This window comes from Neoarius graeffei, chromosome 2 (genome assembly GCF_027579695.1).
Source record: "Neoarius graeffei isolate fNeoGra1 chromosome 2, fNeoGra1.pri, whole genome shotgun sequence".
Taxonomy (NCBI): Eukaryota; Metazoa; Chordata; class Actinopteri; order Siluriformes; family Ariidae; genus Neoarius; species Neoarius graeffei.
In genome coordinates this window covers 55,068,039-55,140,127 of record NC_083570.1, presented here as the reverse complement: position 1 = coordinate 55,140,127, position 72,089 = coordinate 55,068,039, and the positions used below count along the sequence as shown (strand labels likewise).

General features: G+C 42.1%; 2 protein-coding genes across 13 annotated transcripts in view; both read right to left on the bottom strand.

Moving 5' to 3' along the window:
- Window positions 1-2,903, bottom strand: part of LOC132881691 (von Willebrand factor A domain-containing protein 5A-like) — an 80,733-nt gene extending 77,830 nt beyond the window's left edge. Inside the window, exons 1-2 of one of the 2 annotated variants that reach the window (XM_060914453.1) lie at window positions 2,801-2,903; window positions 2,533-2,616 (exon numbers count right to left, since the gene is read on the bottom strand). In XM_060914453.1, the coding sequence (XP_060770436.1) occupies window positions 2,533-2,569 (37 nt within the window). In that variant the 5' untranslated portion in view covers window positions 2,570-2,616; window positions 2,801-2,903. Of the gene's footprint in view, window positions 1-2,532; window positions 2,617-2,700 lie in introns of both variants that reach the window. The other variant, XM_060914452.1, reaches the window with a different exon arrangement.
- Window positions 2,904-15,345: 12,442 nt separating this feature from the next.
- Window positions 15,346-65,572, bottom strand: LOC132881689 (von Willebrand factor A domain-containing protein 5A-like). Of its 11 annotated transcripts, none has more exons than XM_060914442.1 (22): window positions 65,504-65,572; window positions 65,236-65,319; window positions 44,960-45,162; window positions 44,562-44,784; window positions 42,586-42,752; window positions 35,803-35,917; window positions 34,930-35,105; window positions 34,699-34,787; window positions 33,448-33,592; window positions 30,918-30,997; window positions 30,069-30,183; window positions 29,602-29,751; window positions 29,223-29,332; window positions 28,704-28,921; window positions 28,525-28,548; window positions 27,722-27,754; window positions 26,465-26,497; window positions 25,777-25,869; window positions 21,588-21,659; window positions 21,357-21,496; window positions 17,616-17,739; window positions 15,346-17,382 (listed from the first exon to the last, which is right to left on the bottom strand). In XM_060914442.1, the coding sequence occupies exons 2-22, from the start codon at window positions 65,270-65,272 to the stop codon at window positions 17,297-17,299; spliced, it is 2,433 nt and encodes an 810-aa protein (XP_060770425.1). In that variant the 5' UTR covers window positions 65,273-65,319; window positions 65,504-65,572; the 3' UTR covers window positions 15,346-17,296. The 11 variants fall into 11 exon arrangements, with proteins under 11 accessions (XP_060770425.1, XP_060770424.1, XP_060770423.1 ...); XM_060914441.1 differs by having other exon boundaries at window positions 65,404-65,562; XM_060914440.1 differs by lacking the exon at window positions 65,504-65,572 and adding an exon at window positions 46,653-46,877 and having other exon boundaries at window positions 65,236-65,397.
- Between the last annotated feature and the right edge of the window lie 6,517 nt (window positions 65,573-72,089).

Here is a 72,089-nt window from a genome sequence, read left to right as displayed (position 1 = left end):
GCCACTGGGCTCGAACCCAGGACCTTCTTGCTGTGAGGCAACAGTGACTACACCACTACACCACTGTGCCGCCAAGAATAATAACCTGTATATAATAATAATTATCTTCCTTAATGTATCCATGATTGTAAAATGCTGTACATTATGATTAAAACACAAACACCCCCACAAAAATCAACCATACACACATCCAGTTTTGTGTAGCTTCCTAGGCAGAGATATGGCTGTACAGATCCGATGAGCGTGGTAATATGGTGGCCTAACCTGCATGTCTTTGGACTGTGGGGGGAAACCGGAGTACCCAGAGGAAACCCACGCAGACACAGGGAGAACATGCAAACTCCACACTGAAAGGCCCCCGTCGGCCACTGGGCTCGAACCCAGAACCTTCTTGCTGTGAGGCGACAGTGTTAACCACTACACCATTGTGCCGCCAAGAATAATAACCTGTAGTAATTTATTTATTTATCTATCTCAGACATGCAGACAACGTACAGTCCATAATATTATAAAATATATAAAATTGCATAAAAAATATATAAAATCTGTAAAATAGAAATAAAAACAGAACACATGAATTGCACCATGATAGGCCATTGACTAGCATCTGTAATAAAAAAACAGGATAAAAATCACAGCAGAATAGTTAAGACATATGATGACCAACATACAACAGGTTTTTCCATTTTGTGATTAATTTTGACTCGCAACAAATATCAAAATGAATGAGGCTATGAATAAAAAAGTTCTCAGAATATTCAAACCGTTTAAGACTATAAATAACAGTTCTTCGTAATTCCTGATAAGACTTAATGCCATTACTAACAAACATCTGACTAGCACTGCTTCTGCGGTTATAATTCAATAGGCCCCCAAGGACATTATTGAAGGCAACACATACAATATTTCTGTAATTAACATGATAATTTACCCATAGAGTACATAAGTAAATGTTGTTACAATATGATGAGAATAACTTGACCTTAACAGCATTTGAACAAAAGTAAAATTTTCTGGCAAGTAAATTAACTCGACCGTATAAAGCTCTCTGTTTACTTTTCATATCCTCTTAATCATTAAGATGACTATCAATGATATGGCCAAGATATTTATATCGATCAACATAATCTAGGACTGAATTAGCTAAAGTTATGTTGGGTTTGACTTCAAGATGTTTCTGATCAAACAACATCAGCTGAGACTTGGTACAATTATATACATCACATCGTGGTGCTGACCATATTCAGTACAAACATTCATCAATCTCTGCAGACCTTTGGTAGAGGGTGCAAATACAACTAAATCATCAGCGTGCATTAGATGGTTGATTGTGGTACCAGCACAACAACAACCAACAGAAATCTTATTCAAAGCATTACTTAGATCATTCATATAAACATTAAAGAGGGGACAAAACACCGCCTTGTCTTACACCATTACTTGTGTAAAAACCATCACTGATAACCTGTCCCCATCTAATACGATACATTTGATGACAATACCAATAAGCAATAAGCCTGATAATATACATAGGTACACCAATCACCTTTAGTTTAGATAATCTTCCTGAATGTATCCATGATTGTAAAATGCTGTACAATATGATTAAACCAGGCGGCACGGTGGTGTAGTGGTTAGCGCTGTCGCCTCACAGCAAGAAGGTCCGGGTTTGAGCCCCCTGGCCGGTGAGGGCCTTTCTGTGCGGAGTTTGCATGTTCTCCCCGTGTCCGCGTGGGTTTCCTCCGGGTGCTCCGGTTTCCCCCAAAGACATGCGGGTTAGGTTAACTGGTGACTCTAAATTGAGCGTAGGTGTGAATGTGAATGGTTGTCTGTGTCTATGTGTCAGCCCTGTGATGAGCTGGCGACTTGTCCAGGGTGTACCCCGCCTTTCGCCCGTAGTCAGCTGGGATAGGCTCCAGCTTGCCTGCGACCCTGTAGAACAGGATAAAGCGGCTACAGATAATGAGATGAGATGATTAAACCACAAACACCCCTACAAAAATCAACCATTCACACACTGACACACGTCCAGTTTTGTGTAGCTTCCTAGGCAGAGATATGATCCGATGTGCGTGGTAATATGGCGGCCAAGTGACTTCACTCTGACTGGCCAATGAGCTTTCCAGATATTTTACGTAGAGATCAGTGGGACCTAAATGAATGAGAATTCCCATCTCTACTGGAGAGACTGCTGCTCTCTGCGTGGTTGTTCCCGGAAGCGCAGTTTCGTCACACCCTGAGGTGTTTACATGTTCCACGTGAGAATGTGCTTTTCCATGAGCTGATTTACAGCTGAGGAGAATTTTGCAGCACAAACACTTGAAGGCATCAGAGGGACGCAGTGTACAAGGAACACAAGCATCCATGTAGTTAATACACTGACATTTTGTTCTGTTGAATTAGGCAGGACGATTAGTATTTCCGGGACAGTCACAGGAAGAGGATAAAAGTGAAAGTAAGAGAGAGACAGAGACATTATATATATTTTTTTTTAAACTTTTTTTTTAATTAGTAAAAACAAACACACAATACCTGGCTCATTCTTGTTTGTCAGCAGGCCACAGTTCATTTTCAACTCCTGTTATAGGAATCCTAACACACTGCTGGTGTGAGATCCTGGAAATAAAACTGTTTATTAGAGCGGAATTAAATTCAATTACACACACATAAAACACGGATAAACATTTCCACAAGACTGACAGTTAAAGGGCAGAAAACGCCTGCAGCAAAGTTAAAGTCACGCTTTAGACGTGAATTGTGTCCGTCACAATTTTAAGCAGTTTTTGCCAGAAAGTCTTACTGCAGCCTGACTATCCGAGGTTTCTTGTTTTCGACGTATTAGCGAGGCGGCGCCGCGGCTGTGGAAAGCCAAAGGTGTCATGATAATACGAAATGCATTTTTTTTTTTTTCATCTCATTATCTGTAGCCGCTTTATCCTGTTCTACAGGGTCGCAGGCAAGCTGGAGCCTATCCCAGCTGACTCCGGGCGAAAGGCAGGGTACACCCTGGACAAGTCGCCAGGTCATCACAGGGCTGACACATACAGTACGTTTACATGCACATCCAAATCGAGCTAAGGGTCCCAGCAGGGGTGCCAGAGAAATCCAATCCTACATTCACACAAGTTAATCGAGCTGTTGTGTGAGGTACATTGTGCACCCGAGCCACAGGTGGCGCTACACGCCCCATCGTGTTGGTACACTTCCAGTTGTCGTCATGAAGAAGAGCTATTCAAGAGTATAAACAAAGTTATCAGCAGTGTTGCCAGATACTGCTGACGTTTTCCAGCCAAAAATATGTTCAAATCCGCCAAAATACACTTAAAACCGCCCAATCTGGCAACACTGGCAGTTCTGCGTTCACAAGTTCCGTGCGCAAGCTGTTAGGCTTGCTCTAACAGACTGTATGGCTACAAACTGTCCTGCGCAGACCACTGTTTTGTAAGACAACTTATTTTGCACAATTGTATATTTTTCTAAAGTCCATTTTTCGCTTACAAAAAAATTTTTTTTTTTGCTTACAAAAAATATTTTTCTAAAGTCCATTTTTTGCTTACAATTTAACTTATGTCTTAATAAACACACAAAAAGTTCAATTGTTTTGTTTTTATTGACATTCTTCAGATGTTGGACATCTATATATATACACACACAAATACAGTGACTTGTTTATGTACACAATTCACAGCTATGCAACAGCTGTACAGATGTATTTGGTGATACAGTAAGTGAGCTAAATTTTAACAGTGCAAACAATGCCACAAAAAGAAAAGATTCATGCCGTTGTCATGCCGACTGAGGCTGTTGTGTTTCCCGCTTGTGGTCTCATCACTCGTCACTTCCGGAAGGGGCAGTGCTGAAGTAAGTAGCTCGAATACGTAGCTCAATAGGGTATACATGCACTAAGTAGCTCGGCAGAAATCGCATAATCTAGGTCGTGTAGCTCGATTCCGAGAAATCAAGTTCGGTTCAATTTCAGCCGAATTAAGGTGTATACATGGCATTTTGAACTTCGATTTCAGTCAAGCAACGGCAGAAATTCGATTCTGTCTATGTGCATGTAAACGCACTGAGTGACACAGACAACCATTCACACTCACATTCACACCTACGGTCAATTTAGAGTCACCAGTTAACCTAACCTGCATGTCTTTGGACTGTGGAGGAAACCGGAGCACCCGGAGGAAATCCACGCAGACACGGGGAGAACATGCAAACTCCGCACAGAAAGGCCCTCGCCGGCCACAGGGATCGAACCCGGACCTTCTTGCTGTGAGGCGACAGTGCTAACTACTACACCACCGTGCCGCCTGCATTTTTTTTTTATTAAATTAAAGTGTAACTGCCCCCCTCCCCCTAGCCTAACTATGGAGTCACAGGAGTGCCATAAAGAGAATAAATCTGCAAAAGAATAAGAAAATAAATAAAAAATTAAAAAAATATGAAAATGTGGTGGCACGGTGGTGTAGTGGTTAGCGCTGTCGCCTCACAGCAAGAAGGTCCGGGTTTGAGCCCCGTGGCCAGGGGCGGTCCTGGGGGCTGGCCGACCGGGCAGCCGCCCGAGGCGGAATCGCGGGGGGGGGGGCGGCACGAGCACGGGCGCGAAAAAAAAACCGCCCCCCCCCCCAAAAAAAAAAGGTCCCCAAAAAAAAAACCCGAAAAAAAAAAACAAGACGGGCGTGTGTGTGTGTGAACATTTTGGATGGGGAAGCCCAATAGACCCTTTTCACTGATGTCACCGGAAACCGGAAGTAAACAAACCCTGCGCCATATTGGAAGACCAACAAACTCGTGATTAGGCGGAAATAATGGCAGCGCGTGGAATTTAAACCCACGAGTTGGATGCCATTAGTGGAGATGCTTGCTTGTGGAGATGTGTAAAGGAGACGTATCCATGAAATGAACCCATTTCCCAGTCCAAATTTCTTTAGTACAGTAAATAAATAGTCCCATTCAACCCTGTCGAATGCTTTTTCTGCATCAACCGAGATTACCACTTTGGGTGATGTTGTGGTGGTTTTGGAGTAAATAATATTTAGGAGTGTGCGGACATTAAAAAATAACTGCCGCCCCTTAACAAATCCAGTTTGCTCATGTGAGACAATAGTTGGTATGATGTTTTCCAGGCAACAGGCCAAAGCTTTAGCAAGGATCTTAGCATCTACATTTATTAATGAGAGAGGTCTGTATGAGCTGCAGAGATTTGGATCCCTATCTTTTTTTAAGAGGAGACTTATGGAGGCTTGCCTTAAAGTGGGAGGGAGAGTGCCATGTTCCAGTGATTCTTTATAAACAGCATTCAGTAAAGGGAACAGTTTTTCCTGAAATCTCTTAAAAAATTCAATTGGGAATCCATCAGGGCCAGGAGCTTTGTTATTTTGCATGCTACTCACAGCGAGAGTGATTTCTTCTAACGTTAATGGTGAGTCAAGTTTTTTAGCAGCATCTAAGCTTAACACAGGAAAATTGAGGCTATCTAGGAATGAATTCACTTCAGTGGTGTCAGGTGAAGATTCAGACGTATATAAAGAGGAGTAAAAGTAGTGAAAAACAGAATTAATGGTAGTGGGATCCTTATGCAATGAGCCAGATGAATCTTTTATCTGAGGGATCATACGTGAGGCTGCCTAGCGACGTAGTTGATGAGCCAGGAGCCGACTTGCCTTGTCGCCATGTTCATAATATGTGGCGCGTGATCGTAAGAGAAGTTGCTCTGCATCACTAGTGGTGATGAGATCAAATTCAGTCTGTAAATCAACACGTTATTTAAAGGTCCCATGGCATGAAATTTTCACTTTCTGAGGTTTTTTAACGTTAAAATGAGTTCCTCTGACCTTCTTAAGTCACCCCAGTGGCTAGAAATTTCATAATGTGTAAACCAAACTATGCCCAACATTTGAGAATGGCGCGTCAAAACGTCGCGTTGATAAGCTCTTCCCTTTACTACGTCAGCAAGGGAGATGATCCCCACACACCCCCTCTGGATTCCCACCCACTGTATGGATTGCCTGCCCAGTTGTAGTGAGGAGACCATAGAGGACACAACAACATGGCATCACCTAAGCGAGCGAAACATGGAAATTGCGCTGTACATGGATGTGACAACACAGAAAAGAGTCTGTTTTTACTGCCGACGGGAGAGCCCCTGAAGACGCAGTGGCTTAATTTTATTTACTTCAATAATACGCCGTCGAGTCTACCTAAGACGGTGTATGTTTGTCGGAAGCATTTTCCTGAGGAATGTTTCCACAACTTGGGACAGTACAGGGCAGGTTTTGCACATCAACTGTCACTGAAGCCTGGGTCCGTACCAAGCATCCCTGCCGCATCAGCAACAAACACCGAACAAGTAAGTGTATAACTGGTCGTTTTGCCGTGTTTTAAAATCGGTGCGTTAGCCTAGCAATGGCTACATTAGCTGTGCAGCTAACCGCTTCCTGCAGTTAGCCAGGTAATCTGCACTACAAAACTAAAGAGCATGCAGCATGCTCTGTTAAACTGAGTTTAGTCTGGAAATTGACTGTAACTTATGAGCTTATGTTTGACTATTGCTCCGCAATGCATGTCTTCTGTTGGATAAGCGATATGTTGCTGTAGTTGCTGCTTCTATCCTCTTTGGTTATGGAGTGCTTGTTCAAGCCTAGGGTATTATACGTTCGTAAACTACCACTCCGAACACTCTCACTCTCTGTTCTCTGTGTCACGTTGAGTTTACGAAAGGAGTCCGAGGGAGAACGGGGTTTTGTCTTAGCAGCGTGGCTACAGGCGTTGATACCAGTGAGTATGTGTGTGTGCAGCTTGGTCAAGCCCCTCCCCCTCCCCCATGGCCCGCCCCCACCCTCTACCCTTCCCTGCCTCCATGCTTCTCATTAGCAAAACGACGCACTGGGAAAAGCGCTGAAATGGGGCTTTCTCCCAGGAGGCTATATTTACGTGCCGAGGGTTCATTTCGAGAAAGGCTGCGGATATAAGATCCGGAAGCCTCCACGAGCCCGTTTAAAGCATCAACAAACCACCATGCCATGGGACCTTTAAGTAAACGGGGAGAGGGGCAAGTAGCAAGTTGTTGGTCCAATTTAGTGATATTAATAGAGAGTTCTTGCAATTTGGTTTTACGGGACTTATTCAAGTGGGCAGAGTAGGAAATAATTTGTCCCCACAAGTATGCTTTTAATGATTCCCACAGCAGTGAACAAGAAACAGGTTCCATATCATTTTGATTTATAGAGATATAATCATCAATTTTAGTTGCAATAAATTCGGTGAACTTATCATCTGAGAGAAGTAATGTATTGAACCTCCAAGGTGTTGAGTACCGGGGTTGTGAGGAGAACTGAATATCTAAAGAAAGAGGAGCGTGGTCAGAAATAACAATCGGGTGGTAATTGACAGACAGTACTTTGGGAATTAGTTTAGCATCAATAAAATAATAATCAATCCGAGAGAAAGACTGATGCATCTGAGAAAAAAATGAATATTCCTTGGTACAAGGGTTATAAAATCTCCAAGGATCAATGCAGCTGTTCTTGGACATAAAATCTGAAAGTGACCTCGACATTAAAGAAGGAGTCAGAGTTCGTGGGTTAGAGCGGTCTAGGTTGGGATCAATTACACAGTTCATGTCCCCTCCAATTATAAGAAGGCTGTTGTTCAATGAGGGAAGACATTCAAAAAGTTTATTCATGAAGTGTGGATCATCAAAATTGGGGGCAATATATGTTAACTAATAAAATGGGAGTATGGAATAGCATGCCTGTAACAATTAAGTATCTGCTGTTTTTGTCTGATATCACCTTAGAAGCTGAAAACTGAACTGACTTACCAATTAAAATAGCAACCGCCCTGGCTTTAGAGTTGAAATTAGAGTGAAACACCCAGGAACATTTAAGTCTGAACTGATCTTTGACGCGCATGTGGGTTTCCTGCAGAAACACTAGGTCAGCTTTAAGACGTTTCAAATGAGCAAATATCCTTGATCTCTTAATTGGACTCCCCATGCCTTTAATATTCCAGCTCAAAAACCTCACAGAGGACCCAATATGTGGAATATCAGAAGTACTAGCATTGGTGGACATATGTTAAGTTCCTAGAGATAGAAATAGACTGAATGCGGACCCCCAACGAAGGAAGGAAAAGAGGGGGAAAAATGCAAAAAAAAAAACACAAAAAAACCCCAAAACCCCCCACCACACTTACAGATTGAACCCCCCACCCCACCCCATTGCACTTACAACGACCCCATCCCCAAACGATGGAGAACCCAGTGCTAACTCCACAAGGAGTCAGATCCCCAAAACAAAAACTTACGGCTTTAAGCATAACTATCGAGCTTCGGATTGAGCTCCTGCAGGCCTAGCAACATTTGACAGAACGGTACAACCAATCAAGTCCAAGTTGAAGTGAAAACTGAAAACCACACAGTGTGCGTATATGAGAATCGTAAAGAGAAAAGAAAAGAGGAAACAAATGAAATAAAGTAATAACTGACAATATTAACTGACACTGCTTCCTCAAGGTTGTGTATCATTTCTCGGTTCTCTCACTATTGAGCGACCTGATAAATGTACTGGCCTCTTCTGGTGATTTAAACTCCTTCTCTGCACCGTTATGAGTGACCCGGAGGCGCGCCGGGTAGAGCAAACCAAAGCGAATCCCCGGTATTTCGCGGAGCTGGCGTCGGACATCATTAAAGGAGGCTCGGGCACGGGCCGTCCTCAGAGTGTGGTCGGGGAAGACAGAAAAACTCATGTCTCCAATCTTGATCTGTTGCTGAGCCCTGGCTCGGCGCAGTATATCCACACAGTCTGTATAGTAGTGCAAACGAGCGATTATGGGGCGAGGGCGCTCTCTGGGCTTCGGCTTCGGCTGGAGAGTACGATGAGCGCGGTCCACGAGAGGCTCCTTCTCGAGCTTAAAAGCCTCCTTGAGCAGAGAGGAAACAGCTGTAGCAGTAAAAGAGGTGGAAAAATCTTCAGGAATGCCCACTAACCGTATGTTATTGCGCCATGACCTCTCCTCCAAATCCTCGCATTTATTGTCCAATCTCGTCAGTTCAGTTGACAGATGCTCCACTTTAGCCTGTAAGGTAGTAATGTCGTTGGCGCAGGAGGACAGCGATGTCTCCATTTCACCTACGGTAGTCTTCAGAGTGCACACATCAGACTGAATGTTTGTAATGCTACTAGATAATTCAGACTTCACTCCCTGTAGCTCAGTCTTGATATTTGACAAATTTTCAGTCAAGGCAGCCTGAAGCTCAGTTTTAAAAATAGCCGACATTTCAACACGGAGTGACGAGAGCAGCTCGGCCTTAAAATCGTGGAAAGCAGCGTCGCCTGCGGCTTCGGCCAGGACAGAAGGGGAATCACTACGAGGCGGGGATGCAACGTGCGAAGCAAGCCGTGGTGGTTGTACAGGTACTTTAGGCTTTGGAGGCATTTTGATCGGCAAAAAGACGGCGTTAAATTCAAATTATGATGGTGGAGAACACACACACTGAAAAAAGAGACAAAAGGTGTACCTAAAATAGGTTTTTTTAAAGGTTGCTGCAGGAGCTCGGAGAAACACGTCCTACTCCATTAGTCACTACACTGGAAGTCCGGCTTTGTGAATTTCTATCATTGTTTCATCAGAAACTTCAACTCCATAGCATCACCCCTCACAACCCTGCTAAAGAGAGGTCCCAAGCATCTGCAGTGGAATCAGGCTTCCAAGGAAGCCTTTAAGCATCTCCAAACTGCCTTCACCCCAGCCCCTATTCTGCAACACCCGGATCCAAGCATCCCATTTGTGGTAGAGGTCGACGCATCAGAAATGGGGGTAGGAGGAGTGCTATTGCAATGCTCTGGAGAAAAGCCCAAATTATACCCTGTCACCTTTTTTTTCAAAGAAACTGATCTCAGCGGATCAAAATTATGATATCGGCAACTGGGAACTCCTTGCCATTAAGCTGGCACTGGAGGAGTGGAGGCACTGGCTGGAAGGGACAAAACATCCTTTCAACATCTTAACCAACCACAAGAACCTAGAGTACCTGAAGACAGCCAAGAGACTCAATCCTCATCAGGCAAGATGGGTGCTGTTTTTTTTATCTGCTTCAGATTCACTCTCTTACCGTCCAAGCTCCAAGAACACCAAAACTGATGCTCTGTCTCGTATCCATAATGCCTCCAACCCCAGTACTGAACTCCTACCTTATCACCTGAGTGCTTTATCCAGGCCATTACATGGGAAGTAGACAAGGAGATAAGCCAAGCCCAATCACGCAACCCCCTGATAACCTGTCCCCCTGGTCTTATGTATGTTCTGGCTCAACTATGAGGCAAGCTCATTACCTGGGCACACACATCTCCAGCCACAGGACATCTCAGCAGTCAACACACCTAACAACTGCTCAAGAACAAGTACTGGTGGGAAAACATGATGTTGAAGATCAATGATTTTGTGCCCTCCTGCCCCCCCCATGGGCAAACTTTGTCCACTATCCATGCCTCAGAGACCCTGGTCCCATGTAGTTATCGACTTTTATCATGGATCTACCCAAGTAACAAGGAAACACTGTTATCCTAGTCATTAGCAATAGATTCTCAAAAAACACTAAAACTCATTCTCCTGCCAGGTCTACCCACCACTTTTGAGACAGCAGAACTCCTGTTCACACATGTGTTGTGTTATTATGGCCTTCCAGAGGACATCATTAGCAACCAAGGCCCACAGTTCATTTCCAGAGTTTGGGCCAAATTCATGGACAAGCTGGGGGTCTCGGTCAGCCTCATATCTGTGTACCACCTGCAATACAACGGCCAAGTGGAATGCACCGACCAAGAGATCGGGTGTTTCCTCCAGGTCTACTGCATGGAAAACCCAAGGGATTGGGTACAATACCTCCCCTGGGCTGAGTACACCCAGAACTCTCTGAAGCACTCAGCCACACAATTAAACCCCCTTCCAATGTGTCCTAGGTTACTAGCCACCCTTGTTTCCTTGGGATGACTCATCTCAAATTCCAGCAGTGGAATTTCAAGAGAAACAAACAGGTGTGGGAGGGACTGCATCAGTGACTGGAACAGGTAGCCCTAAAGTACAAGCAATACACAGGCAGACACAGAGGGGAAACACCCATTTACTCCTCCGCTGGACTGAGTAGGGGTATCCACCAGGGATCTAAGAGATCCCAATACATGTTGCAAGCCAGATACACAGACCCATTCAAGGTCCTCTGTAGAATCAATGAGGTCACCTATAGGTTAGAACTCCCACCTCACTCCTATAGATCTTCAGATTTTTATGTGTGCTGCCTTAAGCCAGCAATTCAAGGACCCCTGGCAGACTGTGCTCCCACCAGTAAAACCCCCTCTCACCCCTCTAGAAGTGGAAGGAGACCCCATATACCAAGTCCACAAGATCCTTAACTCTCATCACAGGCAGGGCCACTTGGAATATCTGGTGGACTGGGAGTGATACGGCCCGGAGGAGCGCAGCTGGGTAAATGGCAAGGACATATTACATCCACTCGTCATGCAGTAATTCCATGCCACACACCCAGATAAGCCAGCACCCAGGGGAAGAGGATGTTCCAGAAAGGAGTCAGCTCCCAGAGTGGGTGCGGGGTGTGTGTGTGTGTTTCTGTCAGTAACAATGCAGAAAATCAGTGTTCAGAGCAGCCATGTTTGGACCACATCTCCCAAGCGTCACAGTGCCCCACCTCTCCTGAATTCAAGAAGCACACCTCTTTGGCATCATGTGACAAATTACTGCTCTACTTAAGCTCTGCAAACACTCACCTCTGTGCAAAGTATTGTTCTGTGTCCCCATGCCTGATCATACCGAGCCTTCTTATTATTCTGCCTGACTACTAGTGCTTTGATCTTTGCTTATGTTTCTTCCTGACTACGATTACTCACCTGCCCTCTGACATTCTGTTAGCAAATCGACCGACCCTCACCTGTCCCTGACCACATCTTCTGCCTTGCGATTTGGATTTAGATTACAGTTTGCAACACACCCACTCTTCCTTGCACCTGCTGTAAGTGCTGGCACCCTGAGAACTGCAAATAGTGAGTAACTTCATATAATTTATTACATCTATAATGTATTACATTCAAATGTATCAGAATATTATTTATGCCCACAATAAAACATTTCAAGTGCTTGTCTAATGAAAACAACATAAAATCTGCTCATTAAAGTACTATGTCATTTTCCTAATTTATTTATTTATTTATTTTCCAAATAACAGGTGATTTTGGAGACACCAGCAAGATCAGTCATGTCTCATTCACATGTACAGTAAGAGAACACCTAACATTATCATAATGAATGTAAACAACAAACATAGCTATTGTTACTCCTCATAGCTGTCAGTTAGCTCACTATCTGTAGCAATAGTAACTAGGGTGTTCCAAAAGTTTACATACATAAAGGAAATCAACACTTTTTTAAACAAAATGTAACTTTTTATTAACAAAACATCCTCTAAATGATTGCCATTTCTTTGTAAACACATATGGAGTCATCTCTCCCACTCATGATTAACTCCTGTTAACACTTCTGGTGTTATTATTATTTTTTCTCTCTCTCCGTGCTTCCACGGAAGGCAGTCGCATTCTCTCTGCTCTCCCTCTCCCTCCTTTTTTTCCCTGCTTGTGCTTCTTTGTCTTGTCTCGTCTGCTGTACTTTTTGAAGAGACTCTCCCCGCATTACTTTCTAAACTAAAAAAAGCATGGAATTGATAAACTGGTCTCCTAACGAAATTGACACAGTTTTCTCGACGAGAAGCCTGGGTTCGGGGGAACCCGCCTGTCCTGCCAGAACGTTTGCGGCTGGTTATGCGATGGACGCGTGGGAGCGGTGGCGAGTCATGCGCCTGGTGATTCTTTCTGTGGAGGACATTGAAGATATCTACCTATTCGGAACCATGATTACAGGACTTTTGCTGATTGGATTAGGCATTGCCCTGGTATATTGAGGAAATCAGACAACGGTGACAGCTGTTCAAAGCCCCACAAAGCTGCCCGATATGATTGAAGCGGTGGGCAAAGCTGTCGGCACTCAGACTGTGGATATTCAGAACTTGAACCACAATATGGTTGTTATCTTGGAGAAGCTTTCGGCTTTGCAAGGAATAAGTTTTTCGGAAACCAATTTGAACAGAATGGACGAAATGGACAGATATGGACAAGCGGTGTGGACATGCAAAGACTGCGTCTGGAAAGACCAAACAATTTATATCTTATCGACATTCGGCTCCCTGAGACAGCACCGGCCTCGGTTAAGGCCGTTGCTGAGACAACATTTCCCCCTGAAGGTCACTGCTGGGAGACGCTCTCGTATTCCTCGCATTCCTTCTTCAACTTTCCGCGGTCACCATTTTCACCCCCAGTGTGACAAGCGGGTGCGTGACCAGCGCCTTCATGGCTGCAGGAGCAGATGGCTGCTTGCGCTGGGTTACCTCCTCCCCTCCCTCCCTACCCCCACCCCCCTTACCCCCCACCCCTGATTGCCCCCTCCTTTCCCCCTTAAGTCCCGTGTTTTAAAGTGTACTTGTGTTATTGTGTGCTTATGTGCAGAGGTTTTTAAATGTTCCCAGACTGTACTCCTGACAGGAGCATAGTGTGTGTGTGTGTGTGTGTGGGGGGGGGGGGGGGGGGGGGGGGTGGTTCTTTTTTCCTCATCTCTCCTCATGTTATTGTGTTTCCTTTTCTTTTATCCCTGTCTTCCTGTCCTGTTCCCCCTCTGTAAGGACAGGTTGATGGTCAATTTCACTGGCAACAGTGATAATAAAGGGTTCATTCATTCATATTTGTAATTGCACTTTGAATGTATTCCTTTAAATGATCTTTTTGCTACAGCCATGAGAATGATTTCAGAATGTTCTGGAGGCAGGATTCTTTTCACTGAGTTTCTTTCCTCAATCTGTCATCAAATATTAAAATTATGATTAGTATTCATGGTTTTAGTGCTTTTATGCATAAACATATCACACAGGCCACATCAAGAATCTAACCTCCTGTATTTGTTTGTATATATCCAGAGATGCTGAAGGTGAGGGGAGGGCACATGCATCAAAAGGATTTACCTTAAGTAACTGAACACAGGAGTTTGTAAATACTTACTGATCACGAGACTAATTGGATTGTATTTGGAAGATGTTGGATTACCAAGGCAATAATTTATGATAAATACATGGTGCTTTGTCAAATTGAGAGGCCTGTAATTGTTTACTTGACAAAGGCATGTTAAAACTGAGCCTTGTAATACAGTTTCAGGTTGCATTTCTGGATGCAGCATCAAACTGTGTTAAGTGACAATGGTTTTCTGAAGTATTCCCAAGCCCATGTGGCTATGTTTGTCACATTAGCATAATGGTTTCTCAGGCAGTGCCACCTGAGGGCTCAAAGGTCATGCACATTCAAATTCAATAGTGGATTCTGACCTTAATCTTTATGCACTGAGATGTCTCTGAATTCCCTGAATCTTTTCACAATATTATGTACTGTAGATTTTGAAAGACTTAAAATCTTACATTGATAAATGTTCTTTTCAAATTCACTACAATTCTCTCACGAATTTTGGCACAAAGGGGTGAGCCACAACCCATCCTTGCTTGCGAAGACTGAGCCTTTGGCGCATGCTCCTTTTATACCCAATCATGTTACCAATTACCTTACTTATTGTGGAATCTTCAAATGGTGTTACTTGAGAATATCCTATAAACTTTTTAGTCATATTTTGCCTCTGTCCCAACTTTTTTTGTGAGTGTGTTGCAGGCATCAAATTCTAACTTTGTTTATATTTACAAAATACAGTTAAGTTGGGGGGCGGCACAGTGGTGTAGTGGTTAGCGCTGTCGCCTCACAGCAAGAAGGTCCGGGTTCGAGCCCTGTGGCCGGCGAGGGCCTTTCTGTGTGGAGTTTGCATGTTCTCCCCATGTCCGCGTGGGTTTCCTCCGGGTGCTCCGGTTTCCCCCACAGTCCAAAGACATGCAGGTTAGGTTAACTGGTGGTTCTAAATTGACCGTAGGTGTGAATGTGAGTGTGAATGGTTGTCTGTGTCTATGTGTCAGCCCTGTGATGACCTGGCGACTTGTCCAGGGTGTACCCCGCCTTTCACCCAAAGTCAGCTGGGATAGGCTCCAGCTTGCCTGCGACCCTGTAGAAGGATAAAGCGGCTAGAGATAATGAATGAATGAATGAATGAATGAATATTAGGGTTACCACAACCATTTTAGTAGTTTCTCCTAAATCCACCAGTTAGGCGCTACTTCAAGACAAAGTGGGAGGAGAGAAATATCAGGTACAAACAGACCTTGGCTTTGAAGTGAATAAATGACAATTACAAACCCAATTGCATAGATGAGTTTTATTAGCTTGATTACCAACTAAAAGGATGCATCAGCAAGTTATAAATGAGGTCTCAATTAACACTTTCATGTGTGAGATTAAAATAAAGCAAAAATAATTTAGCTGACAGATATAATAAAAGTATTTATGTCTAAATACGGAGGTGATTATAGGATATCACGTGCGCTGATTGGTCGAGAGATTTAGGCTACGTTTACATTACGTCGAATCAGCGGATCATCAGATTAACGTTCTTAAAACGATTCGCGTTGACACTAAAACCGTTAGCCGTGCACACAGCAACACCAATACGCGGATACGCTCGGCTCCGCAGGCATCCTGCGCTCCAAATCACTCCGCCCTGAACAGCGAGTGCCCTCTGGAGGGTGCGCACTCCGGCCCTGCGCAGCTCACAGAGCGCGCGAGTGAAGTGAACAAGCCACGATTCGGGACTGAGCCGCTGTGTGTGAGATCCCAGCGCAGATCACTTATTACTTGCAAGTGGAAGGATGGCAAGCCTAAAGACCATCATAACTACACAATGGGCAGTATTTGCATCAGTATTTGCAGTATTTTCATACTTTTATACTCTTTAATGAAAGGTGATACAAGGCGGAAGTCTGCGCCGTTTTTCAGCAGTCGCGTCACATGACCAACGCCAGCGAATCAGGAAGGTGGATGTCACAGACGTTGTCCAATGAGACGCCAGCTAGAGCTCAGCACAGCGTATCTGCGTATTCTCAATGTTTACACAGCACCGGAGCTGATACGATCTAGATTGAATACGTGGACGCTGGCGGATTCCCGTTTCCCCGCTTTTTCAGGGGGGTTAATGTAAACGGACAGTGCATCCGCGAAGAAAACGAGACAGATACGGTCTAGTGTAAACGTAGCCTTAGACTTCGACAATCAGCTCGAGTGATTCAACAAAATGGTGGCCAGTTGCTTTGTCACTGTAAGTGAGGAAGAATTACAAATTATGAAAGAAAATGCTGTTCCTAAAATTACAGAAGATGCTACGAAGTTTGGTTTAAAACAATTCAAAGATAAAGTGGAATTGTGATTTATTTCATCAATTTCAAAACAAAGCATTTTATGTGGCACGCATAAGTGACACAAGCCTGTGCGCATTACATTTGCATGCTGCTTTTGAAATTTGAAATAAGTGATTTTTTAAAAATACAATATATTTATTTTTAAAATAATCATCAATGTATTTATACTAAAACAATTATCCGCCTCAGGCTTAGTGAATATCAGTGAATAATAACCTCGACTTCGTCTCGGTTTTTATTCGCTGATATTCACTTTGCCTTCGGCAAATAATTGTTAAATCGTAAAAGCCAAACAAAATACAATGTGTCTAGGGAAACAAGACATTTCAGACAAAAAGTCCTACATTTCCTCACTTTATGGCTCCTATAACAACAACTAGCAACACAAACAGAGTTATCATTAATGTTGTCTATGCTGAAGCATCTCCCCATTGGAAAAGAGAAATCCTTTATTCTGATGGTGTGAAAATGCTCGATAAAATGATCAATCAGTCTTCTGCTGGATTCTCTGACAGATTGCATCTCTTACAACACAGTTAGTAAACAATTCATGGACTGATGCATGGGGATTGGTAGGTGATTAAAACCTGTGATTTTAGTGGTTGGAACATATTGACCAGTTTATTAATATAGCCACTAAAACAACAACAGCAACAACAACAACCTCAAAATACCCTTTATACACCTGAACATTAATTCTTAGCAAGCAATGACTGAATTAAACCTGTGACTCACTGAACTTGTTGAATTCTTAATTTAAGTTTACAGAGTTTTATGGTCATACTATTAATTTAACTGACAACGTTATCTTGTACATAAAAGCATGCTAATGAAAGTAACTTGTAGAAAAGAGAAATGATGCCAAGGCTTTTGTGGGGATGCTGTAAGAGGGTAAAGTTTTCAGAACCCAAGAGTGTCTTCTTTAACCTGACAGCCCAGCAGAGCGTTTCCTACCCGTACACACTCTGACTTGTTGACCACTGAAACTTTAACACACACACACACACACACACGCACACACACACAAACAAATAAAAAAATCATGACAGTAAGACACTGTAAAATGTTCGTGTTAAATCTGGTAATGTTGTGCTGGTTAGGTATAATTTTTCATTAGAAAACTGCTTAATCAAAATGTGGAACAGGAAAAAGTAAGGTGTTTTGTTTAATATACTTAATTCAACAGTTCACTGACTGATGGCTGAAATGTAGACTTTACCTTTCTGAGTGCGGATCCATGCCACTGCTTTCATGGCCAAAAACTGCCACTCAACTTGTGCATCGATCTTAAAGCCATGTAACCAAATCAGAGCCAGAAGTGTAGCCCAGACATCTGGCTTCACCTGCACACAAAACCAAATAGGACACTTATACTACATACAGTGGTGCTTGAAAGTTTGTGAACCCTTTAGAATTTTCTATATTTCTGCGTAAATATGACATAAAACATCATCAAATTTTCACACAAGTCCTAAAAGTAGATAAAGAGAACCCAGTTAAGCAAATGAGACAAAAATATTATACTTGGTCATTTATTTATTGAGGAAAATGATCCAATATTACATATCTGTGAGTGGCAAAAGTATGTGAAACTTTGCTTTCAGTATCTGGTGTGACCCCCTTGTGCAGCAATAACTGCAACTAAACGTTTCTGGTAAGTGCTGATCAGTCCTGCACACCAGCTTGGAGGGATTTTAGCCCATTCTTCCGTACAGAACAGCTTCAGCTTTGGGATGTTGGTGGGTTTCCTCACATGAACTGCTCACTTCAGGTCCTTCCACAACATTTTGATTGGATTAAGGTCAGAAGTTTGACTTGGCCATTCCAAAACATTAACTTCATTCTTCTTTAACCATTCTTTGGTAGAATGACTTGTGTGCTCAGGGTCGTTGTCTTGCTGCATGACCCACCTTCTCTTGAGATTCAGTTCATGGAGAGATGTCCTGACATTTTTCCTTTAGAATTCGCTGGTATAATTCAGAATTCATTCTTCCATCAATGATAGCAAGCCGTCCTGGCCCAGATGCAGTAAAACAAGCCCAAACCATGATACTACCACCACCATGTTTCACAGATGGGATAAGGTTCTTATGCTGGAATACAGTGTTTTCCCTTCTCCAAATATAATGTTTCTCATTTAAACCAAAAAGTTCTATTTTGGTCTCATCCGTCCACAAAACATTTTTCCAATAGCCTTCTGGCTTGTCCACGTGATCTTTAGCAAACTGCAGACAAGCAGCAGTGTTCTTTTTGGAGAGCGGTGGCTTTCTCCTTGCAACCCTGCCATGCACACCATTGTTGTTCAGTGTTCTCCTGATGGTGGACTCATGAACATTAACATTAGCCAATGTGAGAGAGGCCTTCAGTTGCTTAGAAGTTACCCTGGGGTCCTTTGTGACCTTGCCGACTATTACACACCTTGCTCTTGGAATGATCTTTGTTGGTCGACTACTCCTGAGGAGGGTAACAATGGTCTTGAATTTCCTTCATTTGTACATAGTCTGTCTGACTGTGGACTGGTGGAGTCCAAACTCTTGAGAGATGGTTTTGTAACTTTTTCCAGCCTGATAAGCATCAACAACAATTTTCTGAGGTCCTCAGAAATCTCCTTTGTTCATGCCATGATACACTTCCACAAACATGTGTTGTGAAGATCAGACTTTTATAGATACCTGTTCTTTAAATAAAACAGGGTGCCCACTCACACCTGATTGTCATCCCATTGGTTGAAAACACTTGATTCTAATTTCATCTTCAAATTAACTGCTAATCCTAGAGAGTCGCATACTTTTGCCACTCACAGATATGTAATATTGGATCATTTTCCTCAATAAATAAGTGACCAAGTATAATATTTTTGTTTCATTTGTTCAACTGGGTTCTTTATCTACTTTTAGGACTTGTGTGAAAATCTGATGATGTTTTAGATCATATTTATACAGAAATATAGAAAATTCTAAAGGGTTCACAAACTTTCAAGCATCACAGTAATCATGATGGATAAAATCATCAATATGTAATGATTATCTTAATCACTCATACTTGCTATATGTTTTTACTTTAAGTAATTAATGCAGAATACAAGCATACAGGGCTGTAGTACTCGAGTCCGGACTCGGACTCGAGTCTGTCTCGAGACTTTTTTTGATGGACTTGGACTTGACTCGGACTCGCTTGTAATTGGACTTGGACTTGTCTTGGACTCCCCTAGTGGTCTCGCTAAATATAGCTGCAGGACTCGTCAAGTCCACCAAGGAATCCGCCAACCAATGGTAGAGTCTCACACTTGAACTTGTTACTTTAAGATTCTAAATATGTGTTTTATTATCTTCCCGCGCAACCTTCATTGTTTTCTCTCACACATAGCCTATACAGCGAAGATGTCGGCTAATTCGGGGGTAATTAAATTCGCCTACACAAATCACCATGAGTTTTCAACAACAGATCAGAAAAAGAAACACTGGGCAGACTGCAGATTCTGCAAAAAAACAATTTCAGACACGCTTGGGACGACGTCCAATTTTAACAGACACCTGCAGAGGAACCACCCAGCAAGGTAAGTGACAGTTAGAAAGTGCTTAGCTTTATCTTGTGCTAACAGTAGCGAACACTGGCCAATGGAAGATACGGATACGATGCTACAATTCCTTACGTTAGTATTTTTTTCATCAGGTAAAACGTTAGATGCTAAATGAGAATTAAGTTACAATATTAACTACGTGCTCCACCCTCTTGAGGTGTGTGTGTGTGTGTGTGAGAGAGAGAGAGAGAGAGAGAGAGAGAGAGAGAGAGACTGTTGATTAATGTTGACAAATGATTCTATGGGGGGGGGGGGGGGGGTTTGTTACAGTTAATGCTCAAATAAAAATTACTTATTTCATTACACTCACGGCATGTACAGTTTTTTTTTTTCAGGCAAGGCATACTCTAACCACAGGTACACACTTACAGTATAATACTGGTAATAATTTTTCACACTTACTGTATGAGTGAAGCTATATTGTACAAGCTACTGTTTGTATATATACACAAACCATAAGTACTGTGACACTGTGTTAGTAATAACCCAAAGTTATTATCTTGATGCTCCAAGTATATGACTTGTATTTGCTGTCCTGGACTCGGACTTGACTCGGACTCGAACCTCTTTGTACTCGGACTTGACTCAGACTCGAACCTCTTTGGACTCGGACTTGAACCTCTTTGGACTCGGACTTGACTTGGACTCGACTAAGGTGGACTTGACTACAGCCCTGCAAGCATATAGCTACAGCAGCTGTGGCTTTGGGGCCTTGTCAAAGCTATTTGGCAGGCTGTGGATTATCATTATATGTATATTTCTTAGAAGCATTATTTATCTTGTCACATGTATATGCCTACATATTCCATATGTATACGGAAGAGTATTTATGGAACACCCAGTCTGGACACTTCCTCTCCAGACCACCAGAGGTTGGCCTTCCCTGAATTTTGAACTGCTTCTTCAGGTACACTGCTTATTTCTTTTTTTTTTTTGAGTATTTAAAAACCACATGAACCTGTCCATTTATCGGTCATTTGTGAGAGTACTGAGCCAGGTTTATTTTGGCTATTTGCATCTTGTGTATTGCCTTGTCTTGTTTTTTCTTTGTGCTTTGACCACATTTTGGACATTGTATTGGATTTGTCTATCTCTGGAGTGTTTTTTGGTCATGACCCAAACTATTTTGACTGATTTTCCTGTCGATAAACCTCATGCATATGGATCCTTATTTTGCCTCCTTAAGCACATTGTTACAATTTGTTATGTAAGGCACCATTTCATATCCGAAAATTGACGTTTTTGGGAATTCTAAGACCCAGATTTGTATGTAATTATTAAGTATTATGAAGTAAAAAATCATAATAATTTAGGCTTGAAGGGTAAATTTCCATTGGAGTCACACATGAGGTTACATAGACATATTTAGCGTGTATTAACCTGCGCAGGAATCTGCTTGATCAGCTCTTTTTCTGTCTTCCCAAACACCTGGGCCAATGTAGACTCCATTTCCCAACAACCAGAAGCCTTCTGGAGGGAGACAAGCTGCAACAATGGGTCCTTTGGAGTCTCTGTGATTTCTACAGAGACATCAGTATAGACATGTAAACACATAGCTCGTACTCATAACTAGTAATTAAAAAAGGTTCATTAAAACACATGCATACATACCAGTATATAAGTGGGGTTTTGCTCTACTGCTGATCTTTACAGCATTATCTCGGTTCATGTCAAAACTTTCATCTAAAGCAATAAAAATTTTTTTTAGCTTTCCCACAATATTTGAGAACAGAGTTGAACTTTTACAGAATAAAGCACATTTGCTTTCACAAAAGACACCATCATGACATTCTCATTATCATGACTGAAATAACTGTAGCAATACAATAACCACAAAATAAGTGAGAGTATCACAATTTTCCAGTATGCCCTGTATATGTACTTTGTATGAAATTAACATTGAGAACAGAGTTACTGGTATATACTACGGCGAGGAAAATGTCAATAAAACAAAATAAAAACAAACAACAAAAAACCCTACAGTATTGTTTATATCAAATTAAACCACAGAGCTGTTCAATTCTTAATCTGACTGTTCAGAAAGTGTTGATTAATTTTCTGTAAGAGCAGTTCTGACAGTAGTTGTTGCTGTAATAAAGGCCTATCATTTTAATTAATGTACTTTTGAATACATTAACGTTTCTACAGTAACAACTCTTTCACAGTGGCTTGTATGGTGGACGATTGATAAGACTTGTTTGTCAGCACTCTAAATGGTATTTAAAAAAACCCTTTTTTGCATAACAATAAATGAAGAATTATAACTGTTGTCAAATTCCTGTCATATATGAGGAATAAACCACATTGAGACACGCTGTTATCGGACACCAATACACTTTATGGTGATGGCCCTACAGTTTGCATTGGGCCACATCACACCATCTCATCATTGTTCATTTTTCTTTAACAGCTCACCCTGTTGTATTTTATTCCTTATGTAATTTTACCAAATTCTTTACTGTAGTGAGAATACAACAGCTCATCTACTGAATTGGTTAAACATTCACACTTATAATAATCTCTTTCTTCTCTTCAACTTCACTAACAAAACCAGAGAAAAACAGGCTGTGCACTCTATCTATCCATCCATTCATCCATCCATCCATCCATCCATGAGGACGTAACATCCCTGACAGCCTCCCAGAATCAATCTGCCTGCTTCCACTATTGTTCTGTTCAAATCTTCCTACATATCTCGCTCCCATTGTCTCCTTGGTCTTCCCCTACGCCTTTTTCCATTCATTTTTCCTTCCACAATCATTTTCCAAAGTCCATCATGTCTCTTCAAGTGTCCAAAGTATTTCAGCTTTTGCTTAGTTATAAAATTAACAAACCACTGTTCTTTAATGTTTAATTCTTCTCATATTGATCGATTTGTTCTGTGTTCAGTCCATGGAACTCTCAATATATTATGGTAGCATTTCATTTCAAAAGCATTCACAGCTTTTATGACCGTTTTTGTCATTGTCCATGTTTCACAACCATATATTGCCATTGGAAATATGCATGTTCTTACTATCTTAAGCTTTGTTTGACTGTCCTGACCAACCCAGAGATTTTTCATTTGAACTAATTTGTTCATCGCAGTTGCTAGCTTTTTTCTCACCTTTGTCATTCTGTCACTGTTATGTATTACTGTACTTCCGAGATATTCATATTTGTTAACGTTTTCACAAGTTTCACCATTGATTTGTATTGGTGCAGTTTCCTTTACAATTATCAGGACTTTTATCTGCTTAACTTTTAATTTTAGATTTTTATTCTCACAATGTTGTTTTGTTGAGGTGATTAAATTAATGAGTCCATTTCTTGTTTGGGATAGTAATACTGTGTCATCTGCATAATGAAGATCTCTAATTTTGTGTCCTTGGATATTTAGCTTTCAAACTGTCCATTTATACTGTCATCATCCAGTTCTCTCATGATCGCTTCCATATACAAATCGAATAAGTAAGGTGATAGTATGCAACCTTGTCTTACTCCTCTTTGAACTGGGAACCATTCTGTATTGCCACAACTTGAACGCACTGCTGCTTGTTGATCTTTATACAGTGCACTTATTAACTTTATTTCCTGTATATTGAAACCCATCACGTTCATCGTCTCCCATAGTTTGTTGTGTAATACACAGTCAAAGGCCTTAGAATAGTCTATAAAACATATATGACGTTTATTTCTTGGAATATTGCTTTTGTATCATTTTTGAGCTGATGTTCTTCAATCTGATTACATCTCTCTATGATACATCTTTTCTTGTCTTCTTTGCAAGATCTTTTGATTTCTTTGCAGAGTTGAGCATATCGGCCTTTGTTACTTTCATCCTTTTGCCCCTTTAACTTTTGTCTTTCTTCCATTTTGTCCAATGTTGCATTAGCTATCCATGGTTTTATTTTTCTTCGTTTCTTAGGGATATATTTCTGTGCAACTTCTAGTGAAACCTTTTTGGCCCTCTCTGCTCTCTCATTCAGTTGTGGTTGACTGATATCTTGTAGCAGGATGCTGAATTTGTTGCTCACCTCAACTGTGTATTCCTCTGTTATTTTGCTAAAATCATAACATACTGGACCTATTTCTCTCATGAGTTTTGCAACTTTCAATTTCAGTGTAATTGATAACATTTCATGATCGCTGTTACAATCAGCACCTGGCAAGGTTTTCACATTCATTACTGATGTGCTCCATTTCACTGCAAAAAAACTGAAAGCTGAATCTGAGAAGGAAATTCCTTAATACTAGTAAAATTATCTTGCTGCATGGACAAATAATTTTACTTGACAAGACATCTTGGAATTAGTTGGTTACAAACTAGAACTAGTTTTAATATTCTCAGAGTTGAGGTCTTGTTTTCTTCTACACTGCAAAAAATTATATCTTAAGTTAGAATATCTTGAGTATAGTTGAAACGATCTCGCATTTCCTATTAGAAGAATACAAAACACTAACTCTGAGATTATTAAAACTAGCTCTAAATTGTAACCAACTTATTCCAAGATGACTTGTCAAATAAAATTATGTCCATGTAGCAAGATAATGTCACTAGTATTAAGGAATTTTCTCCTCAAATTCAGTTCAGTTTTTTTGCAGTGTTCTCCTGTACGAGAATAAAATCAATTTGATTGCGTATTTTGCCATTTGGTGAGGTCCACGTATAAAGTCTTCTCTTTGGTTGTTGGAAAAGAGTGTTTCTTACCACTAGATCATTTTCAATAACGAATTCCTCTAGTCTATTACTTCTCTCGTTCCTGTCTCTAAGTCCATATGGTATCAGTTATATGTTTTCCTTTTAAATTATGTCATATATCAGGGGCGGCACGGTGGTGTAGTGGTTAGCGCTGTCGCCTCACAGCAAGAAGGTCCTGGGTTTGAGCCCAGCAGCCAATGAGGGCCTTTCTGTGTGGAGTTTGCATGTTCTCCCCGTGTTTGCGTGGGTTTCCTCCGGGTGCTCCGGTTTCCCCCACAGTCCAAAGACATGCAGGTTAGGCTAATTGGTGGCTCTAAATTGACCATAGGTGTGAATGTGAGTGTGGATGGTTGTTTGTCTCTATGGTGGGGTTTACATTAGACCGTATAAGCGGATCATCAGATTAACGTTTTTAAAAACGACTAGCGTGCACACAGCAACGCCAATACACGATTCGCGTGCACACAGCAACGCCAATACACGGATACGCTAATCACATGACTAATTCGGCACGCAAGTTGAGAAATGTGTCAGTGTGGCTCATCGCTTCCTCCTCAGCGGCTGCGCTCCAAATCACTCCGCCCTGAACAGCGAGTGCCCTCTGGAGGGTGCGCACTCCGGCCCTGCGCAGCTCACAGAGCGCGCGAGTGAAGTGCACGAGCAGTGATTCGGGACTGAGCCGCTGTGCGCAAGTCACTTACCACTTGCAAGTGGAAGGATGGCAAGCCTAAAGACAATCATAACTACACAATGGGCAGTATTTGCATCAGTATTTGCAGTATTTTCATACTTTTATACTCTTTAATGAAAGGTGATACAAGGCGGAAGTCCGCGCCGTTTTTCAGCAGTCGCGTCACATGACCAACGCCAGCGAATCAGGAAGGTGGATGTCACAGTGACGTTGTCCAATGACGACGCCAGCTAGAGCTCAGCACAGCGTATCCGCGTATTCTCAATGTTTACACAGCACCGGACCAGACATGATCTGGATTGAACACGTGGACCCTGGCGGATTCCCGTTTCCCGGCGTTTTAATGTAAATGGACAGTGCATCCGCGAAGAAAACGAGACAGATACGGTCTAATGTAAACTTGGCCTATGTGTCAGCCCTGCGATAACCTGGCGACTTGTCCAGGGTGTCCAACTGCCTCTTGCCCATGAACAGCTGGGATAGGCTGCCTTGAATGCAACTCCCTAGAACAGGATAAGCGGCTGCAGGGAAAAAAAAAATATTTTAAAGTTATATGCTTTCCTTTTCAATGAACTGATAATATATGTTTATTCACAGGATTATATCCCATAAGAGACTTCTTTGTTTCTTTATTCAGATATGTAGCTACTCCATATTGGTCATAGTGAGCTTAATTTTTCTCACTGGTGGGATAAAGAAGAGTTAATGCAGGTGTTGTTTTTTTATTTTAAACAATCAATCCACAAGTTATTTTGTTCATGGTGGTTGTGTTGTAAAGCTGAAGTTTATGGTTAATTAATGTGTTGAGTTCAGCTAAAGAAAACTTAATGTAAATCTTTGCAGAAATATGCTTACATTTATATTGTAAACACATTTTACACAAATATATAGTATTTTTTCTTAAATTAATATAGTTGGAATGCTCTGACCATTTTGTCTACAAAAGTAGTTTAAATAAGCCTTTGTCATTTAAGTAAACAATTACTGGCCTCTCAATGCAATAAAGCACCATGTATTAATCAAATTATTGCTTTGGTAATCCAAAGTCTCCGAAAGACAATACAATTAGTCTCATGATCAATAAGTATTTACAAACTCCTGTGTTCAGTTACTTACAGGTAGGTCTTGATGCAGATGCAGATGCCCTCACTGGACATATACAAACAAAAACAGGAGGTTAGATTCTTGATGTGTCCTGTATGATGTGTTTATGCATAAAAGCACTAAAACCACAAATGCCAATCATAATAATTTTCATATTATTTGATGACAGGTTGAGGAAAAGAACTCAATGGAAAAAAATCCTGACTCCAGACATGTCTGAAAAAGCACCATTTTATATCATTATTGTGTTGGTATTGAAAGTCTGAATAAAAATACTGGAGACCCGTTTAAAAGTCCTGACATTAGGCACATTTTATAGATGAAAGGACAGACATAATGACTGATGTTTAACAACAAGTATTCAATCTAACATTCACATATTGCTTCCATGAATGGGCATTTGTCCAGCCATTTCTGTACAGAGGCAAACAAAAACAGGATGTTTGATGATTCACGTGCTTATAATGTTTACATGCAGAAAAGCTCAATAACTAATAATCTTATTGGAAAAAGTTTTTTGTTTAGAAATATGTTCAAGTATTTCAAAAACTGAATTTTGCAATTTGCAAAAATTTAGGAATGAAACCAACATGTCAGTGGCATGGGCGCATCTATTACCCCCAAAGAGAAACAAACAAGGAGGTTAATTTCTCAGTGAGCCCTGCATCTGATAAGTACAGCACTGTTTTATACTGCAAACCAACTAATAGCTGGTTTTTCTTACGTTTTTAATTTATTTTACATTTTTGCCTATTTTTAATAACTAAACAATGACAGGAATGAAATGGTATATAGTCATATCATAGCTTTCATTCTACATTGAGACACAGACAGTAGCTACATGGTTACATCTGTGCATATTCAGCAGTGATAAGTATAACTGTTTAATAGCATTTGCAGTTATAAACAGAAGGTAATAGCAAATCAGTAATTAGAATCAAATATTAAAACTGACAATAACCTCTATTACAGCAATTAATTTAATGAACCCTTCCATACATCCATCTATTATACAGTATGTAGCCGCTTATCCTGTTCTACAGTACAGGGTCGCAGGCAAGCTGGAGCCTATCCCAGCTGACTATGGGCGAGAGGCGGGGTACACCCTGGACAAGTCGCCAGGTCATCGCAGGGCAATTTAATGAACCATGTTATATTATTATTTTCAAACTGTACCCTCAAATTTTCAACATATTTTATAAAGGAAATGCAATACAATTAGTCTCATGATCAATAAGTATTTACAAACTCCTGTGTTCAGTTACTTACAGGTAGGTATTGATGCAGATGCACATGACAACACTGGACATATACAAACAAAAACAGGAGGTTAGATTCTTGATGTGTCCTGTATGATGTGTTTATGCATAAAAGCACTAAAACCACAAATGCCAATCATAATAATTTTCATATTATTTGATGACAGGTTGAGGAAAAGAACTCAATGGAAAAAAATCCTGACTCCAGACATGTCTGAAAAAGCACCATTTTATATCATAAGTTATTGTGTTGGTATTGAAAGTCTGAATAAAAATACTGGAGACCCATTTAAAAGTCCTGACATTAGGCACATTTTATAGATGAAAGGACAGACATAATGACTGATGATTAACAACAAGTATTCAATCTAACATTCACATATTGCTTCCATGAATGGGCATTTGTCCAGCCATTTCTGTACAGAGGCAAACAAAAACAGGATGTTTGATGATTCATGTGCTTATAATGTTTACATGCAGAAAAGCTCAATAACTAATAATCTTATTGGAAAAAGTTTTTTGTTTAGAAATCTCATCTCATTATCTCTAGCCGCTTTATCCTGTTCTACAGGGTCGCAGGCAAGCTGGAGCCTATCCCAGCTGACTACGGGTGAAAGGCGGGGTACACCCTGGACAAGTCGCCAGGTCATCGCAGGGCAATTTAATGAACCATGTTATATTATTATTTTCAAACTGTACCCTCAAATTTTCAACATATTTTATAAAGGAAATGCAATACAATTAGTCTCATGATCAATAAGTATTTACAAACTCCTGTGTTCAGTTACTTATAGGGTAATAAATTAAATCCACCTGCAATCTTGCTCCTCCCCATCTCTGGACATATACAAACAAAAACAGGTTCGATTCTTAATGAGCCATGTATGGTGTGTTTTTGCATAAAAGCAATAAAGCCATGAATGCTAATCATAATAATTGTCATATTATTGGATGAAGGGTTGAGTAAAAGGACTCAGTGAAAAGATACTGACTGGCGATAGGAATTCTCCTCTTCACCATCGGTCCTTTCACAGCTTGTCCGCTGCCTTTATTGATAGCTATGAAGGCTGTGTGTGAGCTGCTCACTCCAGACTGCTGACTCAGATCCACCACCCTGGCCTTCAGAGCCTCTTTATCAGCTCCATCATCCTGCTCGTCCCTTTCCAGAGAGCGGATCAGAGAGCGAGCACCCAGCCTGTGGATGGCTAGTCTGGATGCGCGCACACACACACACACACACACACACACACACACACACACACACACACACACACACAAAGCTAAATGAGTAACAGTTAAATAAACTACTCTGACTGCTGTTCTGTTATGTTGTTTAATATTGGGTACCAGAAGCAAGCTGATATCTGACAGTGGCGGTTATGACAGCTAAAGCCGCACAGCCAGGGTTTATTTATTAAAGCCACAGTCATACAAATACACACCCACACTCATCATAATCACAGATGTTTAAAAAGAGGACATTATTTCCTTGTACTACTTGTAGCAGTTACCCGCTATTCTCAGAAGGCTTCAGGGAGAAATGGACAGTGTTTGCAACCTCTTGATCTCCAAGATGGTATCGCACTGATATTTTCCCCTTAGCATCTGGGTTTTGACATTCCTAGGGACAGAGATACAGGTTGTGTAATTATGAGCAGACCCAGTCATTTGCTTGTAAGAGACTTGCAATTAAAAAAAAAATTGCTTGAGTCAAATTTTCTCTTAATCATGTTGTACTTTTTTCATTATGAGATAAATAATTGCACACTCATGGATTAAAAAAGATAGAAATAAAAAAGGTATATAAAACAGTTTTCAAACAGTCCATTCAGATTCAGAATCTGAAACAAATGAGAGTTTTCCTGTAAAACAGTGTGATAAAGCTCTCACCTCTCTTTTCAACTGGGCATAAATCAGTGCTCTCTGACCATGGAAAAGTGAATTAATCGGGGGGCTCAGACGGGTGAAAGACACACCAGTCCAATCCTCAGTGATATCAATCACTGCTGGTTGTAAAGCATAACGGAGAGACTGCATTACCTAGCATTGGGAATTAAAGACAAACAATGTTCAGTAACAAGTGTCTAAGTGTAGAAATCCCCCCCCCCCAAAAAAAAAATAAAATAAAATAAAAAACCTTCTGTTTGCCAGTGGGAACGGGAAAGATAAAGGATGAGCATCATTGTCTGCTAAACATACTGTAAATGACCATAAATTATATAATGTCAAATAATTTAAACTAACATGATGACTACAGTGAGGCATAACTCATTATTTTACAATAGTAAATTGTAGTACAAGTTACTGTTATTTCTAGGTTGCTGTTTCTTTGCTGTTTGAGAAGAACCCCATCTTACTTTGGCCTGCATGCGGTCAGTTCCTGTGATGAACTGGGCGTGGCCAGAGCAATTCTCAGCCAGTCCTGTGATGAGTGCAGAACTTGCACCTTCACCAATCCCAAATGAGAAGCATCTGTTTAAACAAAGGAGTGGATTATAAATCCCTTATAACCCTTCTAGATATTGAAAATTATCAGAAGAATACTTATTGTGAGACTCACTAAGTAAGAAGTAAACAGATTGAGGCATGCTATTATAGGAAAATAAGCAATCATGTGGTGGTGTGATGTAGCCAAGATGTGAAGCCTGTTCTTTCTCTCTCTTAAATTTAATAATAAAAAAGCAACACAAAAGAAACCTCAAGTTACAGTTTAACATCTCACTGTTACATAGTGCTATGAAAATTTATTTAAATGTTAAATGAACTTTCTGCTTACAGAAAGACTGACCATGTCCAGGCAACAGTTTACTGTTTACTTTGTAATTTAACAACTTATTTCTATTTATTTATTTAGAATAATGATTTCCGGACAAGTTCCTGTAAATTGTTATTCTAGAAGAAATACAGATGACTTCTCTACTCTCACATGCAGCAGTGGTGTGGTACAACACATTTTCTTTTTTGATGTGCGTATCAGACTTGCTTTACTTATTTGCTGTTATTTAAACTAGTTTGCTCCTTTGTAAAATTCTGAAAATATAATATTAACTCTCCCATTTCAATAAATTATTCATACCTCACACTTAGCTGTATGCATTTGGCATTATTTAAGCGCTTTCAATATTTATCCATTTACTTACTCGGTTTTTACTCAGAAAATACAGCAATTTGCACACATGAATGTTTAAACTTGAAAGATCACATGCCTGTGGAAATCAGCATTGCTTCTCACAGAGTGAAGAACATCTTTGGTGTTTCCTACTTCACCATCTGTGAATATGAACAACTGAAAGGAGAGAGAAGAAATTGGAAAACATTCAGGCAAAGTAATATTAGTAAAGATTACAAAAAGTATTTTGCAACTGCTTCTTTTACAACCCCAAAAAAGAAAATGTTGTGATGGGAAAATGTAAATAAAAAAAAAGAAAGCAGTGATTTCTAAATTTACTTTGACTTGTATTTCATTGCAGACAATACGAACCCAAGATATTTCATATTTTGTCTGGTCAAGTTTGTTTCATTTGTTAATATACATCCATTCCTGTGTTTCAGGCCTGCAACACATTCAAAAGTTGGGACGGGAGCAATTTAGGGCAAGTAATGAGGTAAAACAATTAAATAATGATGTGATTCGAAACTGGTGATGTCAACAGATGATTTTAATCATCATTTGGTTCCAAAGCCTTATCCAGGAAAGACCTAGTCTTTAAGGAGCAAAGATTGGTCAAGGATCTCCAGTTTGTCAACAAATGCATGAGAAAATTTTTGAAATGTTTAAAAACAATATTCCTTAAAGAAAGAGAAGAAGGGATTTGGATATTTCACCTTCTACAGTGCATAATATCATTAAATGATTCAAGGAATCTGGAAGAATTTCAGTGCATAAAGAGCAAGGTCTCGAGCCTAAGCTGAACACCCGTGATCTCCGATCCTTCAGACGGCACTGCATCAAGAACTGTCATTCATCTATAGTTGATATAACCACATGGACTTGGGATTACTTTGGCAAACCTTTGTCAAGCACAGAGTTACATCCACAAATGTGAGTGAAAACGTTACTGTGCAAAAAGGAAGCCTTATATTAACCGCGTCCATAAGCACCATCAACTTCTCTGGGCTTGGAGGCATCTGGGATGGACCATCACACAGTGAAAACATGTATTTTGGTCAGACAATTCCAAGTCTTTTCTGTAAGAAATGGATTCTGTATCCTCTGGACCAAAGACGAAAAGGACCATCTAGACTGTTACCAGCAACGAATCCAAAAGCCAGGGTCTGTCATGGTATGGGGTTGTGTCAGTGACCTTGGAAAAGGTAACTTACACTTCTGTGATGGCAACATTAATGCAGGAAAGTACATTTTCCAGTGGTACGACAATGTCTAGTCAAGCGGCTTATGTCCTAGACAAGCCACTGTCTCAGTCATAAAGTCAGACCTCTGGCATTTACTATGGACCCTTTTCACGTGACGTCACGACAAACGTGGCCGCCATTTTGGACATGTACTACCACTAGTTTACCACAGCCAACATTGAGGAACGGCAGCAAAGAAAGTTTTTACTTTCAGCAAGACTTCCATCATGCCACTATATTGTTGTGCACCTGGATGTAGTAACCATCAACAAACAAGGCAAGGTTTATCATTTTATCGGATCCCGACGGAGAAGATGGATAGCGGCCATTAACAGGAAAGATTGTCAGCCCTCGGCATACCAACGCTTGTGTAGTGACCACTTTGTTGGAGGTAAGACGAATAAAATTAGCCAGAAAAGGCATTACATTGCTGTTAACATTCTGTGGTGGCGAGTGTGTAACCAAATAGGTTAAAATAACCTATTGTAACCTCTTTGTTCTTCTGTAGTAGCTATTGTTGACTAGCTAATGTCAACAACATATGTTACTGTAGCAATGTTTACGTTCAGTCATTTGGATGACTGTTAAAACCTTTCAGTCTCAAGTTTTTCCTTTACTGTATTTACTAGTTTACTGTAATTATGATCCGGCAGCTATTTACACCGGATCCAGTGTAAATAGCTGCCGGAGCCAACGTCCGAGGTTCCGGAGCGCGCTGCTTAATTTGAGGGGGAGCAAGCCGGAGCGTACGTCAGTGAACAATCCTGGTGGAAGCAGGTAAACATCGTTCTCTAAGCCTGCTAACCTCAATTTTTGCAAATACCTCTCCCTCTGCTCGCCCTGTAAATGCCCTACGTCGCTGGATAGTGAAGGTGTTTTCTGCATCTTGCTCCTTTTTCTTTTGTTTTTCGCCTTCCTCACATTCAAACTGATTCGAGCCGAAGTCCACTACATGTCCAAAATGGTGGTCGCGTTTACGAAGGTCATGTGACTGAAAAGGGTCTATAGATTCTGCAGTCAGTGCTAAACCTTATGCAAGGGACATCAAAGGTAATGTCCCTATGGCAGCCATTTACTGGGTCTTTTCAAACTAAAGTGAAAAAGATTTGTTTCGAAAGACCCTTTAAAACAATCATTTTCAAAGGAAATAGCTGATGGACATTTTGCTCCTGAGTGTTTTTTTTTTAATGAAATGATAGACAATAACAAGACAGCTTAAATATAAATACAATATAAAAGAAACCATCTATTGAGTAGTGTTAAAATGTAAAAGGTAGTGTTAGTCGTGTCAGCAAATAAGCTCTTTGATACAAGTTTCATGGTTTTATTGTTACATCAGTTTAAAAAAGTCCAGAAGTTCCAGCTTTGGGTGAAGAATATTACCTGTCTTGGGTGGTTGGGGATGCACGGCTGTTTGTAAATGTGTTCCAGAGGTCGCAGAATCTCTGTGCCCCCCATGTCTGCTTGCATCTCCTTTACTTTCTTCACAGCTTGCTCCATAGTGTCCTGACTGTACTGGACACTTTTCCTAAAGACAGTGAAACACACAGCAAACACAGCAAAGCTGTGACTCATCACATCTACACTGCAAAAAATTTAAAACTGAATTTGAGGAGAAAATTACTTAATACTAGTGAAATTATCTTGCTGCATGGACAGATATTTTTACTTGATAAGTGTGGCAGCGAAGGCGTGGTCAAGCGTCGGTCTGTGAATGGAGGGTGGAGTCAGGGAAGGTAAGTGGCAGGATCACTGCACCTGATGGGAATTAAGCTGTGTTTGTGTGTCTTCCCCAGTGACCGTGCCCTACAAGAGGAGAGGGATAGCAGAGGAAGGGAGCTCTCCCCAACCTGGACACTCCCAGCTCCCCAGCAGGCATCCAGCAGATACCAGTGATCCTCCAAACGCACGGCATTCCATGAATGATTTGACTTGGTGTTCTGGTAACTCTGGCACAATTTGTATCCAACACCTTTGCCATGGCCACCCACCTTCCCTGACTCCACCCTCCATTTGCAGACCGACACTTGACCACGCCCCCGCTGCCACAATAAGACATCTTAGAATAAATTGGTTGCAATCTAGAACTGGGTTTAATAATCTCAGAATTGGTGTTTTGTTTTATTCTAATAGGAAATGCTAGATAGTTTAAACTATTTTCAAGATATTTTCACAAAGATATCATTTCTTTTGCAGTGTAATCAGCTCTGTATCACTCTCATGCATTCATTTTCAGTAATCACTTTATCCTGGTCAGGGTCATGAGTTAATCCCAGGAACACCCGGCATGAGGCAGGGATACACCCTGGATGGCAGTCCTTCAGAGATCAACATGCACACATTCACATCTAGGGTCAGTTTATCTTAGCCAATATACTAACTGGCATGTTTTTGGGAGATGGGAGTAAACCAGACAACTCAAAGGAAACTCAAGCTGACACTATGAGAACATGCACAGAAAAGCCACACAAACAGAAACCTGTGCTCAAAATCTGGACCTGTGAATCAGCAGTGCTACTGTTGCCACCACCAGGCCAGTATCGTTTCATCTCATTTCATCCATACTTGTGTCTGATTAATGAATTGAGTGACAGAAATACTACAGATTCACTGGCTCATGTGAGGGTTACTCACGGGAAGAAGGACTCATAGTGAGAGCCAAAGCCATAGATGTTGAAGTAACAGCCCATGGGGAGACTCTTCAGCAGCAGGAGCAGAGTGTCCTAAACACATCATTATTCACATAGTCAATGTTTTTTTTTTTTATTTAACCTAAATTACTTTGAAAAATATTATAATTTTTACATGGCAAAAGTTGTTATGATGAACAAAGAAAACTTGCTACAGTAAAGTATTGAGTCTTACCCTGGCACACTCCATGCGTCCTTGTGCACGTGGTCCGTTATGGATGTCGCAGCTCATACTGCCAGATCTGTCCATAAGAAACACAAACTCACCACAAGACGACATAGAGGACATCACTGACTCAGGAAACTCTGGATAGAAACTGACCAAGACCACAGGGTCTCCCATGAGAGTCCCTAAGAGGAGAAATAAACAGAAATGAAAGGAAAGCAAGGAAAGAAGGAACTAAACCCAGGTTTCCATTGCAGTGCTGCGCAAAATAGAAGCAAGTTTTTTTGTTTGTTTGGGGGTTTTTTTAAGTCAATAAAACAATTCTGAATGGTCACTGTTTCCACTGAATGATGTTATGGAATTAAAGCTGGGGTTTCCCCTCTCGCAATAGCTCTTATGTGCTCTATTTTCAGAAATGTAACATTTCCATTTGCTTTTCATGTCATGTGGTGTGACTTAAATGCGAAAAATGTGTTTCCATTCCATCCATCCATCCATCCATCCATCCATCCATCGCCGCTTATTCTGTCCTACAGGGTCACAGGCAAGCTGGAGCCTATCCCAGCTCACTATGGGCGAGAGGCGGGGTACATTTTGCAAAATATTTCTTTATTAAATCATCTGAAACACCACATCATGGAAGCATAACATTTTCTTGCAACATTTGAGAGTTTTTTTCTAAATTCACATTTCCAATTTCAAATTGCGCATTAAACAGGTCAATGGAAACCCAGCTATATGACTAACCAAAATTAGCTTAGCTTTTGTTCTTGTTTTAATAGTTGAAAGCTGCGCAAAATTCTATGAAATCCATAAATAGTGTTCCTTTCAGTTGTTTTTTTCTTTCACCAAATTTTAGAAAAGGGATTGATGAAATTGTACCTGGCTGTGCCGTGGGAGCTCCAGATTCCACTAAAGCAGTTAGCTGATGGGGATTCTGATAATATAGATACAGCTCGACATCCTGGTCAAACTTATGACCTGCACAAAGGCTTATCTAAACACACACACACACACACACACACACACACACACACAGAGTATACATACTTAAAAGCACCAATACTCATTCTTATTTAAAAAAAAAAAATCTCTGCTTACACAGAATCCTATTAAACATTATATGCAAATGTGTGGCTGTATTTACTGCTAAATTTAAATGTTACCGTAACAACGACAAGTAGAGGAGTCCTGAAATAAATATTTGGACATTTTTGTTTGTTATTTCATTTAATTCTAGTGGATATATCTTCACATTTACATGTTCAAGATATAAGTGCTGCAAAAATAAATATACTCATGCAAATTGCACTTTGCATCATTATAAAAGATGTTGCCATTCTTTGGTTAGATTTCAAGCAGCAAATAGCATCATGGTAAAAGTAAAGGGGATTCCTAGTGTTCTCAGGGACAAAATTATTAAACAATACTTAAGTGGAAAAAGCTACAGAGCCATCACAAAGACCTTAAATATTGCTGTCTGTATAATTGTACAATAACATGCAGGTGAAAATTCATAGTAACCACAATAAATTGTCCCAAGACAACTTGCAAACTCTTGACATGAATACAGATATATTACCCATATTGAATAGATGCATCTTAAATGAATATGAATACAGTTCCAGAAAATGGGCAGATAAAAATATTTTTTGTTGTTGCTTTTGCTGTTGCTGCTGTTGTTTTGAAGAAAGCTTGCTGATAAAATGACATAGATTACAAGCTGCTGTCATACTCAGGAAGGCAGAGATGATGCAGATGCAGGTTAAAGCGATTTTAATGGAACTTAATGCAGACAAACTAAAACATAATCCAGAATAGTGGTCACAATCAGGCAATAGTCAGACAATCGACAAACAATAGAAATGAGGCAAACCCCCCCCCACACACACACACACAAAAACAAACAAGCAAACAGACAAAACACCTAGGAACCAAGGCAAGTTTACAAAACCAGAATAGCATTAACAGAGAAGCCAAGGCTCAGCATAGATAGGCATGTGTGCACAAACAATACCTCGCAAACTCTGCTTGTGTGCAGGGTCCTTAAGTGCAGTAAGCTATGACTGTCCAGAATTCAGAACAAATGTTTTCATTCAGCATGCAAGGGTTCATGGTGAATCCTAGGAAATGAAGTCCATAGCTGCCACGTCTATATGCCATAGGTAGCTCGGAAACCCTACCTGGTGCTTTTCGGCATGGGCGTGACAGAGCCCCCCTGCTCTAAAGGATGGCTCCTGACACTCCCAAGTTTGGCAAGAATGGGCCCCAGACCACTGGGCCAGGCTAAGGGCCTGATGATGGGGACTGCCACGGGACTTGGGGGAGGGGAGACACAAAGTGACCACCCCTTCGGTCACCCTTTGGGCAAGGGAATGGGTGAAGACTTAGGCATGGGCTCATACATGGGAAAGGGAATGGGCTTGGACAAGTTCTCAGACATGGGCATGACACTAGAGACTGACCCTTCTCTTCCTGGCACAGGCCTGGGCATGGCATTGGAGACTGCCCCATCAGTCTCAGAAATGGGCATGAGCAGGACATGGGAGACCACCCTTTTGGTCTCTGGTTTGTGCACAGCCCAAGATAGTGGTGCAGACAAAGGCATGGGTATAAACATGGACTCTGGCAGTGGCATGACATTAGAGGTTGCCTTGTTGACCACCAGCAGGAGCATGGCATTGGAGGTTGCCTTGTTGACGTTCAGCATTAGCATGCCCTTGGAGGTCATCTCATTGACCTCTGGCAGGAACATGGCATCGGTGGTCACCATGCTGACATATGGCAGGAGTAAGACACTGTTGACAGGCCCGTCAGTCTCTGGCTCAGGCATGAGTGCCGACTGCTCGATTGATGCACCAGTCATAGAAAATTTTTTTGGGGGGAGCGATGCCATGAGTTGGCTCAGGGAGGCTTTCATCTGGTCCAGAGGTTTGCATTGAGTTGCCTGTTCTGAGCCAGCACGCACAGGGTAAGTTCCATTACATCTATATGACTGGTCAAGCTATCTGTCAGGAAATGGCGGTGGATGCAAGTGCTGACTACTTTTATTAAACGAACCATAACTTTAGCAAAGGTAATCAAATGAGAACCATGAGCCAGACCATGAACCACAGGAAACACAACATGGAATTAGCACAACAGTAACTAGAAAAAAAAGTACAAAACTAAAGGCTTTAAACAAGGACCTAATTACTGCATGAACTCAAAGCAGGTGTGCAAAATCAAGCACATGTGACAAAGTGCAGGGGCTGCTGGGGAACATGGTGCAGTGTGAGAACTGAAGTCTGGAAGTAAGGTAGGGAAGAGCAACTTCGAAGCATGGTCCAGAGCTGCACCTTCTGGCGCTGATCTGATAGCTGCTTGAATGATCTCTTTTTATGCCTCCGCCACCATAAGGTGCAGGAGGCATTATGTTTTCGGGTTGTCCGTCTGTCCGTCCGTCCCGAAACCTTGTGAACACGATACCTCAAAGGCTAATGAAAGGAATTTCATCAAACTTTCACCATTTGTGCACTTTGGGACAAAGATGAACTGATTAGATTTTGAGGTTAAAAGGTCACAGGTCAAGATTACTGTGAGGTCAAATGTCCATCCCCAAACCTTGTGAACACCGTATCTCAAAGACTAAGGAAAGGAATTTCACCAAACTTTCACCATTTGTGCACTTTGAGACAAAGATGAAATGATTAGATTTTGAGATCAAAAGGTATAAGGTCAAGCTCACTGTGAGGTCAAATGTCTGCCCGAAAACCTTGTGAACACAATATCTCCAAGGCAAATGAAAGGGATTTCACCAAACTTTCACCATTTGTGCATTTGGGGGCAAAGATAAACTGATTAGATTTTGAGATCAAAAGGGCAAAGGTCAAGATCACTGTGAGGTCAAATGTCTGTTCAAAAACCTTGTGAACACAATATCTCAAAGGCTAATAAAAGGAATTTCACCACACTTTCAGCATTTGTGCACCTGGGGACAAAGATGAAATGATAAGAATATGAAGGCCAAAGGTCAAGGTTACTTTGAGGTCATAACTTAATAAGGCGTGTAGTCTACCAAGCGGAGGCATACCCATCAACACTGTTGGCGTCGAGTTCTATCTAGTTTTGACTTGCAAGAAACACTGCACTTATCTTTCTGAAAGGTGACAAACCTAAAAAGCAGACTAAATCTGATCAAACATTATTAGATGGCTATTGTCAAATGCAGCTGAAATGACAATTTCTTGATTTGGAAGACATCAGTTTTTGAAATGGTTAGGTTGATTACTCAGTGACATTAGATAAAAAATGAATTGTCAGAAATTTCCCCAAATAAAGTGTGTAGATTACTGGATGAAATGTACTGTTTTGCCAATTAATCAACATATACTAATCCATAATGACAAAACAAAATCATGTTTTCAGAAATTTTATAAAAACTGAAATCTCTCATTGAGAAAAAAAATTCAGGTATTTAGTACTCTTGTAAAAGCTAACTGTGCAGCAATTATAGCTCTGAGTCTTTAGAGTTGGACAGAGGATGGAGCATGGGGTGGTGTAGAAGAACTTGGGGAGTTCTCATGCACCTGCATTAGGGATCAGTTGCATGGGGTTAGATGGTGCACAGGGGCAGACCTTTCAGAAGGGAGTTGCAGTGGTCCAGTGTTGGTGGCCTTTGTGGATAAAAACATCCAGATCCTCCTGATTTTGTAAACGTGAAACCAAGACAGTTTAGGCATGTGATGTGAAAAGGATGGTTGATTATGCAGGACTGCCCCAAGTTTGTATGCAGTGACAGATGGACAGATCTGAGAGCTGTCCAGGGAGCTCACAAGATCTTAATATGAGGATGAATCTTCAGGCACATACATCAGGTTAGATTTTCTAGAATCCATGCAGAAACATGAGTGTCTGAGTGAGGAAATGGAGGATGCATTGAGTGTCAAACATAGCAATGGTATGAAAACCCATGTAAAGCTATGACCTCACTAAGACAAGTATAAAGGGAGACCAGATGAAAACCAAGCACTAAGCCTCATGGGACATCAGTGGAGAGTTTGTATGGAGCAGATGTGAATCCTTTCAATACAGTGGATTGTATACAGCGTGTTCAAAAATTTTAGAAAGAAAAATGAGAAGTTATCCTGGTCGGTAGTTGCTGATATCTGAGGGATTTAGAGTGGGTTTCTTCAGAAGGGGAATAATCCTTGCTTTCTTGAATGCAGTTGGTACATGACCAGATGTTATTGAATGATGGAAATGATGAAGGGGAGCATGTCTTGTGAGATGGTCTGGAGCATTGTGGAAGGGATAGAATCCAGCAGGCAGGATTGGTGGCCAGAATAATCTGCAAGATCTCATCTGTAGAAAGTGGAGATAAATGGGCTAAAGGAAATACAAAGACTGAATACGTACAGTGGTGCTTGAAAGTTTGTGAACCCTTTAGACTTTTCTATATTTCTGAATAAATATGACCTAAAACATCAAATTTCCATACAAGTCCTAAAAGTAGAGAAAGAGAACCCAGTTAAACAAATGAGACAAAAATATTATACTTGGTCATTTATTTATTGAGGAAAATGATCCAGTATCACATATCTGCGAGTGGCAAAAGTATGTGAACCTTTGCTTTCAGTATCTGGTGTGACCTCCTTGTGCAACAATAACTGCAACTAAATGTTTCTGGTAACTATTGATCACTCCTGCACACCGGCTTGGAGGAATTTTAGCCCATTCCTCTGTACAGAACAGCTTCAACTCTTGGATGGTGGTGGGTTTCCTGACATGAACTGCTCGCTTCAGGTCCTTCCATATTTCAATTGGATTAAGGTCAGGACTTTGACTGGGCCATTCCAAAACATTAACTTTATTCTTCTTTAACCATTCTTTGGTAGAATGACTTGTGTGCTTAGGCTCGTTGTCTTGCTGCATGACCCACCTTCTCTTGAGATTCAGTTCATGGACAGATGTCCTGACATTTTCCTTTAGAATTTGCTGGTATAATTCAGAATTCATTGTTCCATCAATGATGGCAAGCTGTCCTGGCCCAGATGCAGCAAAACAGGCCCAAACCATGATACTACCACCAGCATGTTTCACAGATGGGATAAGGTTCTTATGCTGGAATGCAGTGTTTTCCTTTCTCCAAACAAAACGCTTCTCATTTAAACCAAAAAGTTTTATTTTGGTCTCATCCGTCCACAAAACATTTTTCCAATAGCCTTCTGGCTTGTCCACGTGATCTTTAGCAAACTGCAGACGAGCAGCAATGTTCTTTTTGGAGAGTAGTGGCTTTCTCCTTGCAACCCTGCCATGCACACCATTGTTGTTCAGTGTTCTCCTGATGGTGGACTCATGAACATTAGCCAATGTGGGAGAGGCCTTCAGTTGCTTAGAAGTTACCTTGGGGTCCTTTTTGACCTCACCGACTATTACACGCCTTGCTCTTGGAGTGATCTTTGTTGGTTGACCACTCCTGGGGAGGGTAACAATGGTCTTGAATTTCCTCCATTTGTACACAATCTGTCTGACTGTCGATTGGTGGAGTCCAAACTCTTTAGGGGGGTTTTGTAACCTTGTCCAGCCTGATGAGCATCAACAACACTTTTTTTCTGAGGTCCTCAGAAATCTCCTTTTTTTTTTTTTGTGCCATGATACACTTCCACAAACGTGTTGTGAAGATCAGACTTTGATAGATCCCTGTTCTTTAAATAAAGCAGGGTGCCCACTCACACCTGATTGAAAACACCTGACTAATTTCACCTTCAAATTAACTGCTAATCCTAGAGGTTCACATACTTTTGCCACTCACAGATATGTAATATTGGATCATTTTCCTCAACAAATAAATGACCAAGTATATTTTTATCTCATTTGCTTTAATTGGGTTCTCTTTATCTACTTTTAGGACTTGTGTGAAAATCTGATGATGTTTTAGGTCATATTTATGCAGAAATCTAGAAAATTCTAGAGGGTTCACAAACGTTCAATCACCACTGAAGTATAGGAATTGGGGGAGAAGGAAATGACTGGCAGATTTTCCAATCTTCTCAATAAAGAAGGTAGCAAAGTTATCAGCAGTCAGGGGGATGAGGATGAAGGAGGAGGTGGAGGGTTGTGTGTGTGTGTGTGGGGGGGGGGGGGAAGCATGAATAGATCAGATGCAGATGCTTCCAATTTACCCAGCAATCTCCAGTTGCTGCATAAGCTATCTGACAAGCAAGGGGCAGGGCAAGAACACTTCTTTGGTTTGATAGAGGGCAAAAGGGGTCAAAGGTGGGTCAGTGTGAAGGATACAAAGTGATATGATATGTGGAATGGGGTTAACTCAAGGTTCACAGCTGGAGAAGGTTGACTCAAAACCAAGTCTAAAACATTCCAGCATGTAAGGAAGGTTTGAGTTTCTGAGAGGAGTAGCAGAGGTGCTGTCAGTAGGAAAAAGACAAAGGAGAATGTCCAGTTTGAATACTAGCCACAAAGAAGAGATATGAAATATAGATGCCTGCAGTGATTTACCACATACGATTGTGATTCAGTGAATCAGCAAAATTTAGATTTATTCAAACTTCTTAGCTTCACATGGATAGATAAATCAAATTAGACAAAGAAAAATCTTTACAATTTTCTGTTTCTCCCCTGCGTGCACACACACATGCATACATGCACGCACGCACACACACACACCTTTGCCTTTGTGTGGTCTGTGTTGAGGAACATCAGAGGCTCGAGAGCACATTTGGACTCCACTTTCATGATGGGGTTTGGCGAGTTTATGTGTGCAGTAAAAGAGAGAGAGTAGGGAATGCCAGTGGAACTTGATGTTATCTCTGATACTATACCACCACCTGTACCTGAAAATAAAGCAGAAAACAGATTATAGGATTCATTTAACAGTAAGATTACCCATTAAGCTAAGTGCTTATTTGATCAGTATAATGTCTTACATTGAGGTGAGTATGTGACTGAAGTGTATCATATTTTTCAATAATGCGTCTTTAGTATGTGACAGTAAAGTACAGTGCCTTGAAAAAGTATTCATACCCCTTGAACTTTCACATTTCTCCACCTTACAACCACGAACTTAAAAGTTTTTTTATTGAGATTTTATGTGATAGACCAACACAGAATAGCACATAATTGTGAAGTGAAACGAAAATGATAAATGGTCTTCAAAATTTTAAACAAATAAAAATCTGAAAAATGTGTTGTGCATTAGTATTCAGCCCCCTGTACTCTGATACCTCTAAATACAATCCAGTGCAATCAATTGCCTTCAGAAGTCATCTAATTAGTTAATAGAGTCCTACTGTGTGTAATTTACTCTCAGCATAAATACACTTGTTCTGTGAAGGCCTCAGTGGTTTGTTAGAGAACACTGAAGAACAAACAGCATCATGAAGACCAAAGAACTCACCAGACAGGTCAGGAATAAAGTTCTGGAGAAGTTTAAAGCAGGGTTAGGTTATAAAAAAAATATCCCAAGCTCTGAACATCTCAAGAAGCACTGTTCAATCCATCATTCAAAAATGGAAAAAGCATGGCACAACTGCAAACCTACCAAGACATGGCCGTCCACCTAAACTGACAGAGCGAGCACTGGTCAGAGAAGCAGCCAAGAGGCCCAGGATCACTCTGGAGGAGCTGCAGAAATCCAAAGCTCAGGTAGGAGAATCTGTGCACAGGACAACTATAAGTCGTACACTCCACAAATCTGGCCTTTTTGGAAGAGTGGCAAGAAGAAAGCCATTGTTGAAAGACAGGCATAAGAAGTCCCGTTTGCAGTTTGCCAGAAGCCATGTAGGGGACACAGCAAACATGTGGAAGAAGGTGCTTTGGTCAGATGAGACCAAAGTTGAACTTTTTGGCCTAAATGCAAAGCGCTATGTGTGGTGGAAAACCAACACTGCTCATCACCCTGCACACACCATCCCCACTGTGAAACATGGTGGTGGCAGCATCATGCTATGGGGATGCTTTTCTTCAGCAGGGACAGGGAAGCTGGTCAGAGTTGATAGGAAGATGGATGGAGCTAAATACAGGGCAATCCTGGAAGAAAACCTGTTGGAGACTGCAAAAGACTTGAGACTGGGAAGGAGATTCACCTTCCAGCAAGACAATGACCCTAAACATACAGCCAGAGCTACAATGGAATGGTTTAGATCAAAGAATATTCATGTGTTAGAATGGCCCAGTCAAAGTCCAGACCTAAATCCCATTGAGCATCTGTGGCAAAACTTGAAAATTGCTGTTCACAGACGCTCTCCATCCAATCTGGCTGAGCTTGAGCTATTTTGCAAAGAAGAATGGGCAAAAATTTCAGTGTCTAGATGTGCAAAGCTGGTAGAGACATACCACAAAAGACTTGCAGCTGTAATTGCAGCAAAAGGTGGCTCTACAAAGTATTGACGCAGGGGTTCTGAATACTAATGCACATCATATTTTTCAGATTTTAATTTGTTTAAAATTTTGAAGACCATTTATCATTTTCGTTTCACCTCACAATTATGTGCTACTCTGTGTTGGTCTAGCACATAAAATCTCAATAAAAAACTTTTAAGTTCGTGGTTGTAAGGTGGAAAAATGTGAAAAAGTTCAAGGGGTATGAATACTTTTTCAAGGCACTGTATGTGCTTGTGTGTGCGTGTATGTGTGTTTCATACCTGCTGGTGTATAGCGGGGGTTGAGCACTGCTGGCAGGCAGAATTGCAGTGAATGGTCAGCCTGCACACTCAGCTCAGTGATGAAGGTGAAGGTGATGGTGGCACTCTGGCCTGGGGGCAGAGAGCCCACACTCAGCTTGAACACGTCCACAGACTCCTTACTCTCCTCCAGCAGAAAAGCCTGCTGACCTGAACTCAGGGCATCATCATACTGCTCTCGCGCCTGATACAGAGGCAAATGTGTGTGTGTGAATGTTATATTCCCTCTCAGTGTGATACATGCTGTCTACCTATATTTTATATTGCATGCTGCACTGATATTGCTGTTAACTACTATACAGGATACTACAGGCAAGATCATTAGTTTATCATTTTCAGGAAAGCTCAGCTTCAGTCACCTCCTGTTTCTCCTGAACCTCAGCCACTATCTCCTGGTCTGCAATCTTGGCACTGAATTGACAGACAGCAGCTCCTGAAGGCATGGGGAAGACAAACACAGCCTCCAGGGGTTGCTTTTCCTCATTTACATAGTGCAGGGTGGAGGTCACTGTTGCTACATGCCCTTGAACCTGCAGATCCACCTCAATGTGCTTCAGGGGAACTGAGCCAGAAACATACAGAAACTATTAAACGGTCAAAGGGTGTGTAGGGAACAAAAAGGTGGCAGGAATTAAACTGTACATATCCTTTGGCATTTTTCCTACAATATTTTTCACAGCAGGTATGAAAAGACTCTGATAATGTGAAAAAAGGGCACACAATCATGGTTGCCATGGAACCTTAAATATCCTTAAAACATCATAAAATACTTTTTTAGAAATATAAGGTTTTAAAATGTCTCAAATGTTTTGCTTTTTCCCAATTAAGCATTAAAATATGACCTCAATTTTTGGACGTGTTAATATCTTTGAGAAATAATTTTTTGTGGCTTTATGTTTAGTTACAGGGTTTTTTTTTTATTACATTTTAGTACATTTTCAATGTACTTACTCAGTGCTGAGTCACATAACTGTTGTGTAAAATAACAGGTTTTTTGGGACCAAAACTCAGCAGCCTCCATGATTTTTTTGTTTGTTTCTTCCCCCCCTCCAAAAAGTGGTCTCTGATTTAAAATGCTGCTTTCTTTACTGACATATAAATACTTTTCTATGAGATTTAATTATGTGCTGGAAAATGAATGGAAATCTAAATTATTTTTTGAACTGACTTGATAGTGTAGATGTCATTTAATAAAAATCTAACATTTCTACGATTACTTTAGTAGTAATATTACGTGTGTATGTGTGTCTGTGTGTATATGTATATACGTGTGTGTGTGTGTGTGTGTGTGTGTGTATACACACGTGTGTGTGTGTGTGTGTGTGCGCGCGCGCGCGTGTATGTAATATATATTTTGTGTGTGCGCGTGTGTGTGTCAGAAGTTTCCATACAGTGACATTAATGTCATCTTGGATATGAGGGTCATGGCAATATTTGGGCTTTCAGTAATTTCTTTGAACTGTTCTTTGTCTGTGGCAGAATGTACAACATGCAATTTTAATTAACAAAAAAACCCACTAGAATTTGGTGCACAAGTTTTTAATTTTCTTTGGGTTTTCTGAACTCAAAAGAGGGTAAAAATTATCCATCCATCCATCATCTGTAGCTGCTTATCCTGTTCTACAGGGTTGCAGACAAGCTGGAGCCTATCCCAGCTGACTATGGGTGAGAGGCGGGGCACACCCTGGACAAGTCGCCAGGTCATCGCAGGGATAACATAGACAAACAACCATTCACACCTACAGTCAATTTAGAGTCACCAATTAGCCTAACCTGCATGTCTTTGGGGGAAACCGGAGCATCTGGAGGAAACCCACGCAGACACTGGGAGAACATGCAAACTCCACACAGAAAGGCGTTCGCCGGCAGCTGAGCTCGAACCCAGGACCTTCTTGCTGCGAGGCGACAGTGCTAACCACTACACCACCGTGCTGCTCTCTCTCATATATATCGGAGCCAACATGCTTTAATTTCATGCCGACACACTTTAAATTTGCTGACACGCTATTTTTTTGCTCTGACACTCATTGAAAAATTACATCAGATTCCTACCTTGTGATGTTTGGGGCATATTTTGAAGGAAAATCAGTGTTTTGGGCCAGTTTGCTGCCATGATGCACTCAGGCAGATCAGAAATACCCTTTGGAAATCCCCAATCACAACAAATGCCCTCAATCACTTTGCTGCTGCACTGGTTCCATGACGCTTCAGTGCGCAGGAGAGATCATGGTTTATGGTTTGTGTGTCCTGGGTATACATCTCCACATTTCAATCATGCTGAAAAGAGGCGTGAATTGGCACTCAGCACCATCAATTCATATTTTCGACAGTTAAATGAGAGTAGGACAGAAAAGCCAGACAGAGAAGAGGAAAGAAGTGAAACCATTGTTGACACAGTGCATTGCTTAAAGGTGTTTGAAATATTAAGTAGGCCTAATTATAAAGGTACTACTCAAGATTGTGGCATTTGTGCAGTAAATGCAGTCTGTAGGGTTTTTTGTTTGTTTGTTTTTTAACCGCAACAGAACTCATTTAAACATTTGGTTAATGGTGTTCTGGCAGTGGTTCAGGTAATAAAACTTCATTATTATAGAGTAAATTGCTGTCAGATAATGACTTTATTTATTGCTCATGTGAACCCCATGCTGCAAACCACAGCATCACACACTTCCACTTGTTGTAGCAACCTTTTCAACCATGTTAACAGTAAAAAAGTGACAGTGTCAGTACCACCATAAAATGCTTCTAAAGGTCACCAGATGCCACCAAATGGGCTCCCTTTTTTCAAAATTTTCTGGGGAGGTCCCCCCCCCCAATGCAAGTGCACATCAACAAGGTGGTTTCCATCATTTGCAAACACATGCTTGCCACATAGACTGAGCAGAGCTGCCACTACAAATGCTATGCCCAGTCCCAGGAGTTCCGGCCCAGTGGTCACGTGCTGCTACTTTTCCCCACCACCAACTGCAAGTTCCTTGCGCAGTGGCAGGGTCCCTTCACATTGGCTGAGCATGTTAGGCTAGTGAACTACTGCCTGCAGCAGCCAGGTAAGCACAAGAACACCCAACTGTACCAAGTTAATCTGCTGAAACTCTGGGTTGCACCCCTTCCTCTGCTCTCAAACTAGGCCCTTCTGTCCCCAGGTCCTCCAGGGTGTGAACTGGTCCAGCTGGGAGAAGAGCTCTCCAGCTGACACTGCCAAGAGCTGAGAGAACTGCTGGACCAGTGCGCAGATGTGTTCACAGCAGAGCCAGGCTGGACCCACCTGAAACATCATGACATCCTGACCCTCCCTGGGGTGGTATTTTGTCAATGCCCCTATTGCATCCCAGAGGCATGCCATCATGTGATGGAGGAGGAGGTGGCTCAAACAATGCAAATAGGCATCAAGGAGTTCACCAGCCCCTGGTCAAGCCCCATTGTGGTGGTGCCCAAGGCTGACAGAAGTCTGAGATGATGCAATGACTTCAGAAAACTCAATGCCGTGTCAGACTTCAACAGCTACCCCCTGCCCAGAGTGGATGATCTGATCCACAGGCTCAGGAGGGCCCACTTCATCTCCACTTTGGGCCTTACTAAGAAGAAGAAGAAGAAGAGGAAGCCTTTATTTGTCACATGCACACTCAAGCACAGTGAAATTCGACCTCTGCATTTAACCCATCTGAAGCAGCGAACACATGCATGCACACACAAGTGAGCAATGTGCACACACACATACACAGAGCAGTAGGCAGCCATGTTACAGCACCCAGGGAGCAGTTGGTGGTTAGGTGCCTTGCTCAAGGGCACTTCAGCCCAAGGCTGCCCCATGTTAACCTAACCACATGTCTTTGAACTGTGGGGGAAACCAGAGCACCCAGAGGAAACCTACGCAGACATGGGGAGAACATGCAAATTCCACACAGAAAGGCCCCCATCTGCCGCTGGGCTCAAACCCAGAACATTCTTGCTGTGAGGCAACAGTGCTAACCACTACACCACCATGCCACCCAAGTGACCCTGATGTCCCAGGCCCACTCCAAAACCACCTTCACCACAGTGTCAGGCCACTGGCAGTACTGTGTTCTCCCATTCAGCCTCCATGGGGCACCAGCGACCTTCCAGTGACTGATGGATATTGTGCTGCTCCTTCAACAAGAATTTGGCACCACCTACTTGGACATCATCATCCACTCCTCCACCTGGCCTGATCACCTGCACCACCTTAAATCCATCCTAGGGGCACTGAGGAAAGCTGAGCTCACCACCAACCCCCAGAAGTGCCATCTTGGGCTGACTGAAGCACAGTACCTAGGGTACCGCATCAGTCAGGTGCTGCTGATGCTGCAGGACAAGAAAGTGGAGGCCATGCAGAAGTACCTCCAGCCCACCACCAAGCACCAGATATGTGTGTTCTTGGGGCTGGCTGGATGCTATCGCAGATTTGTGCCTAACTTCTCCTCTTTAGCTTCCCCCCTCTCAGACCTCACCAAGAAAGGTGAGCCAGAGAAGGTGAAGTGGACTAAACAGACAAAACAGGCATTCCAGGCCCTGAAAAATGCCCTCACCACTGCCCCATCTTCTAAAACCTGGACTTTGACCTACCATTAATTGTCCAGATGGATGCTTTGGAGATGGGCCTGGATGCCATGCTCTTACAGGTCATAAAAAGTGAAGAACATCCTGTGCTGTACATGAGCTGCAAGCAAGCTACACCAAGCTGAAAAGAACTATGCGGCTGGGGAGAGAGAAGCCCTGGCCATCAGGTGGGCAATAACTCAGTTAAAATATTAGTTGTCCAGTTGTCATTTGACATTGGTCACCAAGCATGCCCCACTTCAGTGAATGGCAGGCACCAAAAAGAAACCAATGTTTGTGTTACTCGCTGGTTCTTGTCTATACAGGACTTCTTTTTCTAGATTCCGCACAGGTCCGGGACCCAGCAAGGGAATGCCAATGGCCATTTGAAGAGATACAGCCTCTAGGCCAAGCCTGGGAGGATGGCAGGCTCTGAGCTAAGGGGTCCAATATAGCCCAGAAGATCCAATCCCACAGAAGAGCTACTGTAGTACAAACTGCTGAAAAAATTACTGCTGGCTGAAACAGAAAGGTGACAGCATTAACTTTTTCAGCAGTTTGTGCTACAGTTGCTCTTCTGTGGGATTGGATCATATAGGCTAGCCTTTGTGCTCCATGAGAATCAATGAGCCTTGTCCGCCCACAACCCTGTTGCTGGTTCATTGGTTCCTTCCTTGGACCACTTTTGTTAGGTACTAACCATTACATACCAGGATCACCCCACAGATGTGCCATTTTGGAGATGGTCAGACCCAGTTATCTAGCCATCACAATTTGGCCCTTGTCAAAATTGCTCAGATCCTTATGCTTGCCCATTTTTCCTGCTTCCAACACATCAACTTTGAGAACTGACTGTTCTCTTGCTGCCTAATATATCCCACACCTTGACAGGTGCCATTGTAATGAGACAATCAAATGTTAGATGTTATTCACTTCACCTGTCAGTGTTTTTAATTTTATGGCTGATTGGTGTATCTTCTTCTTTTGGCTGCTGCTGATTAGGGGTCGCCACACCGGATCTTTCATCCCCATTGCTCCCTGTCTTCCGCATCCTTCTCTACCACACCTGCCACTTTCATGTCCTCTCACCACATCCATGTATCTCCTCTTTGGCCTTCCTCATTTTCGTTTGCCTGGCAGCTCCATCCTCAACATTCTCCTTCCAACATGCTCTGCATCTCTTCTCAGGATGTGCCCATACCATCTCAGTCTCATCTCTCTTAGCTTAATTCCCAAGCTCTCTACATGTGCTGTCCCTCTGATGTGCTCGTTCCTTATCCTGTCCAACCTTGTCACTCCCATCACAAACCTTATCCTCAACTCCGCCACCTCCGACTTTGCCTCCTGTCTCTTTGTTAAGGGTACTGTCTCCAATCCATACATCACACCTGGTCTCACTACGGTCTTACAGATCTTACCTTTCACTTTTGCTGGGACTTTCCTATCACAAATGACTCCCAAAATCCTTCTCCAACTGCTCCACCCTGCCTGCACTCTCTTTCTCACCTCACCATCGCAGCCCCCATTTTCCTGCACAGTTGACCCCAGGTACTTGAATTCACCAACTTTCTTTACATCTACTCCTTGCATCTTCACTACACTCTCATCCCCATTCTCATTGATGCACATGTATTCTGTTTTGCTCCTGCTCACCTTCATTCCTCTTTGTTCCAATGCATACCTCCATCTCTCCAAACCCAACTCAACTTCCTTTCTACTTTCACCACATATCACAATATCATCCGCAAACATCATGTTCCATGGTGACTCTTGCCTCACTTCGTCCGTCAAGCTATCCATCACTATGGCAAACAAGAAAGGACTCAAAGCAGATCCTTGATGGAGTCCCACCTTCACCTTGAACCATTCAGTCGTTCCAACTGCACACCTCACTGCTGTTTCACTGTTCTCATACATTTCTTGCACCACTCTGATATACTTCTCATTCACTCCACACTTTCTCATACAATACCATAACTCATCTCTCGGCACTCCATCATATGCCTTCTCCATATCTACAAACACACAATGTAGCTATCTCTGGCCTTCCCTGTACTTCTCCATTAACATTCTTAAAGCAAAAATTGCATCTGACATGCTCTTCCTTGGCATAAACCCATACTGCTGTTCACAGATTGCTACCTCTCTTCCCAATCTCACCTCCAATACCCTTTCCCATAGCTTCATGGTGTGGCTCATCAATTTTATCCCTCTGTAATTACTGCAGCTCTGTACAACTCCCTTACTCTTGTATATTGGGACTAGCACACTCTCCATTCACTTGGCATTTTCTCATTCTCTAGGATCTGATTAAACAATCTCGTTAGGAACTCCACAGCCATCTCACCCAAACATCTCCAAGCCTCAATCGGGATACCATCTGGTCCGACTGCTTTCCCAGTCTTAATTCTTTTCATGGCTGCCCTCACCTCATCCTTACTAACCAACTATGCTTCCTGATTTGCTGTCTCCAATGAATCTGACCTTTTCTCTCTTGGATTCTCCTCATTTAATAAATCCTCAAAGTACTCTTTCCATCTTCTTAATACACTCTTTGTTTGTCAGCACATTTCCATTTACATCTTTCATCACTCTTACCTGCTGTACATCCCTCACTTCCCTGTTTCTCTACCTACCTAGTCTGTACAGGTCTTTCTCTCCTTCTTTGGTCTTCAGTCTTTCGTACAACTCCTGGTATGCATCTGCTTTTGCCTTCGCTACCACTCTTTTTGCCTTCTGTCTCGTCTCTCTGTATAACCACCTGCTTTCCTCGTCTCTCTGATCATCCCAATTCTTCTTTGCTAGCATCTTCTCTTTAATAATTTCCTGCACTTCTTTGTTCCACCACCATGTCTCCTTGTCTTCCTTCCTCCTTCCCAATGACCACCCTAGCACCTTCCTTGCTGCCTCTCTTACTAGTATAGCAGTAGTATCCCAATCTTCTGGCAGACTACCATTTCCACTCAATGCTCGTCTCATTTTTTCCCTAAACTCCTTCTGATGTTCTGATGTTCTGATACTTAGACCTACTATGCTACTGTATTTTAATGTTGGTCATTATGGTGGTACTTGGAGAGCCAAGTATTTTCTGAGGTGGTACTTGGTGAAAAAAGTTTGAGAACCACTGATTTATGCTACATGATGTCCATTATGTCCACTAACATACAGTCCCCTCCGAAAGTATTGGAAGAGCAAGGACAATTTTTGTTTTTGCTATACATTGAAGACATTTGGGTTTGTGATCAAAAGATGGATATTAGATGACTGATCAGAATTTCAGCTTTCATTTTGTGATATTTACATCTAGATGTGTTAAACAATTTAAAACATGGCACCTTTAATGGCATACAACCCAATTTTGAGTTGAGCAAAGTACAGGACCACATACGGTAGTCCTAAAGTAAATAACAATAAATATTTGGTTGCAAATCCTTTGTTGTTTGTTTTAGGGAGTTTCTTCCTTCAGTCTCCTCTTCAGGGGATGAAATGCATGCTCAATTGAGTTAAGGCCTGGCGATTAGCTTGGCTAGTTTAAAACCTCCCATTTTCCCCCCGATGAAGTCTTTTGTTGTGCTGGCAGTGTGTTTTGGGTCATGATGAAGTTCCTCCCAATTAGACTGAATGCATTTCTCTGTGAACTGACAGACAATGTTTCTGTAGACTTTGGAAGTAATTTTTCTGCTACCATCATGAGTTACATCATCAATAAAGATTAGTGAGCCCATTCTAGAAGCAGCCATGCAAACCCAAGCCAGGACACTACCTCCACTGTGCTTGACCAATGACCTCAAATGTTTTGTATCATGGGCCAGTCCTTTCTTTCTCCACACTTTGGCCTTTCCAACACTTTGGTAGAGGTTAATCTTGGTTCCAGAGTTTTTGTGGCTCATCTCTGCATTTTTCTGTGATTTCCAACCTGGCTTTGACCACTTTTTCAAAAAACTTTGACCACTTTTTTAGGAGTCACTCCCAGCCGCTGGTTCAGGTATGTGGATAACACCCGAGTTAAAATCAAAACCCATGAGGTGGAAGCCTTCACAGAGCACATCAGTGCAGTGGCTCTCAACATCAAGTTCACTCAGCAGGACGTCAGTGGAAACAACCTAGCCTTTTTGGACTGTAGCATGCACATCAAACAAGACAGAAGCCTTAACATCGAGGTCTACCGGAAATCCACACACACCGACCAGTACCAACTGTTTGACTCTCACCACCCACGGGAACACAAATTGGGGGTCATTAGAACCTTACATCACAGATCTCAGAACATTCCTACAATGGTAGAGGGGGAAAAAAGAAGGAGCAAAAACACATCAAGGAAGCACTTCAGAAGTGTGGGTATCCCAACTGGGCTTTCATAAAGACCTGAAAAAGAAGCATAACGGACAGGGGAGAAAACAGCAACAAAATGCAAGAACACTGTCATTCCCTACATTTCTGGGTTATCTGAGAAACTCAGGAGGATTTTCTACAAACACAACATTCTGGTACATTTCAGACCCAGTAACACTCTGAAGCAGAAACTGGTCCACCCCAAGGACAGAATACCCAAACAGGACAACGTAGTGTACGCAATTCAATGCAGTGAGGAATGCGCGGACCAGTATATTGGGCAAGGCAAAACAACCGCTTCACAGGTGCATGGCTCAACACAGGAGAGCCAGTTCCTCAGGCCAGGACTCTGCAGTCTATCTTCATCTGAATAACAAAGGACACTTGTTTCAGGGTTGTGATGTACACATTTTAGCCAGAGAAGACCAGTCGTTTGAAAGGGGAGTAAGGCCCTGTCCACACGGCAACGGATTCAGGTGACTCCGATACAATTGCTTATCATTTAGGCCTGGCGTCCACACGGCACCGGCGTTTTGGGTGCCCAAAACGCAATCTTTTTGAGAACGGGTTCCAGAGTGGAAAGATCTGGCAACGTTGCCGTTGCGAAGTCGTCTGGATGAGTAGAACGGATTTGTTTACGATGATGTCACAACCACATGACTGTGAGTGCTTCACGCCGGGTAGAAGTGTAACGAATATCACCAGGAAAAAGCCTTACAGAGCACTAGTGAGAGTGAAACACGAGCTTGGATATTATTATTATTATTATGTTCAGTGTTAGTTCACAGTAGTAATGCAAGAAGCAGAATAGTGACAGTAATAGTGAAGCAAAAACATGCAATTGTACAAACACTGCAGCTCTACAGCAAAATATTCATTTATGAAATGGTCTGATTCTTAACACCAGTAGTGCCAATGATCTTCTCATTGCGATGCGAGTTGTCAACAAATCCTATAACTTGGTTCATGAAACGTGCTTACAAAATATTTTCACTGTGAATATTTATTGTGTAATGGTGCAAAGTGAGAGAGAGAGAGAGAGAGAGAGAGAGACTCTGCCCTTAGGGCAGAGTCAATCCCGCCAGCAAAAATAGGGAAAAAAAGGAGCGATCTCACCTCTTCAGATGTTGATTTAAGTCCGACAATACATTCCTCAAAAAGGGCGTAGAGGAGCAAATTAATCCATCAACGTGTAACATTCAATTTATTCTGGACCATTAAAGACGCAGCCTTCCGCGTAGAATCATACGTCATCCTCGCCGCCATATTGGATAGGTCAAAGCGGAGAATAAAGATTAGCTGCGTTTAACTGTACCAACAGGTTTGCCGTCCAAACGAGATCACATGGGATTACCTTTCACAGGTGAGAAACAACAAATTAATCCATCAACGTGTAGTATTCAATTTATTCCGGACCATTAAAGACGCCGCCTTCCGCGTAGAATCATACGTCATCCTCGCCGCCATATTGGATAGGTCAAAGCGGAGAATAAAGATTAGCTGCGTTTAACTGTACCAACAGGTTTGCCGTCCAAACGAGATCACATGGGATTACCTTTCACAGGTGAGACTGGAAAAATACTTTTCATTGTATTTGGTCATTATAATGTAATTTTACAAACAGATTTTCCTGACTTTGTGGCTAATATGAAGTCTCGCGCATAATAGTTTATAATAGTAATTAGTTTATAATAGTAGGCTACATCCACACGACAACGGCAACGAGATGTTATTTAAAAATGTATCGCGTCCAAATGGGCAACGATCAGTAAAATATCAGGTCCATATGGCAACGCAACGCTTGCTGAAAACGATGCAATACACATGCCACACCTCTAGGGGCGCTGTAAGACGGTCCCTTCTGAGACACCAGAACAATAGAAGAAGTAAGGACGCATGCGCATAAACTATTATGCGCGAGACTTCATATTAGCCACAAAGTCAGGAAAATCTGTTCGTAAAATTATATTATAATGACCAAATACAATGAAAAGTATTTTTCCAGTCTCGCCTGTGAAAGGTAATCCCATGTGATCTCGTTTGGACGGCAAACTTGTTGGTACAGTTAAACGCAGCTAATCTTTATTCTCCGCTTTGACCTATCCAATATGGCGGCGAGGATGACGTATGATTCTACGCGGAAGGCGGCGTCTTTAATGGTCCGGAATAAATTGAATGCTACACATTGATGGATTAATTTGTTGTTTCTCACCTGTGAAAGGTAATCCCATGTGATCTCGTTTGGACGGTAAACCTGTTGGTACAGTTAAACGCAGCACATGAATCTTTATTCTCCGCTTTGACCTATCCAATATGGCGGCGAGGATGACATATGATTCTACGCGGAAGGCGGCGTCTTTAATGGTCCGGAATAAATTGAATGATACACGTTGATGGATTAATTTGGTCCTCTATGCCCTTTTTGAGGAATGTATTGTCGGACTTAAACCAGCATCTGAAGAGGTGAGATCGCTCCTTTTTTTCCCTATTTTTGCTGGCGGGATTGACTCTGCCCTAAGGGCAGAGTCTCTCTCTCTCTCTCTCTCTCTCACTTTGCACCATTACACAATAAATATTCACAGTGAAAATATTTTGAAAGCGCGTTTCATGAACCAAGTTATAGGATTTGTTGACAACTCGCATCGCAATGAGAAGATCATTGGCACTACTGGTGTTAAGAATCAGACCATTTTATAAATGAATATTTTGCTGTAGAGCTGCAGTGTTTGTACAATTGCATGTTTCTGCTTCACTATTACTGTCACTATTCTGCTTCTTGCATTACTACTGTGAACTAACACTGAACATAATAATAATAATAATAATAATAATAATAATAATATCCAAGCTCGTGTTTCACTCTCACTAGTGCTCTGTAAGGCTTTTTCCTGGTGATATCCTGGTGATATTCGTTACACTTCTACCCGGCGTGAAGCACTCACAGTCATGTGGTTGTGACGTCATCGTAAACAAATACGTTCTACTCATCCAGACGACTTCACAATGGCAACGTTGCCAGATCTTTCCACTCTGGAACCCGTTCTCAAAAAGACTGCATTTTGGGCACCCAAAACGCCGGTGCCGTGTGGACGCCAGGCCTAAACGATAAGCAATTGTATCGGAGTCACCTGAATCCGTTGCCGTGTGGACAGGGCCTAAGACACCACTTATCAGCACCCTACAATGCAGTCCTTGCTACACTTCCCAGACAACTGAATACACACCCCCATTAAGGCTACATCCACGCGACAACGGCAACGAGATGTTATTTAAACTATTAAACTATTATGCGCGAGACTTCATATTAGCCACAAAGTCAGAAAAATCTGTTCGTAAAATTACATTATAATGACCAAATACAATGAAAAGTATTTTTCCAGTCTCACCTGTGAAAGGTAATCCCATGTGATCTCGTTTGGACGGCAAACCTGTTGGTACAGTTAAACGCAGCACATGAATGAGGCATCTTTATTCTCCGCTTTGACCCATCCAATATGGCGGCGAGGATGACGTATGATTCTACGCGGAAGGCAGCGTCTTTAATGGTCCGGAATAAATTGAATGCTACACGTTGATGGATTAATTTGTTCTTCTACGCCCTTTTTGAGGAATGTATTGTAGGACTTAAACCAACATCTGAAGAGGTGAGATCGCTTCTTTTTTTTCCCTATTTTTGCTGGCGGAATTGACTCTGCCCTAACTCTCTCTCTCTCACTTTGCACCATTACACAATAAATATTCACAGTGAAAATATTTTGTAAGCGCGTTTCATGAACCCAGTTATAGGATTTGTTGACAACTCGCATCGAGTTCGTTACACTTCTACCCGGCGTGAAGCACATGTGGTTGTGACGTCATCGTAAACAAATCCGTTCTACTCATCCAGACGACTTCGCAACGGCGCTGTTGCCAGATCTTTCCACTCTGGAACCCGTTCTCAAAAGATTTCGTTTTGGGGCACCCAAAACGCCAGTGTCGTGTGGACGCCAGGCCGAAACGATAAACAATTTTATCAGATTCACCTGAATCCGTTGCCGTGTGGACAGGGCCTAAGCCCATGTTTACATTAGACCGTATCAGCGGATCATCAGATTAACATTTTTAAAACGATTAGTGTGCACACAGCAACACCAATACACGATTTGCGTGCACACAGCAACGCCAATACACGGATACGCTCGGCTCCGCAGGCATCCTGCGCTCCAAATCACTCCGCCCTGAACAGCGAGTGCCCTCTGGAGGGTGCGCACTCCGGCCTTGCGCAGCTCACACAGCGCGCGAGTGAAGTGCACAAGCCACGATTCGGGACTGAGCCGCTGTGTGTGTGATCCCAGCGCATATCACTTACTACTTGCAAGTGGAAGGATGGCAAGCCTAAAGACAATCATAACTACACAATGGGCAGTATTTGCATCAGTATTTGCAGTATTTTCATAGTTTTATACTCTTTAATGAAAGGTGATACAAGGCGGAAGTCCGCGCCGTTTTTCAGCAGTCGCGTCACATGACCAACGCCAGCGAATCAGGAAGGTGGATGTCACAGTGACGTTGTCCAATGAGACGCCAGCTAGAGCTCAGCACAGCGTATCCGCGTATTCTGAATGTTTACACAGCACCGGAGCTGACACGATCTGGATTGAATACGTGGACGCTGGCGGATTCCCGTTTCCCGGCGTTTCCAGGCGGTTTAATGTAAACGGACAGTGCATCCGCGAAGAAAACGAGACAGATACGGTCTAATGTAAACGTAGCCTAAAGGCCAATTTATGCTGACAACCCAGTCCTCGCAGATAGCATCGCAGACAGTGTCTGCGTAGCCCCCCCACCTTCGCAGACGCTCTGCACGCACCTCCCAAAAATTGTGACCACCGCAGAAGCCCCGCAGACAAGAGGGCTCTGATTGGTCCACTCTACATCCGCTGTACACGCACTTACGCTTCTCTACTTTCCCGGTTTGGTTTGTTTTCACGACCGGCATTTTTAAAAACACGAGCGAAGATGGAGCAGCATGAAGAGCGGTTGATTGAGGAAGTACATACATCTATACGACTCCAGTTCTAGTCATTATAAAAAAAAAAGTTCTAGTCATTATAAGTAACCGGAGGATAAACACTCCACTAACCACACCCACCAACAACTCCTAGCGACTTCGCGCCCCCTTGCGTTGTGCTGGTGAATAACATCGCGCACGCCTATTATCCCCGCTCAACAATAAATTACAACTGTCTGCGAAAAGCTATCTGCGAAAGCCTTGTCGCACGAGCATACAAAGGCCTTAAGACTCAACTGACTTCAGTGACTCACAGGATGACAGAGAGAACCAACGGCCCACAGATCACCCTAATGACTCCCTAAGCTGCTAACACTGTTCACACCCAGCCCTACAGGATGACTCAATGACCCAGGTGACCTTAACGACTCTCCCTAGGGTTGCTTTTGATCCACTAGAGGATAAATACCTGGAACTCCCCACTAGTCAGACAGAACTGAAGAAACCTTTCGGATGAGAGGTGAAACGTCTTCAAGAATTTCAAGCAAGTCCAGTTGGCTTCTTTTAGCACATATGGTTTTCCAACCTGGCCTTCTGATTCTGACTGCCGATGAGTGGTTTGCATCTTGTCATATAACCTCTATATTTCTGCTCTCAAAGTCTTCTTCAAATGGTGGACTGCGATCTCTTCACCCCTGTCCTGTGGAGGTTGCTGGAGATGTCACTAACTGTTTTGTTTTTTCCCTTCACAGCTTTCACAATGTTTCATCAACCGCTTTTGTTTTCCTTGGCTGACCTGTTTGATGTCAGCTCTCTGACCTTCAGGTTGGTTTATCCTTTTTAAAAGGTGAAACTCAGGTTTCAAACCAAGAGCAGACATTCAGACCTATTAATTTTTCCAATACATCAAGGTGTAAATATCAGGAAATGAAAGTTTAAATTTTGATCCAACATCTCATTCATCTGTTGATCTCAAATCCAAATGTCTTCAGTGTACAGCAGAAACAAAAGACTTGGCCTCGCTATTCCATTAGTTTCAGAGGGGACTGTAGAATATTTTAATAAATTTAATAAATAAAATTCCTCATGGTTGGAGTGATTTTAGGTACATTATAAATGACTACTGGTGTTGAGTCTCATCCAACGAATGGCTGAGTGGACAACATGGCACTATTTACTCCCACACTGCAGTTTGGATGCCTTTTTGGCTAAACTGAAAATCACTATTTTAACTAACAAGAATACAAAAATTGAGGCCAGAGCAATGGAGAACTTGGAGCATGCGCAGCAGATATGGCCAGTCAGACAGACGTCCTACCTCTTGTGCACAATATTGGTTTTAGAAGCTTCCCTGCTTCATGCCGATAGCATGCACATTGAAAGTTATTGCATGAAGTGCAAATTAAAATAGTGCATTGAACCCTATCTAAAAGAAGCAAGTAAAGCTTTATGAATTATCCAGTAAATCGTTATGAAAGTTAGTATGAGGTAACTTGGTTTATCAACATACTGGAAACACTGCTGAAGGTCTCCTAGAACAGATTACAGCAGAACAAGTCATGGCTTTGCTACAGAACTGTCAAGAGTATCAGCTGCATGCTGGAAAGTGTGTGTGCCAGATGAGTAACTTACTGCAAATGTCAGAGCGAGATAAAAATCATGGAAAACATCCATCCATTATCTGTAACCGTTTATTCTGTGCAGGGTCGCAGGCAAGCTGGAGCCTATCCCAGCTGACTATGGGCAAGAGGCGGGGTACACCCTGGACAAGTCGCCAGGTTATCGCAGGGCTGACACATACAGACAAATAACCATTCACACCTACTGTCAGTTTAGAGCCACCAATTAGTCTAACCTGCATGTCTTTGGACTGTGGGGGAAACCGGAGCACCCAGAGAAAACACGCAGACACGGAGAGAACATGCAAACTCCACACAGAAAGGCCCCTGTCGGCCACTGGGCTCGAACCCAGGACCTTCTTGCTGTGAGGCAACAGTGACTACACCACTACACCACTGTGCCGCCAAGAATTATAACCTGTAGTATTCTTCCTGAATGTATCCATCCATCCATTATCTGTAACCACTTATCCTGTTCTACAGGGTCGCAGGCAAGCTGGAACCTATCCCAGCTGACTATGGGCGAGAGGCGGGGTACACCCTGGACAAGTCGCCAGGTCATCGCAGGGCTGATACATAGAGACAAACAACCATTCACACTCACATTCACACCTAGGGTCAATTTAGAGCCACCAATTAGCCTAACCTGCATGCCTTTGGACTGTGGGGGAAAACGGAGTACCCGGAGGAAACCCACGCAGACACGGGGAGAACATGCAAACTCCACACTGAAAGGCCCCCGTCGGCCACTTGGCTCGAACCCAGAACCTTCTTGCTGTGAGGCGACAGTGTTAAATCACTACACCACTGTGCCGCCAAGAATAATAACCTGTAGTAATTTATTTATTTATCTATCTCAGACATGCAGACAACGTACAGTCCATAATATTATAAAATTGCATAAAAAATATATAAAATCCGTAAAATAGAAATAAAAACAGAACACATGAATTGCACCATGATAGGCCATTGACTAGCATCTGTAATAAAAAAAAAAAACAGTATAAAAATCACAGCAGAATAGTTAAGACATATGATGACCAACATACAACAGATATTTCCATTTTGTGATTAATTTTGACTCGCAACAAATATCAAAATGAATGATGCTATGAATAAAAAAGTTCTCAGAATATTCAAGCCGTTTTTTAAGACTATAAATAAAAGTTCTTCATAATTCCTGATAAGACTTAATGCCATTACTAACAAACATCTGACTAGCACTGCTTCTGCGGTTATAATTCAGTAGGCCCCCAAGGACATTATTGAAGGCAACTAGGGTTGGGCGGTATTACGGTAAGAAGGTATCCCGAGGTATCCAAAAGTACCAACGGTATCGGTCTCATTACCGTCATTTTAAAAAAATATATAATATCTAAATAAATATGGAGTACATGAGGTCATAATATAAAATAATAAATTGAAGATCATCCCGAATAACTGTGTGATCGTCTCATCATCTCATCTCATCATCTCTAGCTGCTTTATCCTTCTACAGGGTCGCAGGCAAGCTGGAGCCTATCCCAGCTGACTACGGGCGAAAGGCGGGGTACACCCTGGACAAGTCGCCAGGTCATCACAGGGCTGACACATAGACAACCATTCACACTCACACCTACGGTCAATTTAGAGTCACCAGTTAACCTAACCTGCATGTCTTTGGACTGTGGGGGAAACCGGAGCACCCGGAGGAAACCCACACGGACACGGGGAGAACATGCAAACTCCACACAGAAAGGCCCTCGCCAGCCCCGGGGCTCGAACCCAGGACCTTCTTGCTGTGAGGTGACAGCGCTAACCACTACACCACCGTGCCGCCCCTGTGTGATCGTATTTTCACTAATTCTATCAATTTCCTAAAGAAGTTCTCATGGCGTGCAGGGTTGTTTATGTCGTTACCATGGCAACCCTGCGTGACATTTGGAGTCTGACAGAAAGCTTCGCAAGAGACTGAGACCGGGGGTGTCATGGCTCAGATGGCTAAGGCACCGTACCATAAATCCGGGGACCCGGGTTCGATTCCGACCCGAGGTTATTTCCCGATCCCGTCTCTCTCTCCCCCGCTCATTTCCTGTCTCTCTATACTGTCCTATCTAAAAACAAAAAAAGAGACTGAGACCGCGGTTGAAAGATGGCAAGTCAAGATAACGAGTTAGTGGCAAAAAAAAAAATACAACATCGGCAGTGTGGCAGTATTTTGGTTTCAAACCAAACGAAAAATCTAATATGTCCCCTAAGGCACACCATAGCCTGGGGTACTCCACTTCCACGAGATCTCTCCAATGAGTTGTGTTTTGAGTAGGTTACATGAGTAACAACAAGGTAAAATAATATAACGTATGACATTTGGGGGGGCGGCACGGTGGTGTAGTGGTTAGCGCTGTCGCCTCACAGCAAGAAGGTCCGGGTTCGAGCCCCGTGGCCGGCGAGGGCCTTTCTGTGTGGAGTTTGCATGTTCTCCCCGTGTCCGCGTGGGTTTCCTCCGGGTGCTCCGGTTTCCCCCACAGTCCAAAGACATGCAGGTTAGGTTAACTGGTGACTCTAAATTGACCGTAGGTGTGAATGTGAGTGTGAATGGTTGTCTGTGTCTATGTGTCAGCCCTGTGATGACCTGGCGACTTGTCCAGGGTGTACCCCGCCTTTCGCCCGTAGTCAGCTGGGATAGGCTCCAGCTTGCCTGCGACCCTGTAGAAGGATAAAGCGGCTAGAGATAATGAGATGAGATGAGATGACATTTGGGATGTGGGTAATAAACGTTTGAAATGTCATCTACTGAAGAAACGGAAGAAAACATCGTAGCGTAAACTGTTAGGTTTCTGGTGGGAATTAGCAATGCGCTTGCTATCTTTGTTGGGTGTGTTAAACCGTATGGATTTAAGTGGAATAATTGTAAGGAGTTATGTGATCAAGACAACGTTTTAAGCAAGGTAAGGCCATTTGATTATTAATTTCCCCGCCATGGCATGACGTGGGCCCATATGATTTTGCCTTGTGCAGCTATCACGCATTTGAATTAGGTTCGCCTCATTTGCGCTGAAGAATATGGTTTATCGCGCAGTCTAAACGGACTTGGGTGTTGGTTGATTCTTTTTCTTTTTTTTATTTCCCATGCTTGAAAGGGTATGATCCTGCTCATCGTGTACTTTTTTTTGATGGAGTAGGTGAAATAGTGCTGCAAATGGCGTTTCAACGCAGACGTGTAAACGACAGTTGAATGCTATTTTCAAGATGAAGGAAGAGTTGCGTGATGCTTTGAAATATCTCTTAATCCATTCATCAATGCACAAAATTCGCTTTGCTGCTTAATCCATACCACAATGCACACAATTCGCTATGCTGCTTTTAAATAGTACATTTGAGGCATAGGCGCACGTTACACAGTAGGCCGAAACAAAATATTATTTTTTTCTCGGTAATACCGTATACCCCGGGAAAACACAGACAGTTTAAAGGTATCAAAATTTGGATACCGCCCAACCCTAAAGGCAACACATACAATATTTCTGTAATTAACATGATAATTTACCCATAGAGTACATAAGTAAATGTTGTTACAATATGATGAGAATAACTTGACCTTAACAGCATTTGAACAAAAGTAAAATTTTCTGGCAAGTCAATTAACTCGACCGTATAAAGCTCTCTGTTTACTTTTCATATCCTCTTAATCATTAAGATGACTATCAATGATATGGCCAAGATATTTATATCGATCAACATAATCTAGGACTGAATTAGCTAAAGTTATGTTGGGTTTGACTTCAAGATGTTTCTGATCAAACAACATCAGCTGAGACTTGGTACAATTATATACATCACATCGTGGTGCTGACCATATTCAGTACAAACATTCATCAATCTCTGCAGACCTTTGATAGAGGGTGCAAATACAACTAAATCATCAGCGTGCATTAGATGGTTGATTGTGGTACCAGCACAACAACCAACAGAAATCTTATTCAAAGCATTACTTAGATCATTCATATAAACATTAAAGAGAAGACGGGACAAAACACCGCCTTGTCTTACACCATTACTTGTGTAAAAACCATCACTGATAACCTGTCCACATCTAATATAATACATTTGATGACAATACCAATAAGCAATAAGCCTGATAATATACATAGGTACACCAATCACCTTTAGTTTAGATAATCTTCCTGAATGTATCCATGATTGTAAAATGCTGTACAATATGATTAAACCAGGCGGCACGGTGGTGTAGTGGTTAGCGCTGTCGCCTCACAGCAAGAAGGTCCGGGTTTGAGCCCCGTGGCCGGTGAGGGCCTTTCTGTGCGGAGTTTGCATGTTCTCCCTGTGTCCGCGTGGGTTTCCTCCGGGTGCTCCGGTTTCCCCCAAAGACATGCGGGTTAGGTTAACTGGTGACTCTAAATTGACCGTAGGTGTGAATGTGAGTGTGAATGGTTGTCTGTCTCTATGTGTCAGCCCTGTGATGACCTGGCGACTTGTCCAGGGTGTACCCCGCCTTTCACCCGTAGTCAGCTGGGATAGGCTCCAGCTTGCCTGCGACCCTGTAGAACAGGATAAAGCGGCTAGAGATAATGAGATGAGATGATTAAACCACAAACACCCCTACAAAAATCAACCATTCACACACTGACACACGTCCAGTTTTGTGTAGCTTCCTAGGCAGAGATATGATCCGATGTGCGTGGTAATATGGCGGCCAAGTGACTTCACTCTGATTGGCCAATGAGCTTTCCAGATATTTTACGTAGAGATCAGTGGGACCTAAATGAATGAGAATTCCCATCTCTACTGGAAAGACTGCTGCTCTCTGCGTGGTTGTTCCCGGAAGCGCAGTTTCGTCACACCCTGAGGTGTTTACATGTTCCACGTGAAAATGTGCTTTTCCATGAGCTGATTTACAGCTGAGGAGAATTTTGCAGCACAAACACTTGAAGGCATCAAAGGGACGCAGTGTACAAGGAACACAAGCATCCATGTAGTTAATACACTGACATTTTGTTCTGTTGAATTAGGCAGGACGATTAGTATTTCCGGGACAGTCACAGGAAGAGGATAAAAGTGAAAGTAAGAGAGAGACAGAGACATTATATATATTTTTTTTAAAAAACTTTTTTTTTAATTAGTAAAAACAAACACACAATACCTGGCTCATTCTTGTTTGTCAGCAGGCCACAGTTCATTTTCAACTCCTGTTATAGGAATCCTAACACACTGCTGGTGTGAGATCCTGGAAATAAAACTGTTTATTAGAGCGGAATTAAATTCAATTACACACACATAAAACATGGATAAACATTTCCACAAGACTGACAGTTAAAGGGCAGAAAACGCCTGCAGCAAAGTTAAAGTCACGCTTTAGACGTGAATTGTGTCCGTCACAATTTTAAGCAGTTTTTGCCAGAAAGTCTTACTGCAGCCTGACTATCTGAGATTTCTTGTTTTCGACGTATTAGTGAGGCGGCGCCGCGGCTGTGGAAAGCCAAAGGTGTCATGATAATACGAAATGCATTTTTTTTTCATCTCATTATCTGTAGCCGCTTTATCCTGTTCTACAGGGTCGCAGGCAAGCTGGAGCCTATCCCAGCTGACTACGGGCGAAAGGCGGGGTACACCCTGGACAAGTCGCCAGGTCATCACAGGGCTGACACATAGACACAGACAACCATTCACACTCACATTCACACCTACGGTCAATTTAGAGTCACCAGTTAACCTAACCTGCATGTCTTTGGACTGTGGGGGAAACCGGAGCACCCGGAGGAAACCCACGCAGACACGGGGAGAACATGCAAACTCCACACAGAAAGGCCCTCGCCGGCCACGGGGATCGAACCTGGACCTTCTTGCTGTGAGGCGACAGCACTAACCACTACACCACCGTGCCGCCCGCATTTTTTTTTTTTACTAAATTAAAGTGTAACTGCCCCCTCCCCGAGCCTAACTATGGAGTCACAGGAGTGCCATAAAAAGAATAAATCTGCAAAAGAATAAGAAAATAAATAAAAATTAAAAAATATGAAAATGTGGCGGCACGGTGGTGTAGTGGTTAGCGCTGTCGCCTCACAGCAAGAAGGTCCAGGTTCGAGCCCCGTTGCCGATGAGGGCCTTTCTGTGTGGAGTTTGCATATTCTTCCCGTGTCCGCGTGGGTTTCCTCCGGGTGCTCCGGTTTCCCCCACAGTCCAAAGACATGCAGGTTAGGTTAACTGGTGACTCTAAATTGACCGGAGGTGTGAATGTGAGTGTGAATGGTTGTCTGTGTCTTTGTGTCAGCCCTGTGATGACCTGGCAATTTGTCCAGGGTGTACCCCGCCTTTCGCCCGTAGTCAGCTGGGATAGGCTCCAGCTTGCCTGCGACCCTGTAGAACAGGATAAAGCAGCTAGAGATAATGAGATGAGATGTGGCAGCACGGTGGTGTAGTGGTTAGCACTGTCGCCTTACAGCAAGAAGGTCCTGGGTTCAAGCTCAGCGGCCGGTGAGGTCCTTACTGTGTGGTGTTTGCATGTTCTCCCTGTGTCTGCATGGGTTTCCTCCGGTTTCCCCCAAAGACATGTAGGTTAGGTTAATGGCTCTAAATTGACTGTAGGTTTGAGTGTGAATGGTTGTTTGTCTCTGTGTCAGCTCTGCGATGACCTGGCAACTTGTCAAGGGTGTAACCTGCCTCTTGCCCATAGTCAGCTGGGATAGGCTCCAGCTTGCCTGCGACCCTGTAGAACAGGATAAGTGGCTACAGATAATGGATGGATGGATGAATGAACATGTGGTGGCACGGTGGTGTAGTGATTAGCACTGTTGCCTCACAGCAAGAAGGTCCTGGATTCGAGCCCAGCAGCCTATGATGGCCTTTCTATGTGGAGTTTACATGTTCTCCCTGTGTCTGCGTGGGTTTCCTCCGGGTGCTCCAGTTTCTCTCACAGTCCAAAGACATGCAGGTTAGGTTAATGGCTCTAAATTGACTGTAGGTTTGAGTGTGAATGGTTGTTTGTCTCTGTGTCAGCTCTGCGATGACCTGGCAACTTGTCAAGGGTGTAGCCTGCCTCTTGCCCATAGTCAGCTGGGACAGGCTCCAGCTTGCCTGCGACCCTGTAGGACAAAATAAGCAGCTACAGATGATGAATGGATGAATGAAAATATGGCGGCACGGTGGTGTAGTGGTTAGCACTGTCGCCTTACAGCAAGAAGGTCCTGGGTTCCAGCCCAGTGGCCGGTGAGGGCCTTTCTGTGTGGTGTTTGCATGTTCTTCTTGTGTCTGCATGGGTTTCCTCCAGGTACTCTGGTTTCCCATATGAAAACAAATGCAGAAATAACATTAAAAATAAAAGAGTAAGAAAATAAATCTGCAAAAGTATAAGAAAATACATGTCAATAAAGAAAATGAATACAAATTAGAGAATAAGAAAAGAAATGCAGAAATAAAAGTAAAGGAATAGGAAAATAAATTCAAGAATAGAAAATAAATTATTTATATTATTGCTTTTTTCCTGTTGTTTTTTTCCTCCCCTATTGTGTTTTCATTTGCTTGAGTGTCCAAGCTGTCAATCAGGCCTTCCTGCTCAGGCTGAAGGCCAATTTATGCTGACAACCCAGTCCTCGCAGACGGCGTCACAGATAGCGGCTGCGTAGCCCCCCCCACCTTCGCAGACGCTCTGCGCGCACCTCCCAAAAATTGTGACCACTGCAGAAGCCTCGCAGATAGCGTCGCAGACAAGAGGGCTCTGATTGGTCCACTCTACATCCGCTGTACACACACTTCCGCTTCCCTACTTTCCCGGTTTGGTTTGTTTTCACGACCGCCATTTTAAAAAACACGAGCGAAGATGGAGCAGCACGAAGAGCGGTTGATTGAGGAAGTGAGGAAGTACGTACATCTATACGACTCCAGTTCTAGCCATTATAAGTAACCGGAGGATAAACACTCCACTAACCACACCCACCAACTACTCCTAGCGATTTCGCGACTTCGCGCCCCCTTGCGTTGTGGCGGTGAATAACATCGCGCACGCCTATTACTCCCCGCTCAACGATAAATTACAACTGTCTGCAAAAAGCTATATGCGAAAGCCTTGTCGCAAGAGCATGCAGAGGCCTTGAGTAGCACATATGAATCCTGTGCAGTGTGAATCCTGTGCCCTTAGGGGACAAATAAAGTGTTTTGAATTGAATTGAATTGAATTGAATTGAATGTGGTAGCAGTTTGAATTGGGAAAGAAGGAGAGGATTTGGTTCCTCTGTGTGTGCTGGCCATTATCTGTTCTTATTCTTTTACTGTTTTAGTCTTATTTTTATGCCACTCATATGACAATACTGTTTCACTCACATTTTTTTCCATGTAAAGTGACTTGAAAATGACTCATTATTTACTTCCTAGCAGGGCCGGCTCTAGGTCTTTGGCTGCACTAGGCGAGATTGAGTTTTGGCGCCCCAAGAAAAAAACCCTCTAATAACATCTAAATAACACTTTAATCTAATCACTCTATTCTATTACTATTAAACAATGTACGGTGCATGGACAATAAACAAGAAGTCATTTTTATCTTTTTCATTATTGTTATTATTGTTATCATTATTCACATAAAGTGTCACAAAGTAAAATGACCACACAAATATACATATCTCCATATAATGGGCAAAAACTCTTCCGCACCCTGTTCAAAGTGTAGTGCATGGACAATAAACAATAAATTATTTTTAGTTTCTTTTTTGCTATTAAAAGTTAAGTCATCTCTGAAGAATTAACAAATTAAATGAATAAAAAATTCTACAATTCTAAATTGTGCAAACTTAAGCACCCTGTTAGGACATCAATGGGCTGTATTTTCAAACAAAAGTGCTATTATGGGTACTTTGTTATTGAAGCAACATTACAATGGGACTCGTCTGGTCTTCCTAATGGCAAATTCCTTGATAATATCATCAAATGATATTTCTCTTGAGATCTCTTGGTTGATGCTCATCAGAGCAAGCCCATTCAGATGTTCTTGACTCATTGTTGACCTTAAGTATGTCTTCAGCAGTTTTAATTTTGAAAAGCTTCTTTGTAGGCTAAGTTGTAGGCTACTTACTTAATTCAGAGACAGGTGAATCTGCAGAATCAGGTGCAGTTCCTGCAGGTCCTCTTGTCTGCAAGTATTGCCTGAGTGCATCTATAATTTGACATCATAAAGCAGTGTAACATCACTATCACAAATAAGTGTGGGCTGTTTTGCATTGCTTGAAAAACATACCATTTATAATTACAGTATTTTAACGTGAATCTACTTTTGATAACAATTTCCTAAGATTGTAAGCTGGGCAAATGCAAAATGCAGAGATGGTATTAAGGTACTGGAGATATTGACAACACAGCTGGATGGTTAGCCCAAGCTTCAAACCACTGGCCAGACAACAGCTAACCTCAGATGCTGTAGCCTGCATGTAGTGGCAAAAACTCTGTTTATTTATCTGAAATATCCTACATCTGAGACAAAAGACAAATTATTATACATACTATGTCGACTCTTGACAGTTTGCACAAGTAAACCTCACCGTCTATTGCTGTTTGCATCTAGTTAGCTAGGCAGACATTGATTCAGGCGTCTAAAACATTAATTTGCCACTATAACGGTTGATATGAGAGATTAGATCAGACTTACCTCTATTTGTTTCTTCCTGTAGCCTTCGTTTGCGCCCTTGCGCACCCGAGAGTTTGGATTTCTTCATTTACTCGATACACACTCGATAATCTGACAGTAGGCTATTTGCATCTCCATTCAATAACTCCATCCCTCCTTTTTGGTGGGGTTTGGTTGCCCTTGGCGCCCCTGGGAACACTTTGCGCTCTAGGCAATTGCCTAGGTCGCCTATAGCAATCGCCGGCTGTGATTAAATACATAAATGAGAACAACACAGAGCACCATAATATAATATCAACAAATAATAATATATTGGACTTTTTTCCCCATGGGGGGGGTTCTGCAGGTTGGGATGTCTGTAAACCAATCAGGATGCTCTTTGTCTAGCATGCGCTTCATGAACACGCGCAGTCTCCCTCGAGCACTCCGTCATATGCGTAATGCAGACATTAATGTTTCGCGTGCACGCTCTTGCTCGCTTGCTCTAGATCCCGGGAGATATTCTCCAATTTGCGGGCATCAGGGAGTCACTATCAATATGCGGGAGACTCCCAGAACTTCCGGGAGACCTGGGATGTCTGTTATATGCATGCGCAGTCGTGAAAAAACCAACAGCCTGACCGTCCTGCCGATAAACACATCGATTAACACAGACACGGCACGTGCTTAATATGTGGCGGCTTTAGTTGACGGTGTGTCTGAATCTTCGCTTCATGTATCTTTTTTATTTTCAACTAGCCAGCCGGGCTGGCTAGTGACAGGAATTACTCGCCAAATGACAAATTAAGTCACCTCGGGCGACTTACATCATTAATTCAGAGGTGGTGAATCTTTCAAAAATTTTTTTATCTTGCCAAGGCCGAGGTCTCTTAACTTCCTGTTAGTGATCATGATTGACTACAGCTGGAAGTTTCTCTGTGCCTTCATAAAAAGGGTTTGTTTGCAGCACTCATTGTATTGACCAGCACACAGTAAAATGGGAAAGTCCAAGGAGCTCAGTGCAGATCTGAGAAAGAGGATTGCAGATATATACAACTCCAGAATGTCTCTGGGAGCCATTTCTAAAAAACTGCAAATTCCAAGATCAGTTCAAGCAATTGTATCCAAGTTATTGTAACAAAACCAAATGACTGAATTCTGAATATCTGATCCAAATACTCATCTGTCTATAAATACAGGGTATTTAGTTGTATTTCACTGTAGCAAGATGAATAAATGAGAGTGATTGACATAGAGCCCACACCCCAGCCTTTAGCCCTTGGTAGAAGTGCAGTGTTGTATTCAGGGCTTGTTCTCTGACTTACACTAAACTGCTTGTGTAGTGAGGAAACTCATTCATGCTTTCATGCCACCAGTCTTCTTTCATTACATATCCCCTATGTAATTAGCTCCTACACAAAAGCATCATTCTCAAAAAGGCTGAAAACATTCATTATCCGTGTATGAGATGTTATGCTTAATTTCTCTGTTTTTCTCTTTCGCTGCCTCTCTCTTCCTCACTCTCTTTACTCTCAGACTTCAGTAGTCCTGCTCCCACCATGGTCAGTATAAATAGGAAAGCGAAGTCTCATGGGTTGGATAAAGACAGCAGGAGTAGGAACCGGCTGAGCCACACTTCATCCCCTCTTTCCCTCAGCAAGTCCAAGAAAACCCCTTTACCCTCAGATATGGACACAGGAGGCAACAGTAACCGTCTGCCTGGGCAACGCAGCACACACACTGAAGGTATTTTTCCTTTATAGTTAGGCACACACATAGACACATGTATACACGCGCGTGCACACACACACGTATAGTTACAATACACCAATTCTTTGTATAAATAGTTATTCCTTTAAATGAAATCAGTGATCTCAAGCTGTTTTTTTCACCCTCCCTCAGGTGGGCATTTCCTGCCGTCCCTAAACGAACTTTACATTGTTGAAACTAATCAGGAATTGAAGGCACTGAACTGTGCCTCATTACACAGTTGCAGGTATGTACATACATTTGTCTTCATTCATTTTTTTCTCTGTTTCAAACTCTGGCAGTTATTGCCTTTTCATGTTTAATATTTCCACAATGCAATATCTTGAATAAAGTCAATTTTGTCTAGTATTTTCTATTATAAGAACACAATAAGCCAAATATAAGAATATTAAACTTGCCAATAGAACAAGACCATTTCAAGCTTAAAATTAGTAAATAGCTAGTCTTATATTTGGTTTATTGTAATCTCATTATAGGAAATATTAGCCAAATATGACCATATTCAAGGTATTTCCACTTGCTAAGAAATCATTTACTGCAGTGCAGCATCAGTACTGTGGTACATTTTACCTTTGTTTTGAGATATTATTAACAACCAGCTCTCTCCATACCTGCGTATTTCTTCTGTCCATAGCTAT

Coding starts and splice junctions, on each gene's coding strand:
- LOC132881689 (XM_060914440.1), bottom strand. CDS start 46,713: ATGGCAGCAAACTGGCCCAAAACACTGATTTTCCTTCAAAATATGCCC. Junction 42,753..44,561: donor CCCCCGCTATACACCAGCAG/GTATGAAACACA, acceptor CTTTATTTTCAG/GTACAGGTGGTGGTATAGTA. Junction 27,755..28,524: donor GGGGAGGAGCAAGATTGCAG/GTGGATTTAATT, acceptor GTATATGTCCAG/TGTTGTCATGTGCATCTGCA.